Source organism: Zeugodacus cucurbitae, chromosome 3, assembly GCF_028554725.1.
Source record: "Zeugodacus cucurbitae isolate PBARC_wt_2022May chromosome 3, idZeuCucr1.2, whole genome shotgun sequence".
In the NCBI taxonomy this organism is placed as follows: domain Eukaryota; kingdom Metazoa; phylum Arthropoda; class Insecta; order Diptera; family Tephritidae; genus Zeugodacus; species Zeugodacus cucurbitae.
Window position 1 is genome coordinate 34,370,792 of NC_071668.1, and position 72,089 is coordinate 34,442,880.

A 72,089-nucleotide genomic window follows, 5' to 3' on the forward strand; every position below is an offset into this window, starting at 1 on the left:
CAAACGGAGAACTTATTAATTAGATGGGCATTTATCTTCACTTAATTTATGTATTGCATATACGCTTGTTATTGAATCCTGAAAATGCATATTTTGAATAAAAAAACAAAACCAGGAAAAAATGTTTATGTTGTTATGTGTTGTACAAAGCAATCGTAAAATATATTTAATGTTAAAGATGTAATAATTAAACAATTTATCTAAAAAGTATCCCCTACAATTATGTTAATATGTTACTAATAAATTTTTTTCTTTAAAGGTTCTAAATAATATTGTTCACGAAATATCAATTAGATGGTATATCCCGAGTTCTATACGACTTAACATCCAAGCCACCAGGTACAACCGAATGGGAATAAATTTATTTAAATCGCCCGATTCCTATAAAATAGATGGAAATGCTAATTATATATATATTTACCGAATTTAGTTTATATTTTTATTAAATAAATGTATTCTAAATCTAAATAAATTCAGCACAATGAATAGTTTTTTATATTAAATGTTGGTTATTTGGGAGACTTATGTCCCTAAATTAATATGTAAGTAATGATTAATTATTTGTGGTTGTAAAGTCATATCTAATCGAGTTCAGAGATGGTGTTGTACATAAAAAAGATAGTACGTAATGTTCGTATCATTTTAAATAATATATTCAGTTTAGGTGGAACTGACGGCGATATTTTTCTATCTTTCCGATACAATTTCCATATTGAATAAGGCATTTTCCCATTACTCAATTTCAGCGTTTTCTTTCCAGCATTTATTCTCTTGCATCGATTGACGGACTAAATTATGCATTAAATGGGTATTTTAAAAACAAGAGACAAAATCAGACTAACAAAAATAAATTAAAAATGCTTAAAAACGATATAAAGTTGCCCTCTCGAAATAGCGAAAGAATTTTCTCAAAGAGTCTCGGATTAAATATTTGTTTGGAACACAATAGTTAAAGGTCACATTTGTCGACAAAGGTCGAATAAACAGTTTTACGTTCTCACTTTGTGGTAAAGCAGTTTATCGACGGAATCAATGACTGCATGAACATTTATATCGAAAATCTTTATCGTATTGGAATCGAATTCGCTGCTGATTCAATGTTTTTTTGTTTTTAATTAATGATTTTCTTTGCCTTTTTTCGTCGATTTTGTACTGGTCTTTATTATATTTAGTTAAAGTTTTAGTTGTGTTCCCCCCTCCCCCTCTCCCCTCCCCCTCTCCCCTTCCCCTCTCCCCTTCTGAATTTTTTGTCCAGTGTGTTAGTGGATGTTTTAAGATAATATGAATATCTAAGGGTTTTTTCTGTATTGCAGAATTTTCTGGCAACTTTGCACAGCTTGCACAGCTGCTGTTATACCGGCTCATCAATACTTTTCTTTTATGAACTTAGAGATGAGTGAAAATAAAAATCGGGTATTTTATTAAATTTTACAAAAAAAAATTCAATTTGTATTAAATAAGAATCATAAAAATATATACAAATTATAACTTTAATGACAATGGAGCGATTAATTGAATTTCGCCTCTTCAACTACATTTTCTTCGCTGCAGAATTTGCGCTTTTTGCGCATTAGCCACGCAATGTTTGCGCTCTCTCATATTCGTACTTATCCCTTCTTTATTTGTTTTTAATTTTTTGGTTATGTAATACTTGATTTAGTATTTCTTGTACGGTTGCATCACTTTGGCTTTCAGCCTCTTTACATATGTACAGTATGCAAAATCCGTATTTTTTTGTTTAAGTCGGTTTTCTCGTTCAGCAGTTCCGATGAGTCTGGATGCCTCTTCATTTACATGCTGTCTAAGCCTCATTTCGTGAGTCTTTCAAATATTGGTTATTTCGTTTACAACTGAATTCACACCAAGATCACGGTGAAGGTCAGCAGATCTAATATACCAAGGAGCATTAACTATACTTCTTAGTACTTTATTTTGGAAGGGCTGAAAGACTAGTTGAGCTCCATAGGCCCAAATTGGCTTTAGTACTTGATTATATATGTGTGAGTGATTGGCGTTGCAACCGTTTAGCCGGTTATAGCCGAATCGACGATAGTGCGCCATTTCTCTCTCTCCTTCGCAGTTCGGCGCCCGTTGGAGATCCCAAATGTAACCAGGTCGCTCTCCACCTGGTCCCTCCAACGGAGTGGAGGCCTTCCCCTTCCTCGGCTTCCTCCGGTGGGTACTGCATCGAACACTTTCAGGGCTGGAGTGTTTTCGTCCATTCGGACAACATGACCTAGCCAGCGTAGCCGCTGTCTTTTTATTCGCTGTACTATGTCAATGTCGTAATATAGCTCGTACAACTCATCGTTCCATCGTCTGCGGTATTCGCCGTTGCCAATGTTCTGAGGACATTAAATCTTGCGCATAATTTTCCTCTCGAAAACTCCTAGTGTCGTCTCATCTGATGTTGACATCGTCCAAGCTTCTGCACTATAAAGCAGGACGGGAATGATAAGCGCCTTGTAGAGTTTGATTTTGGTTCGTCGAGAGAGGACTTTACTGTTCAATTGCCTACTCAGTCCAAAGTAGCACCTGTTGGCAAGAGTGATTCTGCGCTGGATTTCGAGGCTGACATTGTTCGTGTTGTTGATGCTGGTTCCCAGATATACGAAACTATCTACTACTTCAAAGTTATGGCTGTCAACTGTGGCGTGGGAGCCAAGACGCGAGTACGCTGACTGTTTGATTGGTGACAGGAGATATTTCGTCTTGTCCTCATTCACCTCCAGATCCATTCGCTTCGCTTCCTTATCCAGGCGGGAAAAAGCAGAACTAACGGCGCGGTTGTTGCTTCCGATGACATCAATATCATCGGCGTACGCCAGGAGCTCTACACTCTTGTAGAAGATTGTACCTTCTCTAATTAGCTCTGCAGCTCTTATAATTTTTTCCAGCATCAGGTTAAAGAAGTCGCACGATAGTGAGTCACCTTGTCTGAAACCTCGTTTGGTATCGAACGGCTCGGAGAGGTCCTTCCCAATCATGACGGAGCTTTTGGTGTTGCTCAACGTCAATTTACACAGCCGTATTAGTTTTGCGGGCATACCAAATTCAGACATCGCGGCGTAAAGGCAACTCCTTTTCGTGCTGTCGAAAGCAGCTTTAAAATCGACAAAAAGGTGGTGTGCGTCGATCCTCTTTTCACGGGTCTTCTCCAAAATTTGGCGCATGGTGAATATCTGGTCAGTTGTCGATTTTCCAGGTCTAAAGCCACACTGATAAGGTCCAATCAGTTTGTTGACGGTGGGCTCTAGTCTTTCACACAGTACGCTCGATAGAACCTTGTATGCGATATTTAGGAGGCTGATCCCCCGGTAATTGGCGCAGATTGTGGAATCTCCCTTTTTATGGATTGGGCGGAGCACACTGAGATTCCAATCGTCAGGCATGCTTTCTTCCGACCATATTCTGCAAAGAAGATGATGCATGCACCTTATCAGTTCTTCGCCGCCGTATTTTAATAGTTCTGCCGGTAATCTATCGGCCCCCGCTGCTTTGTTGTTCTTCAAGCGGGTAATTGCTATTCGAATTTCTTCATGGTCGGGTAATGGAACATCTGCTCCATCGTCATCGATTGGGGGATCAAATCGCCATCTCCTGGTGTTGTACTCTCACTGCCATTCAGCAGGTCGGAGAAGTGTTCCCTCCATAATCCCAGTATGCCCTGGACATCGGTTACCAGATTACCACCTTGGTCTCTACATGAGGATGCTTCGGTCTTGAAACCTTCGTTAAGTCGCTTCATTTTTTCATAAAATTTTCGAGCATTCCCTCTGTCTGCCAGCTTCTCAAGCTCATCGTACTCACGCATTTCGGCCTCTTTCTTTTTTTGTCTGCAGATGCGTCTCGCTTCCCTCTTCAATTCTCGATATCTATCCCACCCCGAACGTGTTGTGGTCGTTTGCAACATTGCGAGGTAGGCAGTCTGTTTTCCCTCCGCTGCGAGACGGCAATCCTCACGTACCAGCTTGTTTTTTGTCGTTGCAGAAATCCAATTGTTTCGGCTGCAGCGGTACGCAATGAGTTTTAGATGCCGTTCCACAGTTCCCTTATACCGAGATGCTGATGAGTGCTCTCAGAGAGCAGGAGTGCAAGTCGAGTAGAGTGTTTCGAGGCTGTCTGTTGTGATTGCAGCTTTTCGACGTCGAACCTTCCTTGTGTTTGTTAACGGGCGATTTTTGCTGCTCAGAGGCGAATGCGTATCTTCGCTGCAACCAGATAATGGTCCGAGTCTATATTTGGTCCTCGGAGCGTACGTACGTCAAAGACATATCTTACGTCTATCACAACGTGATCGATTTGGTTACGCGTGTTTCGCTCAGGAGACAGCCAAGTAGCTTGATGTATTTTCTTATGCTGGAATCTGGTACTACAGACGATCATATTTCGGGCCCCAGCGAAGTCGATCAGCCTCAGACTGTTTGGCGATGTTTCGTCATGGAGGCTGAATTTTCCGACTGTTATGCCAAAGACACCTTCTTTACCCACCCTGGCGTTAAAATATGGCGAATGTTGAAGAACCTCGCTTTGATGCGGATTGTGGCAAGACGTTCATCCACCGAGGTGAATGCCAGGACTCTGCGACGGAGTAGATCTCCCACCTCAAATCCAACACCAAATTTGCGATCCTTTATATGGCAGCTGTAGTAGATGTCACAAGGACCCACCTTCTTCCGTCCTTGTCCCGTCCATCGCACTTCTGGGATGGCGGTGATGTCAGCCTTTAGTCGTATGAGGACATCAACCAGCTGGGCAGAGGCACCTTCCAAATTAAGGGTCCGGACATTCCAAGTGCATGCCCTTAAATCATTATCCTTAAAACGTTTGCAGGGGTCGTCCTCCAAAGGGGGTGTCTCATCCGAGGCTTTCTTCGATTTTTCATTGGTACTTCGTTTTGATGTGGTGGGTCCCGCCGGGCGGGCTTGTTTTCAAACGGATGTTTGTTAGCTACCCCGAGGATACTTGGTCTAAAACCGGAAGTCGTGAGCTGCTTGAACCATGTGGAGAAGAATCGTTTCTGGCCACTCCCAAGTGAATGACAATCAAAAACTTTCCTCACTTGCGTGAACTTCTACACATGATCCCATCCTCCCTGATTAGGATATATACAGAATATATAAACAGCGTGTTTTCGATTGGATTGGATCTCCTACCGACCAGATTGTAAAACTTAGCAAATGTTAGTTCAAGATCACCCCTTTTTTCTTGGCATGCTCTTTCCAGCGAAGCTTAGCATCTAGGGTGATTCCTAGGTACTTAGCATTATGTGGTATAGGAGTACCATTTATATAAATGGGATGGTATGATGTTTTTTAAAGTAAAGTCTACGTGAATCGTTTAATTTTAAACCCAAGAGCGTTTTTGAGCCTTGCGTTCCTGATAAGACTTTTAATTTCTTTACTAGTAACTGGAGAAATGCTGAAGGGATCCAACCAACTATATTCACTGTTTAGCTCATGTCCATCGTTAGCTGTAAATGTACACCCTACTTTTTCAGCGAAAATAAAAAATTTCAAACTAATTTTGAAAACAAAAACTAGATTTGAATGAAAAATTTCTGCAGAATGCCAAATGCATTGATTTTTATATAAAAGTAAATAATATTCCCACAAAAACTGAAATTATAGCATAAACATACGCAAAATCCGTATTCGTACACCCCTAACTGATACCTATAATCAGTAGCATAAATTAAAATTAGTACTTAGTTTTTCGACCTCCCAATCCAATGTTATCTGCACTTTGATCAAAATTGTTTTCTTAAAATATTATGTATGTATTGCAATTCATTATTCCGGTGATTGGGAAAAGTTTTGCTACTCCAACTGCCGGAAAAAAAAACATGCCGGAAAGTCCACCGTGCTAAATGTGGGCAGAAGGTTTAAGTAATGAAGACGTTTATTTTTATCGTGCTATAATTTTACCCTTCTATCAGTATATTTAATATTAATAAATTTCTCTCCGGAATCGAAAATCTTCATTTTTGTACATTCTGGTAAATTTTAAACGTTTCATTCTCTTGCCCACCACAGTTAGCGGTGTATGTATACGGATTTTGCGAGTATTTATGCTATAATTTCAGGTTTTGTGGAAATATTATTTACTTTTATATAAAAATCAATACATTGGGCATTTGCACTAATTTTTCATTCCAATCTAGTTTTTGTTTTCAAAATTTGGTTTGAAAATTTATATTTTCGCTGAAAAAGTAGGGTGTACAAATATGGTTTTTGCATACTGTACATCCGTAAGCAAACTGTGTGTTATTTTGCTCACATTTTTCCAGACGTAACCACCTTTTGCCGGTGGACCTTCACTGATAAGCATTCGGCAAGATCTATGTTATTAAAAAACCATAAATTCTTACATATTTAGTTAACCATTTTGACCAATAGGATTGCTTTTCCTTCAGCGCATATCAATTCTATCAAATATAAATAATATAATATAATATAATATAATATAATCAGGGAATTAAATATCAATTACTAGCAGGCCGCTCCTGCTTCGCACGGGTTTGAAATTAGTTTTCTACATTGCTGTGAACGTAAGAAAACGATGCATTCCCCGAACGTGGGAGGATGCCCAAGGATTATAACAAGCATTGATGCTAGGCAAATATTGAAGAGACTCACTAAAACGGACAATAAAAAACCGAAGGATGCTTCAAACGCCATAAAAAACTTGCCAACGAATTGACCGTTCTGACTGCTCTTCTAAAAATTGGTTTTGGGGCAGCCGTTAAACAGAAGAAAATTGCTCTATCTAATCAAAATATTAAGGCGCGTCTAAAGTTTATTTAGAAACATAAAAATGCGTTCGGGAAAGTCTGGAAAAAAGTTATCTGTTCGGATGAAATAAATAAGAAATCAAAATTAATCGTTTCCAATGGGATGATAAACCATACTACTGAAGTTCCCTTTCTACGACATCATGTGTGATAGATTGCATAACATGATGAAAGCAGTATCATGGTATGGGGGTGTTTCACTTGATGGAACATTGGTCTCTGGAATTATGAAAAAAGAAAACACTTGGCTATTTTACTGTCAAATTTATCAGATTTTATGGACAATTGTCTTATCCGTTGGCTATTTTACTGTCAAATTTATCAGATTTTATGGACAATTGTCTTATCCGTAGGAAGAGATCAGTTTCCAAAAGGATTCCGATTCGAAGGACACTGCCAGAATTGGTACTGGCTGATTCCCATATCAACGATTTAAACTCACCCAATGTTCAGCTTAAAATCCTGACCCTAATCCGATTGAGAATTTGTGGGCTATTGTAAAGAGGAGACTGTGCAATTACCGAACAGATCCGAGCAATATTGAGGAGCTATGTAGCAGATTACCAGCCGAGTAGAGAAACATACCAAAGGAAATCTAAGAAAATTTAGTTACAAATATGTGTAGACGTCTAGAAAATTTAATTACAAGCAAATGCCTTTAGACCAAATATTGGAAAAATCAATTTGAAGCCATTTGCTCTTTACGAGCAAAACTGTACTGAATGAGTTTGTTTTAGTTTTTGTTGTATTTCACTTTTGTGTTAGTTAATGAATTAGAATTTTGATTGTTATTTTATTATGCAATAACCAATAAACTTATCCTGAAAATCTTTTAATACTTGAGCTGTTGTTAAAAAATTTTCAGCACTTCAAATGCAAAAGTGACGAGCATACGAACGGGTTTGCTCGCCACTGTATATATACTACTATTATAAAGAGGAAAGATTTGTATGTATGTTTGTAACTAATAAACTCAAAAACTACTGTGCAGATTTCAAAAATTCTTTCACCATTTGAAAGATACATTTGAAAGCGCCTGCAGTGAAACAAAATTTCAAAACCTCCCAAGTACGCACTTGAGAGTCGAGTACGGAGCGTATGCAGCGGCTTGAAGAACAAACCATTAGAAATATAAAAGATCACACCAGGGCGTTGAACTCTGAGCGTTCCCAATGCCTTCATAATCAGAGAGAAGGACAATGGACACCAAAGACTAGAGGACGTAATCAAGTTTTAGCTCATTACAAATAAAATATAATTTCATGTTCGAATTTTTCTCATTTTACTTTTTTTAAATGAACCCATGCAAGAAACGATTGAGTACCTACATATGTATGAGAGAGTGTGTATAAGTGTGTAAAAACTTATAACTTTTGAAATGTTTGTTTAACTGACCAACAATTTTAGTTCTCGCAAAAACATTTTTTGCCCCATAAAAACAACATTTGGTCCAACTTCGAATCAAAATTTTAAAATTTTGTATAGAAACATTGAATCCTATGTTTATTCCAGCGGAAATTAACTAAAAATTACAGCTAACCCACGCTAAATAGTTGTAGTTTTAAAATATTAAATCGTGAAAAGTATCAAATCAATTATTTCAAGGTTTTATGACATCAAATCTGGCAACACGTCAAACTGTGAAGTTTAATTTTTTCTCGGTTCTTGAATTTGTGCTTAAATTTATTAATATAATTAAAGAAAGTTTACTTTTAATAAGTGTAATCTAAAGCTAAGTATTTGTGCTAATTTGCTTTTGTGTTACATTTAAATTTTAATTGTATTTTAACTATTTTCTTAAATTCTGGTGCCGAGTCTTTTAAATCATTTGTTGTTGTTATCAATTATCAATTTTATTTCCTACTTTGCAATTGTTTGTGCGATTGCATATTGTTTTTGTTTTAATTTGCTCTTTTTCTTTTGATTCGTCTTTTTTTTCTTTCATTTTTGCTCACAGCTGTTTGCGTGTTATTTTTAAGTGGCTCAGTGCTTCTCAAACTGCTCACTATTATATTGGTTGTGATCTCGGCTAATTCAGTATAACTATTATTGTTTTTCTATTTACTATTATATCATATTTTAATTTTTATTATTATTTACTATTTTGTTTTTTTCTTCAATTTAAATTTTTTTTTTTCATAATGACTTGCAATTTTCCGAATTGTACTATTAAAGGCGATTCTGATCGTTTTGTTTCTTGTTGGCTTTGTGACGGGCTTGCCCATCTTAAATGTGCTGGATTGACAGGTAGAATCTTAGATTCTATTCTCGATGGAAAGGGTCTGCGCTGGTCGTGCTTAAAGTGTAGACCGACAGATATTGAATTATTTAAAGTTTTTAAACAGGCGCGCAATAATTTTAAAGAAGTCGGTCGAGAACTTCAAAACCTTACAGAAAAATTTAAGCATTATGAAGTGTTGTTTCAATCATTTAAATGCCTAAATGATCAAGATGATAATGCTAAGCCTTCATCAAAACGTAAACGTCCGTTTAATGAAGAACCTGCCACTTTGTCCGTAAAAAGTATGTCGCCGGTGAAATTAGACCTTATTAATCTCTCATCTCCTTGCCCTCAAGGAGAGAAGCCTTCCTCTTCAAAAGTGCTTAATCCTCCGAAAACAATTAACGATAACCTTAAGCGGAAAACTATTCAGGATCCGCCTCCTATTAACTCTGAGTTTGTGGCAAAAAATTTGGTAGTAATACCTCAACGAAAATCAATTTTCGTTTCGAGTTTTACATCTTGTCGAAATTAAAAATTAACGATATTGATATTGATGTCAGAAAATTTAACTTTAAATATGAAAGAAACATATCTTCTTTCAAGATTGGCGTTTCAGCTGTTAATTTTCAATTGCTACTTGATGAATCATTTTGGCCACCTGGTGCTTTCGTGCGCGAATTCGAGCAAAAGCAACAAAAACAAACTGTAATTGCTCATATTCCAAAAAATGCCGCGGATTCAAAAAACTAATTATAAAAAATTCATTACAAATTCACTATCAAAATGTAAGGGGTTTAAATACAAAATTAAAAGAATTGTATTTGAACAGCACTAATTGTAATTTTAAAGTCATCGCTTTTACTGAAACTTGGCTTAAACCTCATATCTTTGATAACGAAATATTAAATAGTGAATTTCAAATCTTTAGATGCGATCGACTGAACAGAGTCGGGGGGGGGGGGGGGGGGTGTACTATTTGCTGTGCATTCTTCAATTCCATCTGAAGAAGTAGAAGTTCCTCATGCGGACTTTATTGAATTTAAGTGCATACGAATTTGTATTAATAAATGTTCTATTTATCTAACTTTATCTTATATTCCGCCTCAATCGGACTTATCTGTATATACGCAGCATGCTTCTTTAATAAGTAATGTTTTTTCAATTGCTAAGAATACTGATTACATAATTGTTCTAGGCGATTTCAATTTACCGTGTGTATCTTGGGAATCTGTTGACGATTGCATTACCCCTTTTTGCACTCGTTTAAGCTTTAATGAGTTTTTGGAAGAAATGTCTGGGATGGGTCTTAACCAAATTAACTTAATTCCGAACAAGTTTGGTAAATTCTTAGATTTGGTCTATGTTGATAATACTTCAACAGTTTCTGTGGTCCGATCTGATCCTTTAGTTTTGCCAGAGGACTCTTATCACCCTGCCTTGGAAATTAATATCGAAATCATAGACGAATTACTTGTATGCAACAAGCAGGACCTTGGTTCAACTTTGCGAAAGCTAACTTCAAAAAGATTAATTGTGAACTTTCTAAATTGACTTGGCCTGATTATAGTGGTAATATTGAATTAAATGTATCACATTTTAATGAAACAATTTTTAATATTTTTGAAAGATTTGTTCCGAAATGTTTTATTATCAAAAGAAAAAGTTCAAATTTGTGGTATTCGAATGAGCTATGTAAATTAAAAAATAAAAAAGCTCGTGCTTTTAAACTTTATAAAAGAACTGGAGCTCTTGTTGACTATTTAAAATATTCTAAATTGCGTCGTCAGTTTGAGGAACTTAACAAAAAATGTTATAAAAACTACATAATCAAAGTAAAAAATAATATTATTCGTAATCCGAAATTGTTTTATGGTTTCGTTAACTCCAAACGCAGGATTTCAAATTTTCCGTCCGCGATGAAATATAAATCAACAATGTCATGTGACATTTATATTATTTCTAATATGTTTGCAGAATTCTTCAAATCCAATTATTGTTCAAACTACCCTATGAATGTGCCATATCATCAAGTGTTATGTCCGAGTACTGTAATTAATACACCAATTATTTCTGAAACAGATGTCTTAAATTATTTAGTTACGTTAAAAAATTCGTTTAAATATGGCCCTGATATGATTCCCTCAAGCTTTCTTAAAAATTGCGCAAAATATATCTATCTGCCCTTAGCTAAGCTTTTTAACCTATCTCTTAAACAAGGTATTTTTCCGTCAATGTGGAAAAACTCTTTTATATTACCTTTGCATAAAAGTGGAGTTAGATCATCTGTTGAGAACTATAGGGGGATAGCTAAAATGTCAGCTATACCCAAACTTTTTGAAGCTATTGTCACTGACCAAATAACTTTCTTAATCTCTCCTTTAATTTCATTCTCTCAGCATGGATTTTGTAAAGGGAAATCTACAGTAACTAACTTGCTTGAATTTGTAAACCATGTGTCAATGGGTTTTAGGGATAATAAGAATACTGATGTTATATATACAGACTTTAGTAAAGCATTCGATAGAGTAAACCACTCAATTCTTTTGCAAAAACTGAATCTTCTTGGTTTTCAACCAAGACTTCTTGAATGGGTATCCTCATATCTTACTAACAGAAAACAACAAGTTTTATTTAATAATACATTATCTGATTCAATTAGTGTCACTTCAGGGGTTCCACAGGGTAGTCATCTCGGCCCGATTCTGTTCTTGTTGTTCATCAATGATATACCTTCAGTAATTAAGTTTTCAGAAATTTTATTATATGCGGATGATGTAAAACTTTTTAAATCATATACTTCTCATAACGAAAGGACTGAGTTGCAATCGGATTTAAATAATTTAGTTACTTGGTGTCATAATAATGATATGCCACTGAATCTTAAAAAATGTAAAACGATGTGCTTTTCCCGTAGAACTGTTGATCTTTCCCCCTATGTAATAAATAACTTCAGTTTAGAGCAAGTTTTTAGCTTTGTTGATTTAGGAGTTTATATGGACCCTAAACTAAATTTTAATTCTCATGTAAATTCAATTGTCTTAAAAGCTAAAGGTGCTCTTAGCTTTGTTAAACGTTGGTCTAAAGAATTTAGTGATCCGTATATTACTAAAATTCTTTTTACAACATTGGTAAGGCCTATATTGGAGTATGGTTCTGTGGTATGGAATCCTAGCTATCAATCCCATTCTGATAAGCTTGAGTCCGTTCAAAAACAATTTTTACTTTTTGCTTTAGGCCACTTACATTGGGATTCAAGATTGAATCTCCCCCGTATACTAGTCGTTTAAAACTTATAAATCTTCCCACACTCACTAGTCGCAGAGAAATGCTAGGTATAATTTTTCTAGTAAAACTTCTGAATGGTTTAGTTTGTAGTTCATTCTTTTTGTCTGATATTAAGTTTAATGTCCCATTGCGTTCATCCAGGCAGTTTAGACCATTATTTCTAAAATCTTCTAGAACAAATTTTGAGTTAAATGAACCATTCTGCCGAATATGTCATGATTTTAATTCGCATTCCAGCACATTTGATCCATCTGACTCAATATTTAGCATCAAAAAAACTATTTTGTCTTCTCTTAATAAATAATATTCAGAAATTTTTAACTTTTTGTTTTTATAAATTTTTAAATCTCAGCTGTTGAAATGTTTCTTTCTGTAGCTGAGCAGTTTGAGAACCGGACGCTTAAAAATCTCTTGCCTTTCTAGACTCGGCAAATTCCGCTCGTATGCGGACTGCGCCCCACGCGTCGGTTGGGCGGGAGGAGGGTAATCGTTTGGGTTAATAAATCAAATAAAAATCCTTCTTATTTCATGCAACGAGTGCAACGAGCAAAACTGTACTGAATAAGTTTGTTTTAGATATAGTAGGACAATTTTTTAATTTTAGTTACCGAAAAGTTATGTTTATTAGAATTGTATTGTACATTAAATAAAGAACTAGCACTCCAAATTTGGTAAGGTTTGACACAACCATTAAAAAGTTAAAGTACTGGAAGTGCAGAAGTGGCAAACATCCGAACGGTTTTGCTCGCCACTTGCACAACCTTTTTTTATTTTTTGGCAACTAATCAATTGATTATAGGTTTCTTCGTTTTGTTTTGCTCTCAATATTCGCCCACCTGTGAGCTTTCAAACTGAACATATATTTCAGTTAGTGCACTATTATTTTCGCGCACTGCGAACCAGTACCAACAAAAAAAATTTTGGCGGTTGAAAATAATGTGTTTATTGATCGCTTACAATTTAAGTACGAGTAATGCCAAAAAATTCTAAAATAATTAATAACTTTTTCCTGGTAAATTGGTGACACTGATCAACGTAAACAGCCATTTTCAGAATGCTCTACTAATGCGTATTGTCTTAGGACAGACATATGGTTTCCGTACTACGATGTGTACGACAATAAAAGCTCAAGAAACCATGTACCAGCATAGTGACACACATGTAGTATTGTACTATGTTTGCAGCCATCAGCTGATACAAATAAATTCAAGCAATATAATTATGAATAGCAGGCAGGAAAATTGATCCTGACTTATGTGCTGAACACATAGAAGACGACAAGTGACGAGCGACATCTGTCAAATATTAAAATACACGCGTTCTTATGGGCACAGATTTTTTAACAACAGCACGACTATGCGACAACAGGCTTGTAGTTGTCGTTGTCGCTAAATTAAAAATGTTTCTAATTTTGGCGACGACAATGGGCAGCTGTAGAGTTGCCACTAATATGTGAAATGTAAAATTATTAAAAGATATGACAAATATGACGTTATTTTGCCAGCAGAAACGTAAAATAGCTTTGATATATCATTTATAATAACAATCGATTATTTAAAACAAATAAATCGACAATTTTTACATTTTTTGCACAAATAGTTTTACTTTAAACTAAATATGTAAATTTTATTCAAATGAAAGGTTTTAGTACGGCAACAATGAAATTGCTGTTTGATATGTCGCTGCCGTCTTCAAAATGTTCAAGACACTGGCTCAAAGCGACATTTGTGATCAGCCATCGCTACGTCGTTTCGTGTCGTCGTCTTTGTGCTCAGCACTTTAGTCATAACTTCAAGCAATCTTAAAATATTATTGTCCATTAATATGGTCGTCTGTAGTACCAGATTCCAGCATAAGAAAATACATCAAGCTACTTGGCTGTCTCCTGATCGAAACACGCGGAACCAAATCGATCACGTTGTAATAGACGGAAGACATGTCTCCTGTGTTTTAGACGTGCGTACGCTCCGAGGACCAAATATAGACTCGGACCATTATCTGGTCGCAGCGAAGATACGCACCCGCCTCTGTGCAGCAAAGAATACCCGTCAACAAACACAAGGAAGGTTCGACGTCGAAAAGCTGCAATCGCAACAGACAGCCACGAAATACTCTACTCGACTTGCACTCCTGCTTTCTGAGAGCACTCATCAGCATCTCGGTATAAGAGAACTGTGGAACGGCATCTCAAACTCACTGCGTACCGCTGCAGCCGAAACAATTGGTTTTCGGCAACGACAAAAAACAAGCTGGTACGATGAGGAGTGCCGTCTCGCAGCGGAGAGAAAACAGACTGCCTACCTCGCAACATTGCAAACGACCACAACACGTGCGGGATGGGATAGATACCGAGAGCTGAAGAGGGAAGCGAGACGCATTTGCAGACAAAAAAAGAAAGAGGCCGAAATGCGTGAGTACGAAGAGCTTGAGAAGCTGGCAGACAGAGGGAATGCTCGAAAATTTTATGAAAAAATGAAGCCACTTAACGAAGGTTTCAAGACCGGAGCATCCTCATGTAGAGACCAAGGTGGTAATCTGGTAACCGATGTCCAGGGCATACTGGGATTATGGAGGGAACACTTCTCCGACCTGCTGAATGGCAGTGAGAGTACAACACCAGGAGATGGCGAACCCGATCCCCCAATCGATGACGATGGAACAGATGTTCCATTACCCGACCATGAAGAAATTCGAATAGCAATTACCCGCTTGAAGAACAACAAAGCAGCGGGGGCCGATAGATTACCGGCAGAACTATTCAAATACGGCGGCGAAGAACTGATAAGGTGCATGCATCAGCTTCTTTGCAGAATATGGTCGGAAGAAAGCATGTCTGACGATTGGAATCTCAGTGTGCTCTGCCCAATCCATAAAAAGGGAGATCCCACAATCTGCGCCAATTACCGTGGGATCAGCCTCCTAAATATCGCATACAAGGTTCTATCGAGCGTATTGTGTGAAAGACTAAAGCCCACCGTCAACAAACTGATTGGACCTTATCAGTGTGGCTTTAGACCTGGAAAATCGACAAGAGACCAGATATTCACCATGCGCCAAATCTTGGAAAAGACCCGAGAAAAGAGGATCGACACACACCACCTTTTTGTCGATTTTAAAGCTGCTTTCGACAGCACGAAAAGGAGTTGCCTTTACGCCGCGATGTCTGAATTTGGTATCCCCGCAAAACTAATACGGCTGTAAAAATAGACGTTGAGCAACACCAAAAGCTCCGTCATGATTGGGAAGGACCTCTCCGAGCCGTTCGATACCAAACGAGGTTTCAGACAAGGTGACTCACTATCGTGCGACTTCTTTAACCTGATGCTGGAAAAAATTATAAGAGCTGCAGAGCTAAACCGAGAAGGTACAATCTTCTACAAGAGTGTACAGCTTCTGGCGTACGCCGATGATATTGATATCATCGGAAGCAACAACCGCGCCGTTTGTTCTGCTTTTTCCCGCATGGATAAGGAGGCGAAGCGAATGGGTCTGGAGGTGAATGAGGACAAGACGAAATATCTCCTGTCATCAAACAAACAGTCGGCGCATTCGCGTCTTGGCTCCCACGTCACTGTTGACAGTCATAACTTCGAGGTCGTAGATAATTTCGTATACCTGGGAACCAGCATCAACAACACGAACAATGTCAGCCTCGAAATCCAGCGCAGAATAACTCTTGCCAACAGGTGCTACTTTGGACTGAGTAGGCAATTGAACAGTAAAGTCCTCTCTCGACGAACCAAAATCAAGCTCTACAAGTCACTTATCATTCCCGTCCTGCTTTACGGTGCAGAAGCTTGGACGATGTCAACATCAGATGAGACGACACTAGGAGTTTTCGAGAGGAAAATTTTGCGCAAGATTTATGGTCCTCAGAACATTGGCAACGGCGAATACCGCAGACGATGGAACGATGAGCTGTACGAGTTATACGACGACATTGACATAGTTCAGCGAATAAAAAGACAGCGGCAACGCTGGCTAGGTCATGTTGTCCGAATGGACGAAAACACTCCAGCCCTGAAAGTGTTCGATGCAGTACCCGCCGGAGGAAGCCGAGGAAGGGGAAGGCCTCCACTCCGTTGGAGGGACCAGGTGGAGAGCGACCTGGTTACACTTGGGATCTCCAACTGGCGCCGAACTGCAAAGGAGAGAGACAGGTGGCGCACTATCGTCGATTCGGCTATAACCGGCTAAACGGTTGCAACGCCAATCACATACATACATTATAATTATTACTTCTCAACATATCTTTCACATCTTTTTTTCAAATATTGTTTTTTGATTTCAGTTTATTTTGAATTTAATTTAATTCTGAAGCATACTACAGTATGACTACATGTCTGTCTCAAGTATAAGACTCAACCAAAAAAACAACAGGTGGGGAATCTTTGACTCTCTGTTTAGATGACTACTGCAATATTTATCCGAGCTACGCTTTTTTGACTAAAAGTAAAAGGGAGTGTTACCCCAGTGGCAATTAATGTACAATCTAAAATTAGTTCAGCTGTGGCAACGAAAGGAACATTTATACGAATAAGGATTTTCAACATTCCATGCTTCGAGTTCGTGGAGAAAGTAAAGAAATGTTTGATGAAAAAAATCCAAATTGTACTAAGAAAACAAATGGGTATCTTGGCGGACTTTCCAATGACAGGTTCATTGAACACAAACTGTGGTAATAATGCTCGAACGTTTTTTCAATATGGTGCAGATTATATTGAAAATATTTCGTTCCCTATAGTAATGGTACATGAAGCTGCGCTTGAAGCAAGACCAAAGACTTACGCAATTATAGGCTGAACCACACTCGGAAAACCTCGAGATTGCACACCATGGAATACTAAGTGCACGGTTTTTGGTTCCGTCGGACCCTCTAACATCAAAAACTAAAAGTACGTCCAAAGACTCTAAAAACACATCAACGTATGTATATGATGAGGTCAAACAAGTTCTTTTACACGTGAATGAGTGACTGAATAGCCCTATTTCCGAAAGCTCAGACTCATAGTAATTTTCTAAGCCTTCTTGAATAGCACAAAAAATGTGAAGAAAGAAGATTTGATATAAAGTTTATGTATGTTATAAAACGAACGAAGAATTACATCTAACAATTGTTACTTTCTTATATTTTTATAAACGCAATATGTTGCAAAGAGAGATAGTTTTGTTCACAAACGGTTATATGTAACACCCAAAACTAAATGAGTTAGATATAAAGATTACTTTGGTATGATCAGGTTGACGAGTGAATTTCAAATCCGGTTGTCTGTCTGTCCGTCCGTCCGTCTGTGCACGGGCTGATTGCCATTCACTTGGGAGTGGCCAGGAACGATTCTTTGGCATATAACTCAAGCAGCTCACGACTTCCGGTTTTAGACCAAGTATCCCCTAGGTAGCCAGCAGACATCCGTTTGGAGGCATGAACCTGGAATGTCCGGACCCTTAATTGGGAAGGTGCCTCTGCCCAGCTGGTTGATGTCCTCATACAACTAAAGGCTGACATCACTGCCATCCAAGAAGTTCGATGGACGGGACAAGGACGGAAGAAGGTGGGGCCTTGTGTGGCATCTACTACAGCGGCCATATAAAGGAGCGCAAATATGGTGTTGGATTTGTGGTGGAAAGGAAACTGCGTCGCCAAAGCAAAGTTTTGAATATATCGCTGATTTGCGCCCACGCCCCAACGGAAAAGAAGGACGATGTGAACAAAGATAAGCGGCTAGATACACTTATGAGCGCTGCCCCGCCATGGTGGCTGCTTTCGTAAACGCAATGCATAACAGCCCTATTTCATGCGCATGTGTTATCAAATTGTGCATGAGTTATATTTTACATGCGTTGCAGTAAAAAGAAGCGAATGAAATAATTAATATAGAAAAAAAGAAATACTTTTCAAAATTGGGGTCCCGGTGATGAATATTAATATATTATTATTGAAATATGTTAATTAAAAAATTTTAATTAATTAAAAAATTAAATTTGAATTGTTATTCCAATATATTTTTATTTGAAGTAATTATAAATGGGAGTTTCTTGAAGTTTATTCAAAACAAAGAATTTTCTAACGCACTTATAACAAATTATCCATTCAAAAAATAATTTGGAATCACACAAAACTTTAACTATTTAGCAGGTGTTTAAGGCAGAGCATTAGGACATTCATAAACGTCGAATAAATGCATTGTATATTTTGTTGAAGCATGGAAGTAATGCATAAATGCTTTGCATTGAATGGGCATCTGTTTTAAAAAACGCTTTGCATGTTGCAATTACAAAACCAGCCGATGTCATAATCGTGCTTGGCGATTTTAATACTAGGGTGGGTAAAGAAGGTGTCTTTATCGTCGGAAGATACGCACTCGCCTCTTTGCAGCAAAAAAAACTCCGTCAATAACCACAAGGAAGGTTCGACGTCGAAAAGCTGCAGACAGCCAAGAAATTTTCTACTCAACTTACTCCTGCTCTCTGAGAGCACTCATCAGCATCTCGGTATAAGGGAACTGTGGAACGGCATCTCAAACTCACTGCGTACCGCTGCAGCCGAAACAATTGGGTTTCGGCAACGACAAAAACGAACTGATACTATGAGGCTTGACCACAACACGTGCCGGATGAGATATATACCGAGAAATGAAGAGGGAAGCGAGTCGCAATAGCAGACAAAAAAAGAAAGAGGCCGAAATTCGTGTGTATGAAGAATATTTTATGAAAAAATTAAGCGACTTAAGAAAAGTTTCAAGGCCGGAGCATCGTCTTGTAGAGACCAAGGTGCTAATCTGGTAACCGATATCCAGAGCATACTGGGATTATGGAGGGAACACTTCTCCGACCTGATGAATGGCAATGAATGTACAACACCAGGAGATGGCGAACCCGATTCCCCAATCGATAACGACGGAACAGACATTCCATTACCCGACAATGAAGAAATTCGAATAGCAATTATCCGTCTGAAGAACAACAAAGCGGCGCGGGCCGATAGATACCGAGCTATTCAAATACGGCGGCGAAGAACTGATAAGGTGCATGCGTCAGCTTCTTTGCAGAATATAGTCGGACGAAAAGATGCCCGATGATTGGAATCTCAGTGTGCTCTGCCCAATCCATAAAAAGGGGTACCTCACAATCTGCTCCAATTACCCAACATCACAATGTCAGCCTCGAAATCCAATGCTGAATCACTCTTGGCAACAGATGCAACTTTGGATTGAGTAGGCAATTGAAAAGTAAAGTCCTCTCTCGACGGACCAAATCAAACTCTACAAGTCGATCATTATTCCCGCCCATGGCGCAGATGCGTGGACGATGACAACATCCGATGAGACGACTATTGGGGTTTTCGAGAGAAAAGTTTTGCACAAGATTTATGGTCCCCCTAACATTGGCAACGGCGAGTGCTGCAGGCGATGATGAATGATGATGAATTGATGATCGTACAGATTTATACGACGACAGCGTAAAAATATAGAGACTTCGCTGGCTAGGTCATGTTGTTCGACTGAATTAAAACACTCCAGCTCTGAAAGTGTTCGATGCAGTACCCGCAGGAGGAAGCCGCGGAAGAGGACGACCTCCACTCTATATTGTAACGAAAATGATACCAGAACAAACTAGAATCAATAATCGAAATCGATAACTTGCCAGATTTATCCAGACATCGATAATTGTAGTTACCAGAATGTTCGAGTGGTGGTGTATTGCCAACAATCGACTATATAAGGGCTGCCGGACTGGCAGCAAGACACAGTTCTAATAAGAGAGTTGTCGAGTTAAGTGTAAGCAAGTTATAAGTTAGAGTTTTAATGTAGAGTTTTTAATAATAAAGTGTTAAGTTATAAGGAATTAAGAAATAAAGATTAGTACATTGCCATTAAATTGTGACTTTTATTTGACAATCCAGTGATCGAACTCAGGGTAGAGGTTCAGCGTAAATGCCAGATTTTGGAAATCCGTTACAATATATGTGTATTACTATCTGGTTTCGTTGCTGTTACGTTGTGTTGCTTATTCGCTTATATGGATCAAAATGAAGATTGTTTTTTACTAAATATTGAAAAAAAAATGAAAGATTATCTCTTTATTGGAAGCAATTTCGAAAAAAGGCGAGTAACAAATACTTATAAATTATTTTAACATTTCTTCTTTGATTGTGTGGTGCATACCAAAATTTTGTGTTGCAGTATATTTGAGTATATTGTGCAAAAAATGTTTCGGTAGAACGTTATTCTAATAAAAGTGTTGCCGAAAATCACGCAGAACGTGATACTTTGACAAATTCGCAACACTGCTGTCGTGATTGGAATCCCGAATACTCCCATAGTCTCATTAAGAATTATAATATACATATAAATGTGGGCAGGGGGATTTAACCACACCTTTTTCCTTTCAATGCATTAATTTCGCTGTTTAAAACCGAAAATAGCTAAGTTATTAAAACTTGTCCCGATCATTCCTATGTGGGCTTGTGGATATAGTCCCACGATGGGACCATATTTTCGCACAGACCCTTCAAATACCAATCATTCCATTTTTTGGAATCAATAGTTAGGATTAAAATAGATTAGTGAATTTAATACTTTCTAACGAATAGATCTTGCTCCCTTTTTGCACGGATTTTTAATTTCAATCCATTTTTTTAATTAAATGCTTTTTTGCAATATGTATGCTTCGTTTTAGAACATGTTATCGTAATACGATCTATCTATATAAATATTCAAATAAATGTAACCTCAAATCTAACTATTAAAAAACACTGTTGTTAATAGAATTGAAACAAAACAATTTTTTATTAATTAAAAATTAAGCCAACAAAGAAAAGTCTAAACAAAATCCAGCGCCATCGCGGCCAAGGGATCTAAATAAAGTTTAAACGAAAAATAATAATTATATATATAGGTTTGAAATACAGTGAAAAGTTTGCAACAATTTCAATTAACTATTGAAGCAACCATTCGCACTATCAAAAAAAATTAAAACGCAATAAGAAAAGTGGTTTCAGCCGCAGCCGTCAGTTCTGGGTTCTTCTCCCGTATTGTACATTTTATGAAAGATCACGAATAAAAGAGCACCAGGTCGATAAAAGCGAAGTCGCAGCAGTTTTTTGTTACAATAACAAGTGAAGTTATCCACTTCAGTTGATGCCAAGCGATCTCATTTTCATGACAGTAATGTGTGGTTAGAAACTTTGGGCGAAGAATATCGTCTACGTAATGTAAAAATAAGCTTAATCAAGCACAATGTTGATTTTGTCACTAATAAAGTACTTAATTCTAATCCAAAGGGTTTCATTTGGCAACCGCAATCATCAGCACATTTTTTTCTATTTATTTGATTATTATAATTTTAGTATTTATTATTTCGATATCTTTGAATGAAAGTTCTGTTTCTATTATAGGCGAAACTTAAAAAAAATATTCATAAATTAACCGTTTGCTTTTAGACCCCTATTATGTACAGGGTGGCTGATGAAAGCCGCTACCAAAAAAAATTAAATAACATTTTTTCTATTTAATGAATCTGGTTAATTGTTTTTTTTTATTTTGCAGATTGACTTTTACATTTAACAAAAATGGATAACTGGGACACTGAAACAAGAATTTGGATTGTCCGCCACTATCACGCACTGGAGTCCGTAGTTTCGGTTCAAAAAGAGTATAGGCAATCCTAATAGCAGATGGACCATAATGAGACTTGTAAACAATTAAACAATTTTGCCGAGCATGGGACAGTCAACAGAAGACCTTACCATCGAAACTCTTCAGTTCGAACGGAGGAAACAATCGCTGCTGTAGTTGCTGCCATACAAAAGAAAAAAAGGTAAGATGTCGCACATGCATCAACGGGGCATTTAAATTCTATTATTTTTAAAACTAAATAAGCTATATTTAATAAAATTGAATGAGCTTTAACATGAATAAAAGAAAAATGAATTTCATACACTGAAAAAGAAAATTATTTGAGTTTCTTAATGTAGCGTAGTAAAATTCATCAGCCACCCTGTATCTATAATAGCATGAGGCTGGTATTGTCACTGGCGAAGCGAATGAAATTTCTGTCGAATTTCGGCAGCTCGAAATGTGAGCAGCGAACAATTGGCGAATTCGCCAAGAATAGGCGAAAATGAATTTTTGGTATTGTCAAGTGCTGAACACAAAGACGACGACATGATACGACGTAGCGACGGCTGATCACAAACGTCGCTTTGAAGCCAGCGTCTTGAAGATTTTGAAGACGGCAGCGACATATCAAACACCAATTTCATTGTTGCCGTACTAAAATCGTTCACTTCAAAAAAATTTACATATTTAATTTAAAGTGAAATTATTTGTGCAAAAAATTAAAAAAAGGTCGATTTATTTGTTTTAAATAATCGATTGTTATTATAAATGATATATCAAAGCTATTTTACGTTTCTGCTGGCGAAATAACGTCATATTTGATATAACATTTAATAATTTTACATTTCACATATTAGTGGCAACTCTACAGCTGCCCATTGTCGTCGCCAAAATTAGAAACATTTTTAATTTAGCAACAACGACAAGTACAAGCCTGTTGTCGCGTTGTCGTGCTGTTGTCAAAAAATCTGTGCCCATAAGAACGCATGTATTTTAATATTTGACAGATGTTGCTCGTCGCTTGTGTTCGAGCTAAAGGACATAGCTGGCGAATGCGAATGCGAACGTTTGACAGTTGAGTTGAATACACATGTTCTTATGAGATGAGCTACATAGCTTTCGCATGTTTTCGCATCCAACGCTCCGAATTTCGAACTCGGACTCGAAAACGCACAGAAGTTGAAATTTTTCAACTTTCATGCGCTAACACAGCAACCTTCACATTCTTGAGAACAGGAACCAATATTATGTTACTTACTATCTTGCGTGTTTTAATTATTTAAGCCCGTTTTCTTTGCTAAAATATAAGTATTTTGGAAATATAATATTTATTAGTTTATTAATAATATATTTATCAAATATTTAAAGTATTTTTTAAAGATAACATGTGATGAAGTTTTAATAAACTAGGTAGACAGTTTAAATTTTCCTTTCTTTGCTTAATTCAAGGTATTCTATGAACACTGCTAATATAAATCACTAAAAATTTAAAATCGCCGTCCATATATTTAGGTCGATTTCAAACTCGCAAATAAAAAGTTTGTATGTGTATCACCTTGTATACAGCTGTCAACGCATTCAAAAGCGCATTTATGTAGTTGCTCGAAATAAACGCAGTCGAGCGCATTCGCGACCTATGTCGTTTCAGCTTTCAGCACATCACTGGCGAATATGGAAAATTCGCTTCGCCTAAACTGTCAAAATCTGGCGAACGTTCCCTGCAAGATAGGTACTGGCGAATTCTTCGGTGAAATGCCAGGGAGCGGTATCCACAGTTTCAATGAAAGTTTCTATGCCATTCTTAAGGGCAAATTGACAAAAGTACCCGAAACTATTATGTATATGTGATCGTTCATCCCTTCTTTGCGCATTACATTCATCATTTAACAATTTATATATACCTCTTGCACAATTCTGTGAATGATCTTGGTACAATCACGCATGAAAGACCCAAAACTGCGAACCAAAACTACATGTGCACTTTCAGTACTGTTCTTGGTACTATTACGGATGAAAGACCCAAAACTGTGAACCAACACTCCAGGTGCACTTTCAGTACTGCGACCCACAAAAGCCCAGAAACTATACCCGCTATTTTCGGTTCGTTCTACCAAAATCCCAAATGATAATTTAATAACAAAATCATTAATTATATATCATATTTATTGATAATATCATGCCATTTAGGTGTTTATTATTATATTTAATTTATACATGTATTAACGTACTACAATATATACATATGTAAAACGTATTGAATAGTTGAACAATTTTTGCTATCTGACAAAGGCTGGAGGAAGAGTGGCAAATGTCAAATACCACGAGCGGCCTGGAAGTGTAAGCCGCGCACATTATGTGAGGACTCTTTTGGTTTCTTTAGGAGTTTTTGTCAGATCTGTTCTTTCATTAATTTCACTAGTACTAGATTCATCCAACTTCTGGGAGGAGGGTTTCTATAAAATATAATGCAAAATTTGAATTTTAACAACATAAAAGTTGGTAATAATTACCTTATGTTTCAGGAATTCTAAATCTAGCACGGGCAAAGTTCTAGACTTAACATCCATACTCTTGCTGTTGTGTTTCCACTGAACTAATTTCGTTGAATCCATGTCCTTTTAAAGCGATACAACAACGTTATGATTTCTCAATACATGGTGAAGATGAATCAAAAAAGTCATTCTAATTAAACATACAAGAAGTTTTAAATTTTTATGATCACAAACAATCACTCAAATTTACCCTTAAATTTCTGTGTTTTAGCTGCTAATGGCACGACCAACTGAGGTGCCGGTAAGTCCAAAAAAACTGCATTTGCTTTGCCCTCTAGCTCATTGGCAAAACCCAGTTGACACACGTCGCGATGATAAACGGTTACAAAATCACCTAAATTCCTCGTGCCTTGCTTCCTTCCAATTCTCGTGCTTGTGTTGAGCAAAAGGTTTAATTGCACGTAAAAAATTGACATTAAACCTAATATCTGGTATGTAAATGATTTGTGTTCGATGTAGCAGCGTTTGCATCCATAGTTCTGGATTTGCATGCAGCACATATTCCATCGATTCGAAAATTCTACGCTGCTACCATAAGTGACACCAATAAGTTTGGGTACCTTTAACGCGCCATATGAGGTTTGAAATATCTGTATGGAAAATTAATTAGAATTTAAGGCAAGATAATATTATTATATTCAACAATTCTTTACGTATTCAATGGTTCCGCCATTGATGTTGACCATTGTTGGCGTAGCTTCTATTGCGTGCTTCGAATTGACAATGCAATGAAGTATTACTGTATCACCCTCTTCAATTTCATATTTTGGCTTTAGAAAACTTTTATTTTACGTTTTACTTATTTAAAAATGCGTGCTTCAATAATTTAAACTTTAATTAGGCTACGGATCACTGAATTAAATAAAACACGCAAAAAATACTTCACAACCAGCCATGATATAAATCAAAACAAAACTTGTTCAAACACGAGAACTTTGTTTCTTTCTTTTTGGTTTTTGTTTAATAAAATATTGAATTTGAATACTTTTGTAAATTTTTTTACATGTTTTGTATTTAAAACTAAATTATCAATATAATTGCATCATTGGTTCATTTAGTTCAGAGCAAAAAAAAATAAATTTCATATCAGTATTATCAAAATTGTTGCTTACACGAAATAAGCTGTGAGCCACTGTAGCTCAAAACAAAACTTGATCAAACACGAGAACTTTGGTTGTTTCTTTCTATCATTCCGAGTACTGTACGAGAGAAGAGTTGAGGTAAATGTTTATGCACATTTTGCCCTTTGTTGCATATGTGTGTATGTAGTGGTGTTATTAAAATTTCTTTGAATGTGTTGGAGTTTCAGTACCCATGAGTTTATTTCATTCGCCAGTTGAATTGAATTCAAAAACATGTAAAAATTTAAACAAAATTAAAGGAATTGGAATTAAAAAAATTAAACACACAAAATAAAACAAGTATTTCAAATACACAAACTTATGTACTACTGCATCTAGGGATGTAACTACAATATTTACAAAGAATTCGATATTTGTCTTCCTTTGTTGCTTTACTAGGAGAATATCGAAGTTTATGTTCACCTAGTATACAACGAAAAGAGCATTTTAGCCCTCTAATTCGCATTCGCATTATCGCAATCTTCTATCAGTTTCTTTGTATGCTGAATTACTTGTGATGCCTTGGTTGACTTTTATGCAAACGAACAATTAGTGTCCTTATTGCTTTTAAGATCTCGTCTGCCTCTTCGATATTTTTCCAGTGTCTAAAGGTTCCATATTAATTGCTTTACGCATCTCTGTTATATTGATCGTTTGTATATTAGCTTCTAGACGTTTTTGCTCAAGGTATTCATCTGTAATTTCATTTTATAAAGCCGGTAATAATATAAGTGTATATGGTCTTCACTGCATGGACTTTTCGATTTTTTACAATAAGCCCTTGGTTGTATGAAATTCAAAACAAATTGTGTAAACAAAAACAATATTCAATTTAAAGACGTCAAAAATGTCAATTTTGGATGAATTCGTGTGACATTTCTCAATTATTTTGGTATGGCAAGGTTAGGCGATTGTTATGATACTCGCCATTTTTTGCATATTATCTTTTACTATTAACCCTTATTATAGTACCCAAATATGCCAAAACAGGCTACTGATCAAGACCAGTTTCTTCATTATAAATTGTAGTTTTGAGTTAAGCAATATATATATTGCGATGATGGAGCACATGAGTTCCATTCATACATCAGATTACATTGGAAATTCTTCTTTGTTGCTTATTAGTTTTGTAGTATTTTGCTCTTCTACACTTATGTTAAATTGTTGTTGTTGACATTCCCTTGGCCTTGGTAGCGCTCCCTCCCGCGGAGTTGATCAATTGATGGATTTAAAATGTGGCCAACAAGTATGAAAATGCTTTGTTTGATATACCGAATTATTCTTCAAATCTATTTGAAAATACACAAAATATAGAAAACATAACAAATAACAAAATTTGAATTCTTAGCGCACTTCTCAAGTGGAAGAACCAAAGGATTGGTACGATCTCTAATTAGCCTTGGAATTAATGCGACATTCAAGCTTTCCTTCCCCCCTCATGAAAAACATTAGTTCTTTTTTATATTTTGATTCAAATATATTTTTGTTCACGTATTTGTATTTTTAACTGCACAAATTGTCGCTAACATTTGAACAATGCTGCCAAATACTCTAAAAATAATTGCCAAACATGTAAACTCAGGGCTGTTATCTTCGTATTCTAGGCAACTGAGGCAAATAGCTTATCTAAATATGAAATCTAGTCTCAGTAGCCGAGGAAACTACACTGGCGGCTATTCTTCAGTAGCGCTACACAATTGGGGTGTAAATTTCAACTGAAATGAAATCGTAATAAGGCGTGTTAACCAACGCCAGAAATTAGCCTTTTTATACATACATATTTATATACAACTAGGAGGGATCTTTATTAAGAACTGGCACTTACAAAAATTAAATGGATTTTACATAATTGGTTATTACTTCAGTCACTAAATAAAATTACATAGTTCACCTGCATTATTTTATTTATTGAACCAAGCTCCAATTTTTAGATCTATAACACAAATTTAATAAACTTATGCGAGCAGAAAAAGGCTTAAATTAAAACAACAATGTATTATTTACTAAAGTAGTAACTTGACTTCAAAAATATATACAGGCACCAACAAATCTCCATTATTATACTATATAATTGGATAGTCTTTATATTAACAGAATTAGAAAAAGTTTGATGATTTTTGATTTGGTTATTTTGCGATCTCTTTCATGCGATTAAGAGCGCTACCAGCTTTGAACCAACCAATTTGTAAATCATTTAGAGTATGATTCAGTTTAATTTTATCGATTTTGTCGCCAGTTTTAATTTCGCAATCAATTTGTTTTCCTGGTGCTATTTCATTTAGCCCGAGCAAGGAAATTTTGCTTTCTGGTTTAATCTACAATCATAAAAACAAAAAAATTAATTTTTCGCAAAAAAATTTTTTTTTTCACAAATACCTTATCGTAATCAGCTGCATTTGCAAATGTCAAAGGTAACAAACCCTGCTTTTTAAGATTTGTTTCGTGAATGCGGGCAAAAGATTTAACTATGATTGCTCTACCGCCAAGATGTCGGGGTTCTAGAGCGGCATGTTCGCGTGATGAACCTTCTCCATAATTTTCATCCCCGATTGCTACCCATTTAATTCCATTTGCCTTGTAATCTCGTGCAACGTCGGGCACACCTCCCCATTCCCCGGTCCGCTGATTTTTTATTTTATTCATTTCGTTATTTTCAGAATTGACAGCTCCTATAAACATATTATTTGAGATGTTGTCTAAATGTCCTCTGTATTTCAGCCAAGGTCCAGCAGCAGAAATGTGATCTGTTGTACATTTTCCTTTTACTTTAATAAGAATTGTCATGTCTTCCAAGTCTTTGCCATTCCATTTGTCAAAAGGATCTAAAAGTTGCAGGCGTTGACTCTTTGGATCCACGTCCACTTTAACAGAATCGCCACTCTGAAAGAGAAGTGCATGCATATATATAACTTGTTATTATTTTAATTGGTTCAGTATAATTGGATTAATAAAGTTATATCGCATAGAGAAATTTATTTAATCTATTTAATCAAGGTATTAATCAATATTACGTATTTTTGGTGGTTAAAAAAAAGTTTTAATAAAACCATAATTTCAAAAAATGTGCCTGTACTTATCACATCACGTATTTATACACTAGTGGATATTACAATATTTACCTTTGGTGGTGCATCAAACGTGTCCATTCCGGGGTCAAAACCCTTCGAAGGTAATTCATCACCAAATGGAGCACTCAGTTTGAATTTTTTACCATCCGATCCAGTTAGTTCATCGGTTAATGGATTAAAGTCTAATCGCCCCGCGATTGATAAAGCAGTGACTAATTCTGGGCTAAAATATCCAAAAAGTAGTATATATTTTGCAATATGCAAAAATGAGTATATATTACGTAAAAATATCACTAAAAGTTGACATAGATACAAATCATAAAATATAGGTAGAAATATTAAGGTTATGGATGGAGGGACTTTTCATATTCCATTATCTACTGTATAAAGCATGTACAATAGGTAACTCTTCTAACCTCATTTCCGGCATTCAAATTTTGTATAATTAATTTCTTCTAAACTTCATTTGTATGTTGGTAACAACACAGAGATATATTTTTTAATTCGAGTTGTTTAATTTGAAAAAATTATTTATTTTTCATTGGTTTCAATTTCTTTGGATCATTTTACGAATTCTTACACAAATTTAAGATAATTGCTTTACACAACGATGGGATTTAATTTACAGCCCTAAAAATGTAAAAATTTGCAATCATTATTTTTTTAAAAACCATTTATTTACTTGAAAATAGTTCTTTCGCACTTTTGTCTGAAGTTATTATGATACTTAAGCCGGGTAAACCACTACATGATGTCACATCTTATAGGCCAATATCGCTGCTGCCAGCTCTATCGAAAGTCTTCGAGAATGTTCTCATAAAGAGGCTCAAATCAATAATAGATTGAAAACACCTTATACAAGTACACCAGTTCGGCTTTCGTTGTTGTTGCATAAATCTAGTTGTCGTCGAAATCATCTAACGGGAGGCCCAGGAAACGTGCTGTTTCGACAGGGTTGGACCAAAGGGAAAAAGGTGTTAGATGAGTAGGGTTCGTTAGGCATGCAAAGAAGTGGTTAGTATCATGCGGGACATGTATTTTGTATGTAGGGGTTCAGTCTGGATAAGTAGGAGTTTAACCTGCTACAATATCCAGATCGAAGTTGTTAAAGGTTACACTGGTTTCACGTGGCAACTCAATCTCTTCGTCTGCTATAGATGGTAGATAAGTAGGAGTTTAGCCTGCTACAATATCCAGATCGAAGTTGCGCAAGGGTCACTCAGGTTTCACGTGGCAACTCGATCTCTTCGTCTGCTGGTGGTTTGGTTCCAAGGACGCCATTCACTGGGAGTCAATGACTGGTGCTGCGTAATTTACGACCGGACGGCCGATAGCCTTGTAATTGGCCAGCAACGTTTCTTTGCCCTTTCCCCAAGTGCTACCGGCTAGCGACTGGAGGATTTTGTTGCGGCTCTGTACTTTAGTGACTATCGCGGTCGTGTGTGGAGTGAAGGAGTGCAGACTGTCAAATGTGACTCCCAAACCTTGGGATTGTTCACTATCGGAATTGGTGTGCCATCCACGTGAATATTAAGACTAAGTCTGTACTCCTTCGTCCAGTTGGTAAAAAGGGTCGCCGTGGATTTAGTGGGTGCGAGTGCCAGGCTCCACGCAGAGAAGAAACGAGAAAGTTCGAGGAGGTAGCTGTTCACTTTCGAACACATGTCATCGATGCCAGTGCCGACGTCATTATCGTACAATCATCTGCGTAGGAGGTAACAGAAATTTTAAAAGTGATTAGCGACAAGTTAAGTACCTTGGCGAGATATTCTACTCCCGTTGAACCAAGGTGTTTTAACATTAAAGAATTGATTCCGTCAGGGCCGATGGCTTTGGAGGTCTTGGGTCTTTCTGATGACCTCCTGAACCTCCCCACTGGTGAAAACAAGTTGCGCGCCGTTGTTTCGCAATTTGCGCAGCCGTCTGGTGACACGTCTTTTAGCCTTGTCAACCGATGGGTGCAGTGTAAATTGTCGGCTAAAATAGCTCGCGCACCTCTCTGGGTCCGAGGAAGCATGGCTACCGAATTGAATTTCAACCCGGTCGTCATGCTTCCTCGGGTTTGACAGGGATTTGACGGTTGACCAGAGTTTATAGTTGTTTACCAGTTGTCGAATCTCTAAATTGAGATCCCTTATGCGGGGATTACAGGGATCGACCTGGCGTAAAGAGTCAAGCTCATTTGCTAAAACTGCCGCTTCAGCCGGGAAATTAGGGTGATCACCTTGCGGAATTGACGTTCGCCAACGATTACGTCCGTAGGAATGGGAAGAGCGGCGAAGGCATTCTCGGTGCATTCTGTGAAGCCGGCCCAGTTAGCTTTATTAAAGTTGACATAAGTGCGGTTGTCCGCAAAATAATGTCGGGAGGTTTTTCAATCGAGATAATGATGGTCTGATGCAAGAGTTAGCATAGGTCGCCAGGTTATGCAGTTTATCAGACCACCGCTAGCAATGGTGATGTCTGGCGAGCTGCTGCAAGTACTCATAATTCTGGTAGGGGCTTCGTCATTAATTGTGCAGAATGTCGAGTCGTCTATTTGTTCTCCCAGCTCCGTCCCTCTCCGATCATTTTTGACAGGCAAGAATGCCAAAGATCGTGATGAGCATTAAAGTCGCCAAGTACCAGTCAGTTTTCACCACGAAGTAGCGCACTAATATTCGGGTGATATCCTGTTGGGCAACTTGTAACTGGGGGGATGTATATATTAAATATTTCGAGCTCGACATCACCAGACCGGACAGCTATACCCTGACATTATAGATTGTGTCCCTGCGGTCGATGTCACCTTCGATAAGACGATATTGCACGGTGTTGTGCAGTATGAATGCTAGGCCACCACCACTATCTCGCTCGCGATCTTTACGGAAAACGTTGAAACCTGCACAACTCAGAAGATCTGAATGGCTGTTTAACTTGGTTTCTTGGACCGCAGCTATTGATATGCCTTCCCGAGTCATAAAATCAACTATCTCTTCGATCTTGCTCAGGAGTCCGTTGCAGTTAAATTGGAACAGTCGGGTGTGCCTTGGTGTTGCTTTCGTGACCCTGGGACTGAGGGAGTGATGTACAAGTGGAGGTTGTAGCAGCTGTGTTACCCACAAAGGAAAATGTCGCACTTCGGTGTTGTTTGGCGACTCCTATATGTTATGGATAAAAAGAACGTTTGTTCGGCGGCCTTCTTAGACGTGTCTCACGATTTTAATAGAGTTTGTCATTTGGGTCTACTGCTGAAATTGAAATGCATGTTATCTAAACAATATTGCGAAATAATTGTTTCCTACCAAAAAATAGATACATTCGCATAAAACAAGAGGATGCATACTTAAAGTTGCAACCCGTAGAAGCGGGTGTTCCCCAGGGAAGCGTGTTGGGGCCAATGCTTTACTTGTTTTTTACAAGTGATATCCCCACTGACTCAAGTTATGTGACAGCGACATTTGCAGATGACACAGCCCTGTTAGCAGCAGGAGAGTCAACTTCAGTATCTACCCTTCGAGTGCAAACAGCAGTCAATGCAATTACTAAATGGGCTTCCAAGTGGCGCATTAAATTATATAAATGGTACTTCTATACCACATCACAATAATACTAAGTACTAGGAATCACCCTAGATCCTAAGCTTCGCTGGATCTTGATTAAAAATTTGCTAAGTTGTATCATCTAGTCGTTAGGAGATCCACGCTTTCAATCGAAAACAAGCTGTTTATATATAATCAAGTACTAAAGCCAATTTGGGCCTATGGAGCTCAACTATGGGGTTGTTGCCTGCATTCAGCGCTTCCAAACTAAGGTACTAAGAAGTAAAGTTAATACTCCTTGGTATGTTATATCTGCTGACATTCACCGTAATCTTGAATTCAGTAGTAAACGAAATAACCAAACTTGCAAAGACTCACGAAATGAGGCTTATACAGCATGTAAATGAAGAGGCATCCAGACTCATCGAAACTGCTGAACGAGAAAACCGACTGAAACGTAGGAGGCCTTCAGACTTAGCAAGGCAACTGGAGCAGCAAATGAATTCCTCTAACATTTAGCTTTTAAATATTATTTCCAACTTATTAGAATTGAATTTTTAGTATTTAATCATTGTATACTAGGTACAATTGTAATATTAAAAAAAAATATATATAAAATAAAATTGAATTTCATATATCGTCACATTGACTATAAACGAAGCAAATAAACAGTTTATCAGGCTTATCCACCATGAAGTAAAATTGTCCAAAACAAAACTGTGAAGCAAATCCAGTTGCTTCCGCAGATTTCCGACGAAAAAATGTTAAATGTTTAATGAAATGTCCTTTGACCTATAAGTGGGCGACGCCACGCCCATTATCAATTAAAAAAAAATTGAGTGCAGCTTTCTTCTGCAATTTCTTTTGTAAAATTTAGTGTTCCTAATATTTTCTTTAGTAAGAAAACGCGCAGGAAAGTAACTGCAGAAAGTTTGGTGTATATATCTTTTTTGGTTTGCGAGATATTTACAAAAAACCTAATTGGGGGAGGGCCACGACGATTTAAAAAACAATACATCCAAATATGCCCCTCCCTAATATGATTCTTTATACCAATTTTTACTTTATAGTTATGACACTTTATAGGTTTTCGGTTTTCGCCATTTAGTGGGCGTGGCAATTTCGCCCATAACTACCCTCCCACAGTCCCAAGGAACATGTGCACCAAGTTTCATTAAGATATCTTAATTTTTACTATAGTTATCCGTTGCACGGACAGACGAACAGACTGACATCCGGGTTTGAACTCGTTTCGCCATCGTGATCATTTTGATATATATAATCCTATATCTAACTCATTTAGTTTTATGACTTACAAACAACCGTTATGTAAACGAAACTATAAATCTCTCTTAGAAACAGTTTGCTAGTGTATAATAAATGATCAAGCATATGTGAGCATGTAAATAAAATTTAAAGAACCATACGCAAGTCAAACAAATGATGAGTGCTCTCAGAGAGCAGGAGTGCAAGACGAATAGTATTATAATTCTCTTAGCGCCATAGAGTATACGATATATTTGAGTAATCCGTCTTTAGCCAATACAAAAAAACTGGATGCTTTTTCCACCTGAGAACATATAGTTACGTATAGCTGTCCGTGCGAAAGGCTCGGTGAACCGAAATGTGATCGTTGAATTCAATTGGAACTTCTGTAGGAATCAAAGGGATTCCTGGCAGCATTACATTTTTACCTCGGAACTCGCAATTCAAAATATTGTCTTCGATAATGTTTTCAACTTCAATTGGAAATGGTTCGGTGGCATGGCCAGCATGAACTCAAAACTCTATTGGTACAGCTTCATTGGCAACGCAAACAGTATGGATAGAGTCGTATGATACAAATTTCCCTGACAATAACCTCTTTATCTTAGAATTTAATCCCTTGATCTCTGAGATTAAAATAGTGAGGTACTTCTGAAGATCGCGTCAACATGACTACACAATTCAAAAAATTTTGTTATAGTAATTTTTGTGTGGATTTATAGCACGATCAATTGCTGTTCTGTTCATAAAAAATAGCGCTGGCCGGTATCGATATGGCCAACTATATGGATAAATGCTGGATCCCGTTCATGAATTGCGCAACCGAATGTACGAGAGGGAGCTTCATTGGAGCTGATATACCGGCGACGAACAAATGTAATAATTCAAACAATAATTGATCAGTACTTAATACACATAGGGAGATATACACCCCGATTCACTTGAATTGGTATCTATATATTATTCTAAGACAAGGCGCTTATTTCCAGAGATCTACAAAACGTACAGAGACAAATAATACATCAAATTAAAGTGTGCGATCTGAAACTTTGCACAAATTTTACAGATTTTAAATTCATTAAACCACTTTTGATATATTTGCGTTTAAAGTTCTTCAATTTTTACATTAAGCTAATATAAGCAGCGCTTCTACAGAAAAGAGCATATATGTAAGAGAACGAATAATTACAAATGTTTCTGTCATTTGCTTTCGTTACATACATACCCACATACGCGAAGGCGCAAGTGCGAAATCTAACAACAACAATGTTGCCTGCTCGGTAGCAAAATGACAGTAAGAGATGCTAAGTCCACTTTCACACAGGCAACTTCTGTTGCTAATTCTCGGGCGATTCTCTTTTGCTGTCGCCCCTTGCGTTCACACGAGCAATTCTTGTTCGACAACTCTGTTCGTGTGTTTCTGTCATTCTCTTTCATATAATTTTCTCAACTTCTTGTACGCATCGTTTCCAAGCAAAAAAATATATTTAATTAACTAATTTTTATCGTTATTCTCAATTTTCTAGCACATTTTAAATATATTATGCATATTTCTATATGTATTTGCAATTACATACAAAATTAAATGATTAAACTCAAATTTTTAAATATATTGTAAACATTAATTTAAAAATGTGTGCAAATGCAACACTGTTACGTAGCAGCGAACTGTTACGAATAAGAACACAAAGCGTGTTGCCTGAACACAGCAGACTCGGCGCGATTCTCCTCTCCTCGTCGCCCCCCTCTCCTATAAAACTAAGAATTGCCGCGACAAAAATTGCCCGTGTGAAAGGGGTCTAAGAGAATGTTTGCTTTGGCATGTGCAGTGCGTAGTTGTATGAATTGTACATACATATGGGACATACATACATATGCATGCGCTAAGGCGCTATCTACGATTTGACATGCGCTCTCTTCTATGTTGTATATTCGTACGTATATGTATGTACGAACTAAGGAACACTGCGCTTTGACATGTGCACTCTACTTTGTTTTATACATACTCTACATAAATACTTACAAATATATATGGGCGAAGACGCAAGTGAAAAATATAACAGAAATATTGTTGTCGGCGTTATTTTGATTAGAAGTGTTATTGCGTTAGGTAAGCTTTAAGTCAGTTCAGTTTTCTTCCAAAAGTCAAGGCGGCTATTACCAGCGAATACATACATACTACATCGAATTTCAGTGCAGATTCAGATTAATTATTAAAAATAAAATGCCAAACCAAAGGCGAATTAGACGAAAAATGAGTTTAACAGGTCGAAGAGAAGAGGTGAATGTTATAGAATTTTTAATTGTTAATGTATGTATGTATATGAATTGACCTGTTTTATTAGAGCCGTAGTCATACAGGATCTATGGCAAGTTATTTCAAAGCTGCCCTAAACTCCGTAGTTCTTCCGGAGTATAGTTCGCTTGGGGGTTTGACTAACATATGTGTACACTGTAAAGCAAAACATTTCAGAAGTGAAAAGGTACCTATACTTTTCATTGTTTTATATTCGTAATGTATGTATATACATACATAATTATTGTCTTAATATTTGGTTGAAATTGTTACTAGGTAAGAAATGGCTTTACGACATGTTGTCATGGCGGAAAAGTTAAACTTCAAGAATTACGTATACCTGAGTTTTTGAAAGCTGTGTTAGAAAATGATTTGAGCTCTTGGCGGGGACACTATTTGGAGAATATTCGGCAACTATTTAGCTTTTGCTTTTGCATCATTCGAAGCGAAAATTGCGGAGCCTACAGGGCGCGGACCATATTGCTTCCGAATACATGGATCAATATATCATAGGGTAGGTCCATTGCATGCAGATCATCCTTCAGAATCCTCCTACGCCCAGCTGTTTATTCTTGACACGGATCAAGCAACTGATATAAGGGCACAACATAATTCAAACTGCGATAGATATTTGCTGAGAGAAATCCACGAAATGCTTTCAAATATTAACCCCTTGGCAAATGAGTATAAGCATATGGCGCAGGTTGAACGCGAAGAGGAACAGAGGGCCAGAGAAGAAAATCGCAATGCTCGCCGAATTAGCATGCTACTTTTTAACAGCGCTGATCGACGTTATAATTTGCCAAACTGCTCAGAAATTGCGGCCGTTTTCACAACAGAGGATGGTGAACCACCTGGAAATCGAAATTTGCGAATATTTTCACGGAAATCTGATATGCAGAATTTATTATTTGTCTCAACACTACATAGGTTGTGTGATCCATTAGTATATCCGCTTTTGTTTCCTTATGGCGAGTCAGGATATGATGAAACTCTTCTGCATGAACAGGGTCATCGAACGGAATGTAGATTTAAATTAACCCAACTGCAGTTTGTTGCTTACCGTATGGCGATAAGAGAAGGTTTCAGCTTGCTTCATGTGTCAGGTAAACTTTGGCAACAGTATTTAGTTGACCAATATGTCAGAATTGAAGGAGCACGTCTGGCATTTCTGCGAACTCATCAGAAAGAGCTACGTGTTGAAACATATGCTGGTTTGCATGACTACTTAATGCGTGGTGCAAAAATGGAAAGTGTTCGTCCTGGTCGTATAGTTGTACTTCCTTCAAAAGTTTTGTTGGCTCCCCTCGAAATATGAACATGCATTACCAAGATGCTATGGCTATGGTCAAGGGAAACAAATTTTATTGCCCCGTATAAATTTACAGCCCAGCGAATCAACACTTCCTTTTATTTTAAAGCGTCGCCAATTTCCAATAATTGTAGCATTCGCAATAACAATAAACAAATCTCAAGGGCAGACTCTAGCAAGAGTTGGTGTTTTCCTCAAGGAGGATTGTTTTACGCATGGCCAGCTGTATGTCGCATTGAGTCGAGTACGATCTTCTCAAGATATCAAAGTTACGACTTACGACCAAAATAAAACCACTACGAATGTAGTTTTCCATGAAGTACTTGAATAAATTGAGTTTTTATAAAAAAAAAAAATTGTTTACTTTTTTCATTTTAAATAACGGAGTCCCCCGATTATCGGGGGTTATTACTAGTATATTTTATTTTTAAGTTACGAGCCTATATCTCTTCATGTAGACACCGCATAATCCGAATATAAGGTATATGGGGCTACAGGAAATATTGACACAATTTTGGCACAGAGGTACTATACAGAGGTAGGAAAACATATCCTCTGAATTTCTTTCGAATATCTGTGAGATTTATTGATGATTTCGATAAAAAAAATTCCTCAAGCCCTGAAGTGCACATGTTCGGTATTTGGGACCTTGAAATAGTCCGATTTCGGTGATTTTAAAAAGGTTGATGTCACACAAGAAACGCAATATAATTTCGAGTGCAGCTCTTCTGTTCTATCTTTATCATAAAATTTAACGTTTCTAGTGGTTTTCTTTACTGAATTAAAGCATTTTAAGTAGTTTTCAACATAACCTTTGTAATGGAGATAGGCGTGGTTATCTGATTTCATCCATTTTAAGGCCTTTTCCGAGTGCGACTCTTTGTACCAAATTTTACTTTCATGGCACTTTATATGTTTTTTTCATTTTGCGGGCGTGGTCCGATTTTCGACATTTGCAATACCAACCTTCTCATGGTGACAAGACATATTTGGTGGAAATGAGCTGCATTGAGATTAAAAACAAAACTGAAAAAAGGGCACGGACCAATTTTTGATCAAAAACTGATGTTACCGATGGAAGATGGGCGAGAACGGTGAAGTCCATCTGATTCGATCATTTTACATTATATACCTAAAGGACCAATTAAGATAATGGAACAAAATTTTATACAAACACTGTATTTGAGATGTGAGAATGTGATCATTTAAAATGTATCGAAATCGGACAACAAAATTTTAAGGCCCCAGTAATAAATTCGAATGTCAAAATGGGTGAAATCGGGCTAAACCTTAACCTAGATTCCATATACATATATTTTAAAACATCCAGTAGGCTTTATACCGTATATATCGATTAATATTTGTGATATCTTAGCAAAATTATGTGAACGTATAATAAATCGATTTCATATAGATTACTATATACAGACGTATTCGAAATAATAAGAACAACCAAAGTGAACAAATACATCGACGAATAATTTTTTTGTAAAAGATTTTTGGTAAAACTTTTTTTCGACAAACATTTGTATAAAGATGGAGTTTTTAAAAATAATAAAACTTTGTTAATATATGTACATTTACTTTTTTACAGCGTTTTTAATTGCGTTGAGTCAGAAATAGGTTGTTCGAAAAAATAAGAACAAAATCAAGTAGGCGGTTTATCTTCTGACATACACAAATTCCAATAACAATCTAATAATCTCATCTTAACACAAATTTGATCGTGTTTAAAGTTAAAATTTTTGTTAATCCTTTAAAAATGGAAATATTTCTCATTTTTCTATGAATCTGAGGGAAGTTATTAAAAATTGATTGTGGTAAAGAATAGATTGTCTATTTAAGGTAATTCATGGTATTTTCGAACTGAATAATGTTGAACTGCAAAGCAACAAAAAACGCTGTAAAAATTTAAACCTATATATATTAACAATGTTATATTTTTTAAAAACTCTATACTTATACAAATGTTGTTGAAAAAAAGTTTTAATAAAAATGTTGTTTATGCTCACTTTGGTTGTTCTTATTATTTCGAACACATCTTTATATATAAACAATCTATTTTTTCTAGTTGACTTCATACCGAATGACCGATATAATAACGTGGGTTGACCAAATATAATTTCGTGAAACAAATTATCTATGCACCAATATTTAAAATAAAGTAAATATTATCTAAAATTTGCACTTTATTACTCACCTGGTGACAAATGAGTGGGTTGCAGGATTAGCGTCATTTCGGCCAGTGAAGTTGCGGTTGTATGATGTAACAATTGTATTTTTCTCCCCTTTCTTTACATCCTTACGATCCCACTGTCCAATGCAAGGTCCACACGCATTTGCTAAAACAGTACCACCAAATTTTTCAAAAACTTCTCCGATACCATCCCTCTCTATGGTTGCACGAATTTGCTCAGATCCTGGAGTAACGTTAAATGGTATTTTCGACTTCAGTCCATGACTCATTGCATCTTTTGCAATATTTGCACAACGACCCATATCTTCATATGATGAATTAGTACATGAACCAATAAGGCCTACTTTAATATCTAATGGGTAACCATTTTGCTTAGCATTTACACCCAGTTTACTTATTGGATGAGCCAAGTCAGGGGTAAATGGACCATTAACATGGGGTTCCAATTTATCTAGATTAATCTGAATTAATTCATCATATTCGCAATTGCCATCAGGTGCAAAAAGTTTTGTTTTATATTTATTTGCTTCGTCTGCGATACTACTTCTGCCAGTGGACTTCAGATACTTCGCCATACGATCGTTAAAAGGGAATACTGATGTGGTGGCTCCAATCTCTGCCCCCATATTACAAATTGTTGCCATACCAGTACAAGATATTGAATCAACGCCATTACCATGATATTCTATTATAGCACCAGTGCCACCTTTCACAGTAAGAATATCTGCTACCTAAAATAAAAACAAACATAATGACATGTTTTATTAACATTCAAATTTAAACCATGCCTCACGTGGCGAAATAGTGAAGCTAAATTTCTTTAATTGGGGTACAGAAATTCCATTCGGAATCTATAAAAACACAAAATTTTATGTACCACCTTTTGTAAAATAGCTATAATGCGGCTATATTATTTAACACAAAATGAAATAGTTAACCCTCTACCGCATACAACGCCATATATGGTTTTGGGATTTGTTGCATTTGGCTTTGCGCTAGCAAAGTGATGTAGCGGAAAAAATTTGTAACGGTAGTTTCCTTTGCACAATTCTTTGTTGATATTTCAGATAGATAGGTTTTGCTTGTTGTTTTCGTTTATTTTGTGAAGGTGTCTCACATGAGTAACGCTAACTGCCTTCCCTAAATAAAAGCGGCAGCGGTAAAAAACTGTCAAAAAATTCTCATGCCCATACAATTTGTATGGCGCATACCTAAATAACGCGACGGTGACGCTGAGCGGTTGAAATTTTCTATTTTGACAGAGCGTTCCGAAGTAAAGATGGCTGCGAAAAGGGAAGTTTCTCCGTTCAATAAAATTTCACAACAACAATTCAAGTCAACATTTTGATATTTGACCTAAAGTTGCTGCTTTTATTTAGGGATGGCGCATCGACGTTAACGCTGAGCGGAAAAAAAACGTTCCGCCAACGCTTTTATTTAGGGAAGGCAGTTAGTGTATTTCGCGATGTTTTGGACAAAGTTTTTATTATAAAAATTGGGACTTTTCTCGGAGAAAAAATTATTATTCGAAGGAAAAACATAGTGTTCACACAATAAAAATACAAACCGATTGGAAGGTAAGTACTATAGGCACGCTTTTGTGCAAAATTGACAAAGCCATATATGGCCTTTCATGCAGTACATACTATTTTGTCTTTCATGCATTTTGGAAGGAATTGAAAAAGTTGGGGAGAGGCAGCATGGTGGAGAAGGTAACTAAAATCGACGGGGTCAAACTTGGCCTCGTTTCTTGGTTTGACAATAAGATAGTAAATATTCTTTCAACTTTCGTTGGAAGCCAACCTATATCCATAAAGACACGTTTTAGTAAAAAAGAGAAAAAAGTATATTAAAATTCATTCACCACAGTCTGTCGACGTTTACAATAATTTTATGGGCGGCGTAGACTTGCTTGATTCACTACTTTTTCTTTATAGAATTCAGTTACGCACTAAGGATTGGTACAAAAAGATTTTTTTCCACATGATTAATATGTGCTTTGTAAATTCTTGGATCTTGTGGCGCCGTAAGTCAGGGGAATTAATGCCGTTATTTAATTTCAAACTTGCAGTGAGCGAACATCTTTGCAAGGTAGGAAAATCCCGAAAACGAGGGCGTCCAATTGCATCGGTATCAAACTCTTCATCTCCGACAACAAGCAGAGAAGGCACCAAAAAGAGTAAGCGTTCAAGACTTTCCTTTGAATTCTATACGTACCGACTGTATTGGACACTTTCCGACCATCACAATCAAACAAGCATCACAAAATGAGATTGTGTTAATGTGCTTACTGTGGGACAAAGCGAATCAACGATCAGAAATATTCAGTCTGCTTGCAGAGGTTGAGCGAGCAAATCGGTGCCGCACGATTACAAAAAACGAATGTGTTCGAGCTAAATAATAAATGTAAAAAATTAATGGTATTTTATATTTAGTAGAAATTGTATTAAATTGTAAAATATTTTACAAAGAAAATTTTTTTTTATTTCATACATAAAATATATAATATCAACATGCTTAGCACAGTACATACAGTAGAAAACCTTATTCGTGGGGAATTCTTGGTGGTAAGATACCCGCCATCTTGGAAAAACGCAGTGCTGTATATATTGAGTACTTCATTTTAGTAAAACTTTAGTCATAAAATAGCAAATATTATGTATATAGCTGTCTTATATAAAGCGAAATTATTTATTTATACTATATTTCAATTATCGAAGATTTTAACATCAATGTGTGCCATATTATTGCAAAAAAAATATTAAATGTAGATGAGATATTTCATAAGTGGTGAGAATAAAATACAGCTCTCATACAAGTACTTCTCTGTGGTACGTTATTTTTGGCCACATTTATTTAAACTTAACTGGCACAAAATTAGCAAAAAGTCCAATTTTGCTAGTTTTTACATAAATTATTACAAACAATTATATTTAAAATACTTTGAATTGCAAAGCTTGAAATGATACGTGGTTGCCTCCTTATTAAACATTTTTAAAACAAAATATGTCATGATCCTATTGAATAGGCATTTTAAACCATCGGGTATAAGGTAACAAGAATCAAAATCGTCATTTAATACTAATACAAGTTTTTTTTATGAAATTTATAAAAAGTTCAAGAGCTTTTACTAAGTTTGACGAATCCAACACTTTTTATTTTGTAAAAGTATAGGCGTCTTCAGAGATCTACCCTTTCTCGAATAATGTTAAAGACAGCAAACAATTGTGCATTTTAAAATATTCATTATACATATAACCATATAAATATGAAAATGAATTTTTCTGAAGGAAATCGTTTTCAATTATGTATATCAATTTCCATATAATGTCTAATAGATTGCTGACTATCTATGGAAGACATTGCCAATGCTTGAAAAGTTTGCCTAGAACTATCTTGAACCAGACAAGCATACTCTTTCAAGGTTATTTAGTGAAAATTATTCAAATTGTTTAATAGTAATATTAAATCTTTTAAAATTTGAAAGCGCCAAATACAGTGTCACCAACCCAGGGATGTATTTATTTTAATACAATATTTAAAAATTAGATGAATCGCGTTATACACTGTACATAAAATATAACTAACTTATCAATAAATAACATTTAATACCACCATAAAATTTAATAAATATATGAAATAATTTAAAATAATTCCAATAATAATAAAAAAATTTATTTTATATAATAATTATTTAAGTACTGTTCATCGGACTTTAAAAGTTTTGTGAAGATTAAATGCTAGCACAACACCCTAATTACCATCAATTGTAGCAAGAAAAGCGTAGCACACAACCCAAGTACGCCTCGGTGGTGTGTTAAAAGATGAAAATTAATGTAAACAAAAAAAGGTTTTCTACTGTATATACTGAGATGCTTAGTCAACTGCTGATTGCAGACTGATTTTATCGTCGTTTATTTATCGTATTGTCCCATCGTATGTGGTCGTTTTACGCTCTTCGCTTGTGCGTGTTTAGCTCAAACTACATAGCTCGCGTATGCGAATGCGAAAGCGAAAAAATGCGCTTGACTGCGTATATATCGAGCAACTCCATAAATGCGCTTTTGAATGCGTTGACAGCTGTATACAAGGTGATACACATACACACTTTTTATTTGCGAGTTTGAAATCGAACTAAATATATGGACGGCGATTTTAAATTTTTATTGATTTTTATAATCAGTGTACATAAAAAACCTCGAATTAAGCAACGGAAGGAAAATTTAAACTTCTACCTTGTTTATTATAACTTCATCCCCCCTAATCTTAAAAAAATTAATTTAAATATTTGATAAATTTATTATTAATAAATATTATATTTTCTAAAATACTTATATTGTATCGAAGAAAACGAGCTTAAATAATTAAAACATATTCTTAAGAATGTGAAGGTTGCTGTGTCAGCGCACGAAAGTTGAAAATTTTCAACTTCTGTGCGTCTTCGAATCCGAGTTCGAAATTCGGAGCGTTGGATGCGAAAACATGCGAAAGCTATGTAGCTCATCTCATAAGAACATGTGTATTCAACTCAACTGTCAAACGTTCGCATTCGCATTCGCGAGCTATGTAGTAGCTGCTTTAGTGACAATCGGTGTGTTTACGTATACGATCACTTACGCTCCTTTAGCACATGCTAAGCCTTTGCCCATGCCTGGTCATGTTGCACGAATGAACGAAAGCACACCAGCTTTGGAAGCGAAAATCTGTGCCCCGACCCAATCAGACTGGGGGTACTTACATACATATTTATAAAAGAGCTCAGCTAAACTCAGAATTTTTAAAAAGAAATATAATAGTATCGATTTTTAAGTTAAGTATGCAGAAATGTGCGCAATTACATCGTCCATATTGTATAAAAATTACATTCTGATGCGTTGAAAAATAAACCGTGAAATAAGAATGTGACGTTATTCAACTTGTTATATTCCATTATTTTTTAACTACAACAACGACACATTTCAGTATTGCCAGAATTAGTCATGATTTTTTTTTCAGAAATAACGACATATTTTGTTGGTTGGTTTTCTTTTCAGAAATAGAATCATATTTTGTGTTAGAACGATATTTGTGAAAAGGGAAAAAATGTTTCATGTTTTGGAGTCATAAGTTAAATGTGTCGTTATTCCTGAAAAAGCAACATGAAACATTTTTTTCCCTTTTCACAAATATCGTTCTAACACAAAATATGTCGCTCTTTCTGAAAACACTACCAACTTCACTTATGACTGCGAAATAAGTTAAATGTGTCGTTATTCCTGAAAAAAGCAACATAAAAAATGTGTTTCCCATTTCACAAATATCGTTGATTTATATTTTTCATAAATAACGACATAAATCAAAAGAGGTCACGTTTATGCCTACGTTAAAGCGTGAGTACACTCTTTTTAGTCCACTTATGATCAGCTTTTTATTAAATATATTACATGTCTCTAGTTTATTCAATAAACTTATGGCGTTTTTCTATATTTGCTAACTATAATAAAGAGTCAATTGAGTTGTAACAATATTCATGTAAATGAGCGATATACTCTAATAATTTATGTGAGAGAGATTAATAAAGCAATCGGATATTGAGTGTTATTTATAAATATATATTGCACATACTTGCTTACCTTTAATATAATATCCTTGGGAGAGGTCCATCCACTGATTTTCCCTGTTAAATTAACTCCGATTACCTTTGGACACTTTAATTCCCAAGGAATATCAGCCATCACATCAACAGCATCTGCGCCTCCTACGCCAATACAAAGTCCTCCAAGACCACCTCCATTTGGAGTGTGCGAGTCAGTCCCAATCATTAAAAGTCCAGGAAAAGCATAATTCTCCAAAATAATTTGATGTATAATTCCACTTCCAGGTTTCCAAAAACCAAGACCGTATTTAGCACATGCTGACGCTAAAAATTTGTATACTTCCTTGTTAAGATCCTTTGCTCTAGCTAAGTCCTCTTTTCCACCAGTCTGAGCTTCAATTAAATGGTCACAATGTACAGTCGATGGTACCGCCACCCTTTTTAGACCAGATGATATGAATTGTAACAGCGCCATTTGAGCAGTAGCATCTTGCATAGCTACCCGATCTGGTCTAAGACGTAAGTACGAAGTTCCCCTCTCAATATCCTGATTTTTCGGGTCGTCCAAATGGGAGTACAAAATTTTTTCAGAAAGTGTTAGGGGGCGGTTAAGGCGATCGGACACAACGTTTAAGGTATTGGTGAGCTTCTCATATGGGAGAAAAACATCAGAATCAAATTTTGACAAAGCCACTTTTGAAGCTACATAAATTGATGAGTGAAATTTTCTGGAATGAATACTGGGAGCATATTGGCCGATTTTACGCACCTATAAAAAGACAAAGCTTGATTTAAACAAAAATCGTTTTTGGAAAGATACTTATATAATATATTCTATATACCAAATAAAAATAATAAATTAAAAGTATAGAATTAAAGTAGAAAAAAATGCATTGAGTGAAATACTTTCCCTAATCTCACAGTATCAAGTACCAAGAGTGGAAATTATTTTTCAACACCATGGTTTTTGCTAAACTTTTTGGTTTGCGAATATGATGGTTTAAGAGCGTGTAAACGAACTGTCTTTAGTAGCGTTGTATCTACCAAAAACTTTTTATTCGGTCAATCCTACAATGTTACTAGAAGATATAGAACATCAAAGTTATGGAAAATTAAACATAGTGATGTCCACTTACCGTTACTGTTTTTGTACATTTCAAAACACCCACAACCACCAGAGGGAATCGCTAAAACAACAAAGCGCTGATACATTATTGAAACCATATGAAAATTCCTATTTGATGCAAAAATTATTCAAAAAGAACGCACTCGTTGCAAAATCCTTCAGATATGGTTTCTAAGATGAGGCAACGCTCACCTTTCTCATAATTGTAAATACACCAGTTATATACACCAGAGTGTGAGAAGTGATTTAAAAAAAAACTTAAATTTCCTCGAAAACGCTTGGGACATCCAAATAGCACAATTTACACAAATTAAAAAAAAAAATGTAAAGCTAAAAAATATGTACTTATTTGGTGTCACAATAAAAATACATTTTTAGTACTTGATACTGTACCCTTAATTTTCAAATAAAGCCTGTTATGCTTTCTACAAACTTCCATTATCTCTCGAATGAAATGGATGCCCAATTTTCTTTAACACTTCCTCATAAATCCTCATGCTGGTAATTCCAAATTAAATTTTCTATTGAGTTCGAGATGAGAGCTATGCACTGATCAATCCAAAAAAATTATTTATTTTGTCATACACCAATACTTTGTGTCCTTCTTTTTGTGGCCAAGGCCGTTATCCTGAATAGACGTCTTCCTACAGTCTCCCGTGATATATATAATAACTAAGGGAGTATTACTGACCAGGCACTCAATAACTGGTATCGACTGAAAGTGAGGGTACCCATTTTATACCAGTCTCGAGCGCGTAGTTTGCGAGCACTAACTGCCAGAGTGAATCGTCACTTCACCGTAGTAATAGATCCACTGCTACCTTTTTAGCAGCCACTTGCGCTTTAAAAACACTAAAATAGTCATGAAGCGCTTTGAAGCCTCCACTACAAAAGATCCCTCCCAATATTAATTCGTCATTTTACGAGTTCTCGACATGAAGTGCTTTATGCTTTATTCACATGAAGTTTACAATGAGGCTGATTTGTTGTATTTGAGAATGTTTCTTTTATCATTATACTAACTGGCCCAGGGGAGAAGTTTCTTCCGCCTTAGAGGCAGATTTTTGATCTTATTGAGTCCATTTTCATACATTGATTAGGATAATAAAAAAATAAAGTATTTTAATGATCCTTTATAAGCTATGTATTTTGCTGCATGGGTTGCATGGTTAGTGAAGCACCTTGTAACTTATAAACAGACCTTTTTCATTTTATAATCAGGCGCAATAACAAATAACGCAGAAGGCCTTCTGTCCCGTTAACATGCCACATACATATAATTGACCATTGGAAAAAAATGAATTTTATAAATTCAAACCAAATACTTTCAAGAAGTAACCTTCCTATTTGTTAACGGTCCGGTCATAGATAATGCAAGACAAATCTGAAATTTAAGTTGTTTAAACTCAAACGGCAAATCGGTTCTTCACCTTCGAAATTTCCTTTGAGTATCATGGCATAGATCACATTGTTCATAAATTTTTTTGTACCACTAAACGCGTTCAGTTAGCCAGTTTTAGTTGGTTTAAGTTTGTAAGCATGACTACTTCGTAGCCAATTTTAAGTGGTAAATTGTTCGATGGTAAGAAAGACTCAAACATTTAATTTTATTGTCGTAAATTAGTATGAAACTTTTATAATAAATCATCAGACAACTACTAACTGATTGGTCTTTCGGAAGTTGGTCTAAAGATTGGAAATAAAATGTTCACTGATTACAATTAGGTTGACTTGGACCAATTATGTACTACAACAGTTTTATTTGGTGTCTTTAAACACGTTCTCGCAATTTCTTTTGGACTGTGGTTTAGTTTTCTTCAATCGTACATATTTGAAATCCATTACGTAAAGTAAAGAGATCAGAATTTCAATATATAACACTGAATAAGGTGATTAAAAACACGGTTCCAAGGTATAAAAAAAGGTACTGGTATATCTGCTACCATATAAAACTTTTTCGACGGGTTTCTGAATATAATATTTCTTGAAAAACATTAACACCGAAAAGAGTGAGAAATCTATTTACTTCCCCAATTTTGTATAATCAATCACAGACAACATTAAGTTTGTTGTCATTTGTGCATATTTTCATTTTCATCATGATTCAATTATACAAGGTTTGGTAAGTAGTAACAGCTAAGATTTGACACTGGGTTACAAAAGGTTGTATTTGCGAAGGAAAGAAAAAAGGGAAAAAATTATTCGCTTTTTTTGTGAACGTAGTTAAAAATATATTTTAAGTAGTGTAAAATATACTACTATTCTCGATCCAAAATTAATAAGTACTATGAAAATATGTCCGATTTTCTTCTAATAATGGTTTGAATTTTTATTTTTCGTATAGGTAAGACGCGTCCAGTGCTAATATAATTAATATCTATTTAATATTAATAGTTATAGAAAATAGAATATTTAAAATTGTTCTCTATGAAACAAACATTTAATTTTATTTTCGGAAATTAGTATCAACAATTTATAATAATTTATCAGACACCTACGGACAGATTAGTCTGGCAGAAGTTGACCTTCACATTATGCTTTCGCTTCAATTGAAGCGCTAGGAAGATTCTAACAATGGATAAATAACGTTGATTGATTACATAATTTTTCATCGAGAGACTTACAAAAAGAACCCAATTTCCTTCTGTGAAATAAACAATTGTGAAAACAAAGAAGTACGATTTACGATAGTTAAATAGCAAACATTAAGGTTGACTTGGACCTATTTAACTATATTAGTTATCTCCTACAAATACTATTTTTAACACGTTGGCTGCCAATGTATCACCGGTGATCACAAAAAAACCCTACCCCCAGGTGCCAGTGTATCACCGGTGATCACAGCAAAAAACTACTCCCAGGTGCCAATGTATCACCGGTGATACACGCCTAGGCCTGTAGAATTTAGGGGCTGGGGCCTTAACGGAAGGAGTTTTAAGAAAGACGTAAGTTAAATTTAAAAGAAAAAATATTTAATTTCATAGTAAAACACAACTTAAAAAAATAATACTCAATTATAAATAGGAAACTGCAATTCATTCCTGTAAACAAAAAAAATTATATAAATTCAATGTATTTGCTGAAAATGATTGAGGCATAAGAATGGAGACCGAGGACATTGTCCGCAGTATGTGGATACAAGTTTGGCCTTCTTCCTTGCAACTGACGTAGAGGTTGCAGTCTTCAGTTCAGAATAGCAGCCTCCGCAGCGATATCACTTTCGCCTTCCGTCCTTTGTTACTTCCACTGATGTTGTCAAAATGTGCTTGCCTTGAGGAGATGTTCGCGAAACTGGTGTGCTACCTCTTCCACTTAAATTTAGAATTATATTTTGCCGAATGTCAGATATTTTCATATTGGAATTACTTTCGTTATACAAAATATATTTCGTTTTTCAAAGTCGCTTCGGTGGCAGGCGAATCCCATTCTGTCGTAGTTCCCGTCTGATGTTCATCTACGATATTACTAAAACTCACATCTTGGTCTTCTAGGAAACTGTCATCACTCGATGTATCACTGCTGGAATCTGGGATGTACGATTCTTCATCTGGACTAAAATCTTGGGGTCGGCTTTAGTATACTATCCCAGGCTTTCGGTAATAAAATGGGTATCGTTGGAAAGAGGAGGTTCTCCAGATTAAGAATATATATACATATAGCTGCAGCTGACTTATAGTTTTCGAGATATTCGCACTTAAAGTTGGAAAAAATGCTACTTTTATCTTGAATTTTCACAATATATACTGAATATTTTATTAATATTCTGCACTTATTTTACACTTAGACTTCACCACATTGTTCCTGCATATTTATTTTATAAAAATTATGACGAAAATGGCTGTAAATAAATATTTAACATTTTACACAAATCTTCGTTTAAAAAATAGCAAAAAGGGTTGCAGGTTGACAAGTAATCAGTGTTGCCACATCAAATATTTCGCAAAAATCAAAAGAATAAAAATAAACAGAAAAAAGAAGGATTATACCCCAAACCAAACCATAATGGTGTTATGACTAATGCAAAGTCTTTCGGTATTACCTTTTCTTTGATAACACCCGGTGATTGCCCGACCAGGGTTATTTTTTTGAAGCGCGGCCGAAGGCCGCCAATGCGGAAAGTAGTTCTACACTAAAGAATATTTCAATTCCCCCTCTTTGATAACTCCCGGTGTTGGCTCGACCAGGGTTATTTTTTTGAAGCGCGGCCGAAGGCCGCCAATGCGGAAAGTAGTTCTACACGAAAGAGTATTTCAATTCCCCCTCTTTGATAACTCCCGGTGTTGGCTCGACCAGGGTTATTTTTTTGAAGCGCGGCCGAAGGCCGCCAATGTGGAAAGTATTTCTACACGAAAGAACTTTTCATTTCCCTTACTTATAGTGCATAGAGTGAATATCATAAACTTTCTTATATTATCTTTATATAATCTTTTTATAGGGCATTTGTTTTCTGCATTTTGGGTATTTATTTATTTTGGTTCTTCTCATTCGTTTGCAAAATATCTGATATGGCAACACTTATTACTTGTCAAGCTGCAACCCTTTTTGTTATTGTTGAAATTAAGAGATTTGTGTAAAATGTTAAATACTTATTTACAGCTATTTTCGTGATAAATTTTATAAAATAAATATGCAGAAACAATGTGGTGAAGTGTAAGTGTAAAATAAGTGCAGAATAGTAATAAAATATTCAGTATATATTGTGAAAATTCAAGATAAAAGTAGCACTTTTTTCAACTTTAAGTGCGAATACCTCGAAAACTATAAGTCAGCTGCAGCTATATGTATATATATTCTTAATCTGGAGAACCTCCTCTTTCTAACGATACCTATTTTATTACCGAAAGCCTGGGATAGTATACTAAAGTTTCCCCAAATCTTGTACACTATCACTGGAATCTTCTGCTGATTCCAACACCTCCCGTATTTCCTCCGAATTCATAACTTCACAACTTCACTTCACTTTCTCACTGAATACTTGAACTGTTTGCTATGAACTCTAGCTTTACACTGATTTCCATTTCGCAATGTGATCACCGGTGATACACATTGAAAAAATTAATAACAGTTAAAAAAACAAGTAAGGAAGGGCTAAGTTCGGGTGTAACCGAACATTTTATACTCTCGCAATTTATTTATTTAACTTTATTTATATTACGAGTATATAATTAATATTCGTCATATATATTGTATAAAGTCCATTGAAAATGGCAAACCATAATATTAGGTTAGAAGCACCGAGGTCCTCGTCTTCGATATATGGGGCCTTAAAAACCTTACGAGTATATAATTAATATTCGTCATATATATTGTATAAAGTCCATTGAAAGTTGGGAACCATAATATTAGGTTAGCAGCACCGAGGTCCTCGTGTTCGATATATGGGGCCTTAAAAACCTACGGTCCGATTTAGGCGTTTTTAGGATGGGGCTGCCACACTATAAACATAATATTTGTGCAAAGTTCTGCACCGATATCTTCACTAGTGCTTACTTTATATATTGTAAAGTAAACGATTCAGATCGACTTCAAAGTTCTGGTATATGGGAAGTAGGCGTGGTTATGAAGTGATTTGGCCTATTTTCACAACATATTATTGGGATGTAAGGAAACTATTACAAACCAAGTTTCATTGAAATAGGTCGAGTAGTTCCTGAGATATGGTTTTTGACCCATAAGTGGGCGACGCCACGACCACTTTCCATTTTGTAAAAAAATCTGAGTGCAGCTTCCATCTGCCAATTCTTATGTGAAATTTAGTGTTTCTGACGTTATTCGTTGGTGAGTTAACCCACTTTTAGTACTTTTCAACCTAACCTTTGTATGGGAGGTGGGCGTGGTTATTATCCGATTTCTTTCATTTTTGGACTGTATTAAGATGTGACTAAAAAAAAGACTGCAGAAAGTTTGGTTTATATAGCTTTATTAGTTTGCGAGATATGTACAAAAAACCTATTTGGGGGCAGAGCCACGCCCACCTCCCCAAAAAAATTACATCCAAATATGCCCCTTCATAGTGTGATCCTTCATAAAAGAAATAAAATTTGTTCCATAGCTTTATTTATGGCTTAGTTATGGCTCTTTATGTGTTTTCGGTTTTCGCCATTTTGTGGGCGTGGCAGTGGTCCGATTTTGCTCATTTTCGAAAGCAACCTTCCTATGTTGCCCGGAAATAAGTGTTCCAAGTTTCATTAAGATATCTTAATGTTTACTCAAGTTACAGCTTGCACAGACGGACGGACGGACGGACGGACAGACAGACATTCGGATTTGAACTCCACTCTTCACCCTGATCACTTTGGTATATATAACCCAATATCTAACTCGTTTAGTTTTGGGTGTTACAAACAACCGTTATGTGAACGAAACTATAATACTCTCTTAGCAACTTTGTTGCGAGATTTTAAAAACAGCAAGTGTTCACCGGTGATCACAGCAAAAAAACATTCTCAAACGCGTAGGGAGCATGACTTTTATTCATGGTAAAAAAATCCCGTTGTAACTCAAAGCACAACATGTATTATTTTGCTTGGCAACTGGGAGTAGTTTTTTGCTGTGATCACCGTGTTACACTGGCACCTGGGGGTAGTTTTTTGTTGTGATCACCGGTGATACATTGACAGCCAACGTGTTAAACACGTTCTTGCTATATGCCCTTTTAACTTTCTTAATATTGTATTCATCAGTTTTCTGCCTTCTATTTGAAATTAACTCGCTGTCACATTGGTCTTTGTCAGAGTCCATCCTGGACCATCGACTGGAATTTCTTTGGACTATAGATTAGTTTTATTAGTTTTTCTGGAATCGGACATGTTTTAAATTCATTAAGTCAATTAAGGAGATGAGCATCTCGATATATGCAATTAAATAAGAATAATACCGAAGCGGGTAAAAGATTTTTTACTAAAACATTTCATCAAAAAAATTTTCCGTTTGCGCAATGTAAAAATCAAATGTCAATAAAAGAATTCGAAAAAAACAGATATAAATGAAACAGTATTGCCTACCCCTTGTATTGGTAAAATCTGGTATTATATACAAGATTTTAAAACACTTTGTCAAAATATTTCGTAAAAAAACATTAGTGTTTTGCTAACGCAGAAGGGTTGTCAAAAAAGAGTGAGAAAGCTGTTTACTTATCAAACCTTTTATAATTGAATCATGCATTTTCATCATGCAACATTATTATGTTTGTTTATTTTTTTTAATCAAATGGATGTTGTGATTGATATTTTTTTCGGTTTTCAGTTTTGTTTTCAATTTTATGAAAAGAAAGCCTACTCAAATGTTTTGAACAATAAATTTGTATTTTATATCGAATGGCAATGTCAATTGCGTTTTTTATACCACAGAACGTGAATAGTCTCGTCACTAATATGGAATAAAAAAGTATCCTATGGCCTGCCCCCGGTGCTAAGCTACCTCCAAACCAAATTTAAGCCAAATCAGTTCAGCCGTTTTTCAGTTATAAAGACTTGAACTAACACGACTCTGTTTTATATATATAGATGATCGCGATTGATCTTTCTTAACCATCATTAAAAACACTCAAAAGATTGCAAAAATAACAGCGATTATTATGATTGGCTGAGGATAAACAAAAATTACCTTTTCACTCGCTCAGATATGGACACTTGTGACTATTACTGAGAGAACATAATGCTAATGGCACATCAAGAATAGGTACTCAATAAAATATTTATATATATTTGTCCAAGTCAGATTTTCCAATATAAAACAAGAATATAAAATAACTGAGCACAAGATTTAGTGTATGAAACAATTAATAAGATACCAAATACTGTTACAACTGCATTTTTTCTATTAAGTACGAGTACGTTTCCTTAACCATTGCTGATAAAACATTTTTTGCAGCTTATGTACTTTATAATACGATAATTTATATCAAAAGATGAGATAATTTAGGCGTCTTATGTAAATCAAAAATAGACCTATATATTAAATTAAGTTCGTAACTTCAGAGGATTTCATAATAAAAAAATTATTGATACCTTAAAGCATTACCCTAATCTTTACGTTGTATTCCTAGTTTAATGTAACAAATTTCGTTACAAACTTCTACAAAATTTCCAAAACAAGGTTATTTTCTTGGTTAGATAATCATATCCTTTGAGGTTAGGGGTATTAACGCAAATCTATACGTGGTGCGTATAATAGTAATATAAAGTACAATTTCCGAAATTAAAAAAGTTAATTATTTTGCTTTTAATTTTAAAACATAAATAATAAAAATATTTATTCGTTATATTATATTAAATAAACTTACCCTATTATTTAAACTTCGCAAACATTGGGCCATTTTATTTTCGTTTTATTCAGGTATATAGAATTAATCACTTTAAAGATGTAAAATATGGGTAAACGGGTTTCACATAGATTCCCTCCACACAAAAACAATCCCCCAAGAAGTACTTCAAACAGCCGAAGTGAACTATTCAAAATATACCAACTTAATACAAATAGATATGAGCGAATATGTATGGCTTTGAGAAAACTCGATACCATAATGGTCGATTCCATATAAAGCTATGCTACTATAGGAGAGCTCCCACGTTTGTCGTGTATGGTTCTGCACAAAGTAAATTTTATTTTTTATTAAAAAATATATTAGGCGTGTTTTATTTGACCACCACAAGCTAATAGCTATATCATGGACAAATAAAACGCATTTAGCTTATTTCATATCTTCGCTTAAATATGAATTGTGTTGTCAATGCGGGCCCGAACTCTCAGCTCAAATGTAATTTATTTGAAAGAAAGTTGAATTTATAAATTAAATTTCCTTTTGTTTACCGCTTTTCTATAATATTCTGAGCTTTTAAGAAATCTACAATTATTATTAGATCCGGGATGGTCTAAATAAATATGGATAAAGTTCGATAGAATTTAAAATTTAGGTTTGTTTACATTTTTATCTGTCAAAATGGGGTTTCAACTATTGAGAATGGAAAAAAAACATCGAACTGGCAATGCCTCTAGTTCAATATACAAGCTATGATAGCTTATGACAAGCCAACATAATTATGTTGGCTAAGTCTTCCATACAAAATAAGCTAATAGCTTAATTTGCTGGTTAAATAAAACACGCCTATTGTTTAAATATAGACAAATACATAAAAATGCAAATGTAACAAATTTATATCATAATTACATAAAGTGTTATTACACTATCCGCTCGATGTCTCCAAAGTCTGTCTGTCTGACTGTCATACCAACACTGTTGTTGTTTCACATGCAAAATTAAAATATGACTGATACAACACTGCGTGGTATCCCTGCAAGACAGGTACCGGCGAATTCTCCGGTGAAATGCCAGGGAGCGGTACCCGCAGTTTCAATGAAAGTTTCTATGCCATTCTTAAGGGCGAATTGACAAAAGTACCCGAAACTATTGTGTACATGTGATCGTTCATCCCTTTTTTGCACATTACATTCATCATTTAATAATTTATATATACCTCTTGCACAATTCTGTGAATGATCTTGGTACAATCACGCATGAAAGACCCAAAACTGCGAACCAAAACTACATGTGCACTTTCAGTACTGTTCTTGGTACTATTACGGATGAAAGACCCAAAACTGTGAACCAACACTCCAGGTGCACTTTCAGTACTGCGACCCACAAAAGCCCAGAAACTATACCCGCTATTTTCGGTTAGTTCTACCAAAATCTCAAATGAGAAATTAATAACAAAATCATTAATTATATTTCATATTTATTTAAAATATCATGCCATTTAGGTGTTTATTATTATATTTACTTTATAAATGTATTAACGTACTTCACTATATACATATGTAAACGTATTGAATATTTGAACAATTTTTGCTATCTTACAAAGGCTGGAGGAAGAGTGGCAAATGTCAAATACACTGGCAACGTGCTAGTCTTAACATCCATGCTCTTGTTGTATTATTTCCATTGAACTCATTTCGTTGAATCCATGTCCTTTTAAAGCGATACAACAACGTTATGATTTCTCAATACATGGTGGAAATGAATCAAAAAAGTCATTCTAATTAAACATACAAGAAGTTTTAAATTTTTATGATCACAAACAATCACTTAAATTTACCCTTAAATTTCTGTGTTTTAGCTGCTAATGGCACGGCCAACTGAGGTGCCGGTAAGTCCAAAAAAACTGCATTTGCTTTGCCCTCTAGCTCATTGGCAAAACCCAGTTGACACACCTCGCGATGATAAACGGTTACAAAATCACCTAAATTCCTCGTGCCTTGCTTCCTTCCAATTCTCGTGCTTATGTTGAGCAAAAGGTTTAATTGCACGTAAAAAAGTGACATTAAACCTAATATCTGGTATGTAAATGATTTGTGTTCCATGTAGCAGCGTTTGCATCCATAGTTCTGAATTTGCTTGCAGCACATATTTCATCGCTTCGGAAGTTCTACGCTGCTACTGTAAGTGGCACCAATTAGGTTGCGTACCTTTAACGCGCAGTATGAGGTTTGAAATATCTGTATGGAAAATTTTAGAATTTAAGGCAAGATAATATTATTATATTCAACAATTATTTACATATTCAATGGTTTCGCCCTTGATGTTGACCATTGTTGGCGTAGCTTCTATTGCGTGCTTCGAATTGACAATGCAATGAAGTATTACTGTATCAGCTCTTCAATTCCATATTTTGGCTTTAGAAAACTTTTATTTTACGTTTTACTTATTTAAAAATGCGTGCTTCAATAATTTAAACTTTAATTAGGCTATAGATCACTGAGAACACGAGAACTTTGGTTGTTTCTTTCTATCATTCACGGTGCTATACGAAAGAAGAGATGAGGTAAATGTTTATGCACATTTCGCCCTTTGTTGCATATGTGTGTATGTAGTGGTGTTATTAAAATTTCTTTGAATGTATTGGAGTTTCAGTACCCATGACTTGCTGGGATGTTTCTTGAGTTCGCTATTCTATCAGCTGTATTTGTTTACAAATACAACACTGCGTTGTATGTTTCTTGAGTTCGTTATTCTATCAGCTGTATTTGTTTACTTTCTTATTATTGGCGTTTAAGTGTTTGAAATTAATAAACTTAATAAATTTCGTTATTAATATGGAAGGAAACCACGATATTCAGGTGAATATCAGTGAAATATGAAAATATTTTGATGTTTATGTGGTTGCAAATGATTTTATTGCAGTGTAAAGCAAAACGCCGCCCGGTACATAAGTGGAATGAGGCAGAAGAAAAAGCGCTTGTGGAGTTCCTAATAGAAAATAGATGTTTCGAGGTTTGTCATTTTAATTTAAAAAAAAAAAAAAAAACAAAACAAAAAAAAGAAACAATGTCAAATAATTTTTTTTGTAAGAAACCAACGGCTCAAAGATTTTATGGTCGTTTCATCGAAGACACGCAGCTGACGTTAGGATGGAAAGTAGTGCGCGAAAAGTACGCAATATGCGCACTAATTATAACAAAGCAAAGGAGTGGGATGGGTCGACAGGCGCAGGAAGTATGGAAGGCGACACAATAAAAAGGAAATTCTTTTAAGGAAATCTCTTTTTTTTTTAATTGTGACCATTATTTTTTTCTATAGATACTTTAAGAAAAATGTGTTTTTTCTATGAAGAGTTGGACGATATTTTCGGCAGCAGATTAAATTGTTCTGCAGTAGTGGAAGACATTTGGTGACGCTGTTAGAAAGCTATTCTACAAGTCCATCGGGAGCAGAATGTGTGCTTGAAGCGGGCAGTTCAGTTGAAGCTGAAGAATTACAAAGTCCTGCGTTGAACGACAATGTGTGCACTCAAAGGCAGAAAGGAATATATTTCAAAACTGCCTTGTCAGATATTTTGCAGGTTTATGGCGAGATCGCAGAAATAAGGAAGCAAAAGCTTAAGATGGATGTTGCAGCAAGGGAAAGGGAAATGACAATCAAAGAAAAAGAATTAGAGTTAAAAGAAAAAGAAATAGAATTAAAAAAAAAATTAATGACAAATTAGAAATTGAAAAAATGAAATTCAAATGCAGGAGAGGTTGGCAATGGAAGAGCTTAGGCTAAAATATAAACAATTTTACAATGCACTACATTTTTAGTTCACTTTTGTTATGAATTTATTTTTATTATTATATGTTTTTTATGTTTTAAATGAAGTTTTTATGTTATAAGTTTTGTTGTGATATTAACAGTTAGTGCCTTTAGAAGAATACGAAAATGAAATGATAAATGTACCTAACCCAAAATAAAAGAACCAAAATCAAAAATATAGTTGGATTATAATTAAGCAAAATAATCATGCATTTTTATTAACTTGTATGATTAAAGAACAAATGCATATACATATGTGTATAGGTATTAAATATTTTGATTTTGTATATAACGAAGCAAACAATTTCTCATATTATTTTTTGATGATATAGGGAATTGAGGCATTAAAACTTCATTGCTGTTTTCATTATCTATATCGAAACTGATTAACATGTTGTGAAGAATACAACACACCATAATCAGGTCATTGCATTCCTTCTTATTTGACGTTGAAAGCATTCTAAATTTAAGCTCCTTTAAACTACCGAATTTCTCTTTCAAAATACCAAAACATTTCTCAATTCGTACACGGTATTTGGAAAAATACGCGTTGAATAAATCCCTTTCTTCTTTTCTATGTTCAACACTGTTTTACCGGAAGGGCGTTATTAAATATGGTTTCAGTGGATAGGCATTATCTCCCGCGACCCACTGTGATGTCGACAGGAATTGTTCCGGATGCTTTGCTAGTGAACAATTTGAAAATATTTTCGCGTCATCTACACTGCCTGGGTAACCAATCGTCACCTGTCTTATGCACAATTTATAGTCACAAATCGCTTGTAGTTTTACAGAATATTGACGTTTACGCGAATAGTAAATATCATGCTGCATAACTGGTGCTTCAGCTTATTTTTTTTTCGGAACCATCGATGTAATCCACACACCCTGGCATTTCTTTCGCAGTTGCGGACACAATTTCCAGTCTTTCTCTTTCATTGGGCCAGTATAAAAACTCATTTTTTAATCGCAATATGGCTTTAAAAATTCGTTACGTTATATTTTTAATAATGCCTCCATCACCCCACACCAAATAAGGAAGCCACTTTGAGAACAGATGGTTCATCGCCGGAAGATCCCAACCGATACAGCACTATTTTGAGTTGCAGTTCGATTGGAAGTTGTGAAGCACTTGAACTTGTCTTACAAACAGCGTCATTTTTAATTAATTCTAAGATACGTTCGCATTCCTCCGGGCGAACACGAAGCATCTATTTGAATCTGCTTTCGTCAAGATTCCTTAGCACATTTCGCTGCCAACTGGAAGCCGAAATGAAATTATTTTTCTGACTTTCTCGTGGCATTTCTGTCTTCTTAATTTTTCACTATCAGCTGATTAAGTGTAGAAATATGACATACAACAGTTAAGGGTGCTCACAAGTGTCGTATTTTTTAAGAATATTAAAATATGACATAAGACATACGACAAAGTTTGTGTATTACCTAAATAAATTATAATTGATTTGAATAATACATAAGGAATGGACGCCGATTGAAAATTAGAAGACAAAATTATTTACTGCTCAGATGTAAGTATTTCTTCAACAAAAAAGTAGCGCTATACTAGTACTACCGCTCTACTTGAAAAAAATGTTTAACCCTTACCTAAAAAATCATATACTCATGCGTGGGCTTTGCGATATATAGCACATACGATATATATATATATACAGCACAAACAAAGCTGTCATAAAAGAACAAACACAAACTATCCCCACCCGCAGTCATTATATGAAAAATAGTTTCGGGTAGAAAGCTTAGCTGAATTAAACCGATGATCGCGGAACAAGCAACAGAAAGATTTGGTAATTCCAAAGCCCCACGTCTGGATGTAAGTGCAAAGAAGGCTTTAAAAATTGCCATCAAACTCAATATGAGGACATTCGCAGAAATATTTACTGTGTGTGTGAAAAGGGGCCTCTCCGCAAATCTGGAAAAAACAACGTCTTGTCCTGATGCAGAAGCCAAATAAACTTCCCGGCGAACGCTTTGCATGCTGAACATTGTAGAAACCTACAAGTAGATAATCTAAAATACATAGAAATTGCGATTCGAATGCAGTCGAATGAAGGAAAACAGAGACACTTCGCGAGGGTTTACGTCGATAAATACTACTAAAAGAACACTTGGCGCTGGTTGTCGTGCAGATTATGGTACATTGAACAACAACAACACAAGGCAATGGACACTTCGCGCGGGTTGCATTGTACTAAAAAATACCCAAAACTACAATGTCGAGTTGCCGTGTTATACTACAAAATTGATTACTTTTAGTAAATTATTAGTAATATAATTTTATTTGTTTATATTAGTCGGAATATAATCTGGGTCCATTTGTCTATCTGTCTTTTTGGGTAGGAATATAATCTGTGTCTGTGGTTTTGTCTTTTTGTTTTTTGAATGTTTGTTCATAATTTAATGTAATTTTCATAGTTAACTTGATTTGAGATTTTGAAAGGACAACTTTTTTTTTTGTTAGAATTAGGTTTGTACGCTTAGTTTATGTTATTTGTGTTTTTAAACCGTTTCGTGTACCAATATTAGAAACCTTTTCTCCAACACTATCATTTTGATAGGGTTTTTTACAGCCCTATTCTGAAAAAACCTCATAACTGAGTTGAGAGGAAAAATTTGTGAGGTTTCTTGTGACGTATATTTTGTGCGTCTATTCTGGCTCGAACCTCATAAGAAAAAGCTTACAAAAGTCACCAATTGAGGTGAAAAGCATTTTGCTGTCAAACAGTTGTTTCAAAAGAAATAAATTCAAAAAAACAAAAAAACAAATTGCTGTAAAATTTGTAAACAAATGAAAAACATCACAATTGCGTATTTACAGTCGAAAGTTAAAAAACAAAATAATTATAAAACAAGTAAGGAAGATATGGTTTTTGACCCATAAGTGGGCGGAACCACGCCCATTTAATATTTTGTATACCATTTTGAGTGCAGCTCTTCTGTACCATCTTTACAATGAAATTGAAGGTTTCTGGTGGTTTTTAGTAATTCTCAACATAACATTTGTATGGGAGGTAGGCGTGGTTATGACCCGATTTCCTTCATTTTTGGACTGTATAAGGTAGTACCTAAAAGAAACGACTCTAGAAAGTCTCCTTGATATAGCTTAATTAGTTTGCGAATCCTTCATACCAAATTTTATTTCAATAGCTGTATTTCTGGCTTAGTTATAGCATTTTATGTGTTTTCGGTTTTCAACATTTTGTGGGCGTGGTGGTCCGATTACGCCCATTTTCGAACTTAACCTTCTTATGGTGCCAAGAAATACGTCTTCCAGGTTTCATCAAGATATCTAAATTTTTACTCAAGTTACAGCTTGCACGTACGGACGGACAGACAGAGATCCGGATTTGAATTTTTTTCGTCACCCTGATCATTTTGATATATATAACCCTATATCTAACTCGTTTAGTTTTAGGACTTACAACCAACCGTTATGTGGACAAAACTATAGTACTCTCGTAGCAACTTTGTTGCGAGAGTATAAAAATAACATGGATGTAAATCATCGTCTTATAAAGGCTGTGCGTCAGTGTCCTTTGCTTTACAAAAATAATGCATCCTTATCGGATCGTAGATGTGGTTGGCAGCAAATCGCTCAACGAATAAAAATGCAACGTACGTTCATATTGCTCCAGATTCGGTTAAACACAATTATTCGATAACTGAACTTTTATAGAGGCCCTTTTTTTCAAAGAACAATTCCTCCATGCTCGTTATAGCACGCACCTTTGTTTCCAAATATTGCTAAAAACCAAAACAAACACAAATATTTTTGTATTGTGATGGCTGCTTTCACACGTCACAGATATTTGAGAAAATTGTGAGCATTTGAGCTTTTGAATTTTCTCCAGCATAAGGTAATCATCACCAAATCCAAAAACCTCACAGTAGTGAGTGTGGTGATTTTTGAGAGGGCATGAGAATAGGGCTGTTAGTTAGGATTTCGCTGTGGGTGATTTTTGCATATATTGCTTTGCATAGTAGATATATATATATATATATATATTTATACGTTTTGTTTATTACAAGTAGATTGTTTTGCAACTTTTGGGCTCTTGGAGAACCGAACACCTAAAAAAAAAAACTGGTAACGCACCTATATGGCAACCTCAGAGGTGGTGAGGAAGAGCAATACATACGCAATTAATTATTGTTACGAATAAAATATTTCATTAATATTGTCTTTGCAAATCCACAAAAACATTTCCATTTGCGGTACGTTTATTTAAAACTCTGTGTCGAAATACGTAATAAATCGAGCAGGTGATCTCAGCTGTGAAAAATTTCCCATTATCCAGCTGATTCTTTTGCTACTTGTAGGTATATACAATGATGCTGATCACTAGAAAATACTAGAGTGACTAATTTGTGTAATACCCCTGACAGACGGCGGCGTTATTTCGGAATAACTGCTTTAATCGGGGTTAATTCGAGAGTTATCTCAGTTAACTCCGTTTGCTAACTCCCATTTAATCCTCAAAATTTTAGAGAGTTAGTGGGAGTTCGTGGCATTTTCGTTGGCAACACTGTTAAACATGGCCGATTTTTATCTATTGTGAATGAAAATATGCAATACTGACAGCTGTTTTTCAATTAAATGTAAACAAAAACATTATTAGTGATTTTGTTCTATTTGTGCGGCTAACAACCGCATTAATTGCTTTCTATCCAATTTTATTTCACCAAAATGGAAATATTGCCAGTCAGCTGTTATGGGAGTATATAACTCGTTTGCTGCCGTCTGTCACCCACAAAATTGGAACTGATTAAAAGCGCAGTTAATCGGGAATAACTCTGCCGTCTGTCTAGCGTATAAGATTGGAATAACAGTTAAAGCAGGAGTTTCAAGTTCAATCCGATCATCGATGGATATTTATACTATGTTTACATATAGTGAGATTCTCTCCATTTACGAGATTAACTCGATAATCTGTAATGAAGAAACGAGATTTCTCATACAAAATTCCTCTTTTTATAATCCGAGATTATAAAATTATCTCGCATTATACAACTAGATTTTCGGTGTTATTCCTAGTTTTGTCGTTTTTAATTTTGCGAAGAAGAGGAGAAATTTCAAATGAAAATGTTAACAAAAATGGCCGGCAGCGAGAGAAAAATGTCTAATCCAACAACAAATACAACAGATTTGACAATTGATAATCTCATTTGGCTATATGTAAACGGTTAGATTCCTGAACGAGCTTAGACCGTTATTATTTTCATATGTAAACATAATATAAAAGGCTCACTGATATTGCTCACGATTGGTTACAAGTTACTCACAAATATTTCAGGTATGAAACCATACAAAAATATTTATGTTAGTTTGTTTCATATCAATATTTGTTTACAGATTTTGCAAATATTTGATTGTTACAAACAGCATGGGAGAACTGATTCCTGATGTTCGAAAGTCAAATATGGCTAACGATTAGCTCTCATACCAGCATTAAAAATATTTTATTAGCTTAAAAATAAAATTTTCAAAATAATAAAAAAAGCGCTTTGGATATTAAACGTATTAAACATTTATTTTTTCCGTAAAAAAGTTATCCACATTCAAAACAAACTGTTATAGTTATATATATCTTTTAACAGGTTTTTCCATATTTATTCCCGATTAACTGGTCATATTCCAAAAAAAAATATGGGCAAACTTTAGTATTCCGTCCCACGATTTCGAGGATATTAAAGTAATTCATATAAAATTCAATGCAGTGAAGTGAAGATCAAATTTTCAACTAAAATTACTAAATACCTATAACTATTAACCACGAGATCGTAGAACGGTATACTAAAACCGACCCAAAAAGAATTATTATTCTTAATTAAAATTTACATATTTTGCAGAATGTCATTGACTGAATAACTAAACTTCCTTGTTAAATAAAAATATATGTTAAATAATAAATATGTATATTTGTATGTATACATTTAAATAATTACTTCCTATTTTCCAGTCTCCGCTTAAAGTGGTCATAAACGATACAAATGTGTGTTGGATCGGTATGCGTGGGAAGCAGATTTACTCGCGTATCGGCTTGTGCGCATACCAATCCATGTTTGCGAAAATTTTCGATTTTTTACGTTCGGTGTGGACACATTTTTGTAAACGAGATAACCAAACTTGCAATGACTCACGAAATGAGGCTTACACAGCATGTAAATGAAGAGGCAGAGGAAGACTCATCGGTACTGCTGAACGAGAAAACCGACTGAAACGTAAGAGGTCTTCAGACTTAGCAAGGCAACTGTAGCAGCAAATGAATTTCTCCAACATTTAGCTTTTAATTATTATTTTTAACTTATTCGAATTGAATTGTTGCTAGTCTTTAATCATTGTATACTAGGTACAATTGTAATTTTTATTATATATATATATATATATATATATATATAAGTTTTATACAAACTCCAGGAAATTCAATGCCAAAATAGTAATAAAACACTTAAATTTTTGTTTTAGTTAATTTTTATTTTACACAACCGCACGCTCTCGTTGCCTGCAAGAAAGTAAGTGCCCTATGTGCATACAAAAAGGAAGCAAAAATGTTCTTAGGCAGAGAGCGAGAGTACAAAGAGAAGAGAGAGCTTTGCCTCTGCAAAGAATTGGGGAAACCCAGTAAAATCCAATCAGATCAATAAAAAAAAACATAAATTAATAAGATGCGTTTATATAAACAGCAATGGTTAGACTAGAAATTATTTTAGTTTGATTATTGTTAAATATATATATATATAATTAAAATTACAATTGTATATATATATGCCAGTTATATAAAGGTTCAGGCTGAAGGTCCAGTTAGCCCCAGTTGGTCTCGCAGTGCAGTAAATCTAGCTGTTGGTAGTGGCTTCGTTTAAATATCCGCCAATTGGAAATCTGTGGAAATATACTTGACGCAGATTAGTTTGTTTTCAATTTGTTCCCTGGTAAAATGATATTTAATATCTATGTGCTTAGTTCTCTTGTGGCAAGTAGGATTATTTGCTATACTAATACAACCTTGGTTGTCTTCAAAAATATCTATTGGGCCATTTAAGTTTATTTTAATTTCATTTATTAATGACTTTAGCCATACTGCTTCTCTAACACCTTCAAATAAGTCCATATATTCTGCTTCGGTAGATGAAGCAGCAACTGATTTTTGTTTCATAGTACTCCAGGAAATTGAACAATTTCCAAACATTTTAAATATATATCCTGTAGTACTTCTCCTGTCAGTCTCATTTCCAGCCCAATCAGAATCGACATACCCTATAAGAATATTATCTACTTTAAGATTCCTTTTAGGTATCTTAAAACTCGTTTAAGACATGTCTTTAAAACATTTTTAATATATGCAGATTGACTGAGGCAAATTTGATCATCTTTTCGATCAATTTTTATTCCAAGGAAATATCGTATTTCACATAAGTCAGTCATTTGAAATGTACTTGAAAGATAAGTTTTAAATTTAGACATACTTTCGAAATTACTGGTGGCAATTACAACATCGTCAACATATAATAGTATATACATATTTTTACTTATATCTCCCTTATTTAAAGTATATATACATCGGTCTACTTCAAGATTCTGAAAACCAAAATTTTTAAGTGCACTTTCAAAAACCTCAAACCAGCATCGTGCAGCTTGCTTAAGGCCATAAATAGGTTTATTTAGTTTACATACTTTATTTCCATCATACTGAAAAAATCAAATTAAACCTTTTGGAACCTTGATATAAATTTCATCCTTCAAAGTTCCATTTAAAAATGCTTTTTTTACATCCATATGATCAGTAAATTATATTGATTAGAAAATGCTAAAAGAAATCTGAAACTAGAAATTCGTGCAACAGGTGCAAACTTCTCATCATAATCCATCATATATTCTTGGGTGAAGTCCCTTGCTACCAGTCTTGCCTTATATTTTAGTAAATTTCCATTTTCATCTTGCTTTAAACTAAAAACCCACTTGCAATCTACTATGTTTTTATCCATAGGCCTTTGTACTAAGTACCCATGTATTATTTACAAAATGAGAATTTAGTTCATCTTGAATAGCTTCCTCCCACAAGGTTCTGTCATCGCGAAATTTAATTTCCTCATATGTATTGGGAATATCACTTAAACATAATTGGGTATTCATAAGACATTTTTCTAAAAATCTATATGATAATTTTGGTTTATCTTTATTTTTCTCACTGCGTCTTACTTGTTGATTTTCATTTTCTTGTATATTATCACCAGTTTCAACTACTGGATCGGTATTCTCGAGACAAGTGGAATTTTCATTTGAGTTTTCACCAGACTTTGAATCCATTGATTCATTCACTTCAGCCATTTGGCTCATACCCACTTACGCACTTTATTTATTGCGTATACAGTTGATCCAAAAATTTTCAAATATTTTAATATTGGCTTCTTTTTATGCCACATCTCATATGGTGTTTTTCTTATATTTTCCAAAGCTCTACTTGGGGACCTATTGACTAAATATGTTGCTGTTAAAACAGCTTCAACCCAAAAACTTTTATTTAGTTTAGTACAGTTAATCATAGAGCGAGCTTTTTCGGTGATTATTTGAATCATCCGCTCTGCAACACCATTCAATTGTAGGGTATGAGGAACCGTTAAATGATAGCTGATACCTTTTTCTACACAAAATTCACGCATTTCATTATATAGGTATTCCTTGCCATTATCAATATATAGATTTACCAATTTTAAGTTGAAATGAGCCTCACTTTTCGCCACAGTCTTTGAATACAAAAAACACGCCTCACATATTTCATTTCTATTTAGCTGTATGTTTTTTAAAAGTTCAACATCTTCAAACAAGCTATTCCGTTTAATTTCTAAGAATTTTTCTACACTAATATGACCTAACCTTTCATGCCACAAACGATATTCTGTATCATTTAAAATTTTCGATGTGTATATACTTTACTATTTAAATAAAATTTCACAATCGGTACATTATATTTACATATCCCTTCAAATGCCAATTTACCATTTTTGATTACTTTTATATCCTCCGGATTGAATTCGACGGACATTCCAGCATCTAGCATCTTCTTTACGGATAGTAAAATGTGCGGAATTTCTTTGCAATACAGCACATTTTGTAATGCAATGTTTTTCCCAGAACTGTTAAGACTAACTAATCCTTTCGCAGTAGCATACACAAATTCTCCACGCTTTGCAATCTCAATCGCCACACTTGGATTTAAATTCTCATACTGGGAAAATAAAGTTATGTCATTTACTATATGATCTGACGCCCCTGAATCTAATATAAAATCTACGCCATCTGTCTCACTGGAATTAGCTAATTTCATCATAAATGCGAAAGCACATTCTGGCTGCGTTGCTGTTGCCATCTGAGCCTGTCTCTCTCTAACATTACTCTGGACATGAACATTCTGGTTGCCACCTGCCTGCCTTTTTAAGGAGAAACAGTCTTTCTTCATATGGCCTAATTTGCCGCAATGAAAACACTTCAGCTTAGACTTGTTCAGAAATTGTTTCTTCACAAATTTTTTTATTTTGTTTTTGTATGTGCTATCCCTAGGCTCTCGATTTCCTATAGCCTGCAATACTTTTGCACTTGTGTCCTTGCCAACACCTTTTAGTTTAATTTCATGATCGAGAAGCCGAGTCTTTACAAAGCCTAATGTTAAATTGCTCTCAGAGAGAGTTTCTATCGCTGTTATTACTCCATCATAGCTAGTTGGAAGTGTTAGAAGCAATTGAGACACTTTGTCCATATCCTATCTTGGCTCCCGCAGCAACTAACTCAGTAACCAAAGCAACAAATAAGCGAAAGTGGTTTACTAGCGGAGTATCACCCATGTTGTTTGCGTAATGAAAGTTGAGATGCCAGGCTCCTCTCCTTAGCCGAGTTCCCATTGTTGGCAAAAATTAAAAAAGAGTCACTCAAATATTCAATTACAAAACTCTTTGCATTTCTTTCTGCTCGCTTCACTTCATTACTTTCCAAGATTTGAGTTCACTTTTAGGTAAATGAGCCCAAAATAAACTTTTTTATTTAGTAAAAAAATTGATATCTCGCTCCGTTTACGAGATATCGAGCGTTGAAGTTTGTGTTAACAGCAGCCGATGCGCGCACTTACATATGCATTGATGCAGGTGTTATGTGATTGATTGACAAGTTTTTTCGGGTACAACTACTTTCTGCACTGGCGGCCTTCGACCGCGCTTCAAAAAAATAACCCTGGTCGAGCCAACACCGGGAGTTATCAAAAAGGGGGAAATGGAAAGTTTTTTCGCGTACAACTACTTTCTGCACTGGCGGCCTTCGGCCGCGCTTCAAAAAAATAACCCTGGTCGAGCCAACACCGGGAGTTATCAAAGAGATGGAAATGGAAAGTTTTTTCGCGTACAACTACTTTCTGCATTGGCAAATTATATTCTAACGTATTCTTTAATTCTAATTAATATGAAAATTAAAAACTTGTCAATCAATCATATAAATCAATCACATGTGAATGTAAATCAATCTCATAACACCTGCATCAATGCATATGTAAGTGTGCGCATCGGCTGCTGTTAGCACAAACGCTCGATATATCGTAAACGGAGCGAGAAAAGTGTTTATTTTGGGCTAATTTACCTAAAAGTGAACTCAAATCTTGGCGCCCAGAAATTAAAATTTCTCCCCCAAAAGCCTGGGATAGTATACTAAAGTTTCCCCTCCGATTGTTCGAACACACATGTGTTATGGTGCATGGCTACTCTTAACTAAATTGCAATTAACGAAAGCAATTGAAAGCTCTACAATTATCGAGACAATGTCTCTTGCATCTCGAAATTGCCTTTGAATTGTAATACTATAATCGATATTTGTCTTGTCACATATCTATCAATAATCATAATTTAAAATTTTTCAAGATGGTTGATCCAGTGCAAAAGGAATTCGTACAGGCGTTTATAAATTTTCTAAAAAATCCTAGTACCTCTCAAAATTTGTCTTCAGATTGCAGAGAGAGTGTTGATGTGGCAATTCAATGTCTTCAATCCGCATTTGATATATCCGATGACGTGGGGTTGCAATCTGTTGCAGGAACTCAAGAATCGGACGACTCTGTAAATAAGGATGGGATTGATATGTTTGAAATATTCCAGTCGTTATTTATTGAACGGAATCCAAAAGCTACACAAATGGCGGAGTCTTTTAAAAATGAAGGTAATCGGCTTATGAAAGAAGGAAAGTATAATGAAGCTATGTTGCAGTATAATCGTGCTATATGCTTCGATCCAAGAAATGCAATTTATTACTGTAATCGTGCAGCTGCTTACATTCGCTTAAATTATAACGAAAATGCGGTTACAGATTGTAAAACAGCATTATTGTACAATCCCACATATGGCAAAGCCTATGGAAGGCTTGGGATAGCGTACTCTAATTTGAAAAAGTACTTGGAATCACAACAAGCCTATGAAAAGGCAATTGAACTGGAACCAGAAAATCAGGACTATCGCAACAATTTGCAAGTAGCTCGTGAAGCCGCACAATTGCGTGATTCAGTTCCCCAGATATCAGAAAGCATAAATTCTGTGCTTTCATCTCAAGCAATTCGTAATTTAGTTAATGATGCTGATATAGACTTTGGACAATTGCAGGCATTGAGTCAAGACCCTGTTGTAAGGAATACAATTCAACAACTATGTTCAGGGATGCCAACAAATAGTAATGATCCTATGGCATCTCCTCTGCTTCCAAATAGTATGATACAGCTTTTCCAATCAATAGCAAGCCAATTTGCAGCGGCTCAAGGAAATGGTAGTTCGAACGACTCATCTAGTTCACATACGGATACTCGTCCACCTGCGGTATAAAAGTCGGTTGAAGAAAGACAGTAATGTATTACCGACCGGATTTCAAATCGGCCAGGGTTATTAAAATGACAAGATTCGATTAAATAATGTGTATTTATTTTCTCTTGCATAAAAAATTATGAACAAGCATATAATTAATCGGTTTTTTTTTTATTTGGCAAAGTAGGTAAGACCTTTGCATTATAATTGCTTGAAAAAGCATACACAATGAAAGCTAAAAAATAAATATTTCCAAATTACGGGTTTGAAGTCGATAATTTACTGTTTTTGGCACGATTCCGATTATAAATCCGATATAAATGGGGTATCGGGTGAAAGAGCAGGAATAGATATAAATATTCTTGATCGGACTTATAGTTTTTGAAATATTCATGTATAAAGTCCAATTTTTTCCATAAGTAACACATGGTATTTCACACACTTTAACGCTATTTTCTCACATTTTTCACTTGACATGTTGAAATTTACGCTATTAACATTCAATTTAATTCAAATTCTAGAGTTATTAATGGTTTTTTAAGCAAAAATTACTTATTTTAAAATTCACTTACCACACTAATAGCTGAAAAGGTTTCTGTGTTTACAATTATGTGGAAATCGAGCGTTGCCACATGTTAGAAACCATGGATGATGGATTTTTAATGACTGCGTTTTGTTTATTTACATATCATTGTGTTTTGTCGTGGAATTTTCTTCTGCATCAAGAATGTATATATAAATCTTTCCAGGGAAAGATCGGGGGTTTAGTACACTAAGCTTTGGGGAATAAAGTGGGCATGGTTGGAAAGGTTCTCCAGAGTAAGAATATATATATATATATAGCTGCAGCTGACTTATAGTTTTCGAGATATTCGAACTTAAAGTTGAAAAATGTGCAACATTTATCTTGAATTTTCACAATATATACAGAATATTTTATTAATATTATGGACATATTTAACACTTACACTTCACCACATTGTTTCTGCATATTTATTTTATAAAAATTGTCACGGAAATAGCTGTAAATAAATATTAACAATTTAACTTAATTTCAACAATAACAAAAAGGGTTGCAACTTGACAAGTAATAAGTGTTGCCATATCAGATATTTTGCAAACGAATGAGAAGAACCAGAATAAATAAGTACCCCAAATGCAGAAAACAAATGCTTCCCAAAAAGATCGTATAAAGATAATATAAAGAAAGTTTGTGATATTCACTCTATGTACTATAAGTATATTTTATTGCATCAATAAGTTTAACAAACGGATCTTCGTGTTTATTTGCTATGGTTTTCCTCCACATATACTCTATTATCAAATTTGCAAAATCTTCAGGATTGTTATAGTTATCTTTTATAAAAAAACGTTTGATGACCCGCCACTGGGACTCAATGCGCTGCGTATGGGTTCCATCATCGGCAACAAATGGATTGTCGGGATCGCTGTGATTTACACGACGCTGCTCATACCCGTGACTTGTCAAGCAGTCGTACGCCTTCCAGCACTCGGTACATATTATTGTACCTTCTGCGACATGCTTTTGAATTATCGGTATGAGCACCTCGGAAGAACGTACGTTGTCCGGACATACTTCTAACCTTAATCATCGCTACTCTCCTCTACCATTCCCAATACCCAGTGGCCTTCAACTCTCCTTCCTAAAACAGAAATCAAAAATAAGTATTTATGTAACGTAAACAATAATATATTTTTTATTACCTTTGTTGTATTTTCGTTTACCGAATTTACTATCATCGATTTGCACTTTTTTGGCAGGGCAGCTTCGCTGCAGTAATTGCACCAGTCGCGTATGGTGGAGCTCGATAAAACTGGCTCCCTGATCATGCTGTTTTTCCGAACTTCGGCTTGTGACCAATGCGAGGCATAGGCGTACATTACGTAGAACACCTGAGATAATGGCATCTTAGCATTCTCAAACCATATACCCTTCGTTCGGGACACTGCTCGCATACGGTAAGTACTCTTCCGACATCGAAAAATTCCGACTGCACTATTGCCGGCTATTGATACCGGCGTAGCAGTCTTGTGTAAACGACACAACTTCCTATTCGGAATCAATCCCTGCTCTTCTGCAAAAGCAATACATTTTTCGGGGGTGTGTTTTTTCCTTTGATCTCCGACGCAGTCAAAACGTTACTTTTTCTAACAACACCTCGGCTGAATTAAATTCTATAATAACATACCTGCTGAACTTC

General features: G+C 35.4%; 2 protein-coding genes and 1 long non-coding RNA gene across 3 annotated transcripts; 1 reads left to right on the top strand and 2 right to left on the bottom strand.

Moving 5' to 3' along the window:
* Positions 1–24,067: 24,067 nt before the first annotated feature.
* LOC114804724 (uncharacterized) lies at positions 24,068–25,580 on the bottom strand. The gene is made up of 4 exons (XR_008470208.1): positions 25,128–25,580; positions 24,665–25,064; positions 24,433–24,604; positions 24,068–24,375 (listed from the first exon to the last, which is right to left on the bottom strand). It is a non-coding gene; the product is annotated as an uncharacterized LOC114804724 (long non-coding RNA).
* A 1,901-nt stretch (positions 25,581–27,481) lies between these two features.
* On the bottom strand, positions 27,482–54,443 carry LOC105220161 (probable aconitate hydratase, mitochondrial). Its single transcript, XM_054226419.1, has 6 exons — positions 54,241–54,443; positions 44,868–45,599; positions 39,259–39,986; positions 28,715–28,886; positions 27,972–28,475; positions 27,482–27,910 (listed from the first exon to the last, which is right to left on the bottom strand). The coding sequence occupies exons 1-6, from the start codon at positions 54,271–54,273 to the stop codon at positions 27,722–27,724; spliced, it is 2,358 nt and encodes a 785-aa protein (XP_054082394.1). The 5' UTR covers positions 54,274–54,443; the 3' UTR covers positions 27,482–27,721.
* Positions 54,444–68,889: 14,446 nt separating this feature from the next.
* Positions 68,890–70,022, top strand: LOC105220218 (small glutamine-rich tetratricopeptide repeat-containing protein beta). Its single transcript, XM_054226432.1, has one exon. It carries the CDS (start codon positions 68,941–68,943, stop codon positions 69,886–69,888), a length of 948 nt encoding a protein of 315 aa, XP_054082407.1. The 5' UTR covers positions 68,890–68,940; the 3' UTR covers positions 69,889–70,022.
* Positions 70,023–72,089: the final 2,067 nt, after the last annotated feature.

Coding starts and splice junctions, on each gene's coding strand:
- LOC105220161 (XM_054226419.1), bottom strand. CDS start 54,273: ATGGCCCAATGTTTGCGAAGTTTAAATAATAGG. Junction 28,476..28,714: donor CGTTTGATGCACCACCAAAG/GTAAATATTGTA, acceptor CTTCTCTTTCAG/AGTGGCGATTCTGTTAAAGT. Junction 27,911..27,971: donor ATGCAGCTGATTACGATAAG/GTATTTGTGAAA, acceptor TTATGATTGTAG/ATTAAACCAGAAAGCAAAAT.
- LOC105220218 (XM_054226432.1), top strand. CDS start 68,941: ATGGTTGATCCAGTGCAAAAGGAATTCGTACAGGCGTTTATAAATTTT.